The sequence below is a fragment of the Elaeis guineensis genome, chromosome 9, assembly GCF_000442705.2.
Source record: "Elaeis guineensis isolate ETL-2024a chromosome 9, EG11, whole genome shotgun sequence".
Taxonomy (NCBI): Eukaryota; Viridiplantae; Streptophyta; class Magnoliopsida; order Arecales; family Arecaceae; genus Elaeis; species Elaeis guineensis.
Window position 1 is genome coordinate 15,377,087 of NC_026001.2, and position 63,560 is coordinate 15,440,646.

At 35.1% G+C, this 63,560-nt stretch overlaps 1 protein-coding gene across 3 annotated transcripts; it reads left to right on the top strand.

Annotated features, from left to right (window-relative positions):
- Positions 1-3,599: 3,599 nt before the first annotated feature.
- On the top strand, positions 3,600-56,474 carry LOC105051444 (calcium-dependent protein kinase 29). 3 transcript variants are annotated; one of them, XM_029266569.2, is made up of 15 exons: positions 3,600-3,764; positions 4,507-4,582; positions 4,693-4,960; positions 5,104-5,186; positions 46,074-46,410; positions 46,505-46,576; positions 47,595-47,662; positions 50,816-51,610; positions 53,518-53,641; positions 53,748-53,891; positions 54,136-54,288; positions 55,167-55,282; positions 55,373-55,540; positions 55,644-55,874; positions 56,111-56,474. In XM_029266569.2, exons 8-15 carry the CDS (start codon positions 51,113-51,115, stop codon positions 56,255-56,257), a joined length of 1,581 nt encoding a protein of 526 aa, XP_029122402.1. In that variant the 5' UTR covers positions 3,600-3,764; positions 4,507-4,582; positions 4,693-4,960; positions 5,104-5,186; positions 46,074-46,410; positions 46,505-46,576; positions 47,595-47,662; positions 50,816-51,112; the 3' UTR covers positions 56,258-56,474. The 3 variants fall into 3 exon arrangements, with proteins under 3 accessions (XP_029122402.1, XP_029122403.1, XP_073099990.1); XM_029266570.2 differs by having other exon boundaries at positions 4,512-4,582; XM_073243889.1 differs by lacking the exons at positions 46,074-46,410; positions 46,505-46,576.
- The last annotated feature ends 7,086 nt before the right edge of the window (positions 56,475-63,560 follow it).

The window sequence follows — 63,560 nt, forward strand, 5'->3', positions numbered from 1 at the left end:
TCTCTCTCCTTTCTCTTCCTCTTTCCTCTCTCCTCTCTCTACCTTCTCTCTCCAGTTTCTCTCTCTAAATTCTTTCTCTAGACCTTTTTCTCTCTCTTTATGGATTTTATCTCTCTAAGGTCTTTCTACTCTCTCTTTGATTGCATCACAGACCCAGGATAAATTTGAAATAAAAATATGATGATTTGAGATTGCTCCAAAATTCGTGCGGTAGATCTGATCTTAGTCCGATTCTATTCAAAATTTATAACACTTGATTCATATTGAGTCATCCTGATAGGACCTCTGATGATCTCGACCATGATTGCCTCATCTGAAGGATACGAAGGTTTCTCTCTCTATTTTCTCTCTCTACTTTCTCTCTCTAAAATTTTCTCTCTTTTCATAAATTTTCTCTCTCTAGAAGTCTTATGGATCAGTGGAGGATTCAGATACTTAGATAAATTCTAATTTTGATTAATCCTAAGAGAGGTTCTCGATTTGTGTTATTAGGATCGATTATCGGTAATTTCTCTATATGTGATTTTTATATTGATCAGGATCATGAAGAGATGATTATCTGCATATGATATCGAGTGAAATATTTTGTTAAAGAAATTCATAAATCAAAGAAGAAAATTGATTTCTGTGCTTGAATCAATCACCGGTAAAGGTAAGAATCCCTGTATATGATCACTATTATATATATGCTATTTTACTGTTGGTCTTGCATTATTGGTTTTGCATCGTCGGATTTGAGATTGATGAATTTATTATATCTGAGATATTGTTATTTGATTTTGAGCATGAGTATGTTATGTCAATATATATGTATCAGAGATTGATGGCATGATTATATAGATATGACATATCTAAATTGATCATAATGCAAGTCGGAATTGATTGGATGAAATCAACACATAATGATTAAATGAAAAGAAAGAGATATATGGTATGGACTAGCCTTGTCATGTGGAACAGTCGCCAGGAGCTTATGCTTGGGACAGCCCTCACTGGCTTACAGGTGGATCAGTCGGCCAGGAGCTCATGCCTGGGACAGCCCGTCAGGAGCTTATGCCTAGGACAGCCTCTCACGGACTTTCGTACGTGGGACAGCCGGCCAGGAGCTCATCCTGGGACAGTCTTGAAAGGCTTTTTAAGTGGATTCGATCCGGATGATGACTGAGATATAGACTTGGTTAGTCCAGAGCCAGAAAGAAAATGTTAAAAATCATGTGATTATGAAAGGAGAAATGAAAAATAAGACTTGAAATAATTGTTGAATAAGAGTGTTTCACCTGTTAACATATGATGATGCATCTATTTTAACAAAATAAAAAATTTATGGGTATTTGCATTATTCTGGACATTGAACATCGGATTTTATATTTTATTATTTATCTTTATTTTTAGATTATATTATTATATCAGTGTGATATGTGAATTCTTATTGGGCTGTAAAGTTCACATCCTTCATCTTTCTTTTTCTTCTCAGAGTTACAGGATGCTTATGATTGGCTATGGTTTGGATTTACAGGTGAGCAGAAGGATAAATAGAGTGTCATAGTATCTAATCAGAGAATTGAAGAAATTTAAATTATAATTATGTAAGGTTTTATGAATTATTGTTAAAATTAATTTTTATGGATGTTAAGATTGTAATATTTTATTTTGGCCTTGCATATTCTTTAGGGCTTGCTCTAAAAAGTGTGCGGCCATCACGTATCTGATCCGGGTGTTGGGTTCGGAGCGTGACAAATAGGTCATAGCAGAGATACTCATAAAACCAGAATTACAAGCTGAATATACTTATAAATAAGGGGTGCTTAAGTACAAGGAAAGGATTTATATTAGAAAAATAGGGGAACTGAGATAGACACTCGTAGAATTGATGCATGCATCAGCCTTGGGAGGATATTCTGGAATGAATCATACTTACAAGAGGATCAAATAACTATTTTATTGGCTTGAAATGAAACAACATGTAGAAAAAAGGGTGAAAGAATGTGAGATTTGTATAAAGAATAAAATAGATGGTACTCCATAGGCAGAACTATTGCAACCCTTACAAATTTTCACTAAAGCATGGTAAGAAATTAGTGTGGACTTCATAGAATCACTATCCAAATCTGAAGGCAAAGATACTATACTAGTGGTAGTTGATCGACTTATCAAATATGTCCATTTCATTCCCTTAATTCATCCCTATGCAGCACAAAATATACCAAGAGCCTTCCTGGATGCAGTATACAAGTTGCATGAAATACCACAAGAAATTATTTCAGACAGGGATAAAATATTCACCAGCCAAATATGGTAAGACTTATTCAGATTGATAGGGGTCAAGCTGCATCTAAGTATTGCTTACCATCCACAAACAGATGGTCAAACTGAGAGGATAAAGCGATGCTTGGAGACTTATTTGCGCTATTTATGCTTCCAAAATCTCCACAAGTGGCTCAAATGGTTATCCTTAGCTAAGTGGTGGTACAATACAACCACCACTCCTCTTTAGGGATGACACCTTACTAAGCTTTATATGGTCATCCACCCCTTATGTATCCGGTGGTCAACTTGGTCATGGACAAACAAAGTACAGTGGAAGACTGGAGCAAAGAAAGAAATAAAATGCTACAAATATTGAGGGACAGACTCAAAGAGGCTCAAAATCGCATGAAACAAAATACAGACAAGAGAAAAGTGGACAAAGAATACAAAGATGGTGATATGGTATACTTCAAGCTCTAGCCTTACCGATAGACCACAGTGGCCATCCACAAGAATGTCAAGCTTATCTCTTAGTACTATGGGCCTTTCAAGATATTAGAAAGAATCGACCCTGTAGCTTACAGGCTCAACTTTTTGAAGGATCTAAAATACATCTCGTCTTCCATGTATCTCTACGTAAGCGAGGAATTCAGAAACCATAGCAAGCATCACAACACTATCCTTCACAAGGGAAGACATGCAACTTTTAGCCCAACCAGAAAAGATTCGGGATCGAAAAATGATCCGTAGAGAAAACAGGGCAGTTACCCAAGAGTTAATCAAATGGAGTAACCTCAGCGAAGAAGAAGCCACATGAGAGGATTATTGGATCCTCAAGAGCTAGTTCCCTCAGTTTGATCTTTGAAGACAAGGATCCTTAAGAGAAGGAGGGGATGTAACACCTGAAACAATAAAAGAAAGAGCTTTGGTAGAAGAAAAGAGAGAAGAAAATAAAAAAAAAAATAATACTCATCTCTGTGTTTGGACGTCAGAGGAAGGCAAAGGAGGTGCAAGGTGGCGTATTTTGACCTTTAGGAGCTTAGATCCGAGACTATTACTGGATCTTTAACCATGGCGGTGGCTAGGGTTTGCTTACAGAGATGAGAGGGAAAGAAGAAAAAATCGGTCAGGATCCAGAGAGTTCTATGCCCTATTTATTCAACAGACTAAAGGGTAGAGGATAAATCTAAATCCGATTCATTAGTTTGATCCATCAAGGAGCAATACAGATAAAAGCTGATCAAATTATATTTTATTTTATTTTTCAAGTATTTTACTGTAATTTCAGCTACTGTAACTGAATATAAATAGATTATAACAGTCCGATCTGGAAGCGAGTAAATGAATGAAAATTTTCCTCAAATTCTCTCCTCCCTCTCTTCACATCTCCTCATCATCTCCCTCCTTTCCCATTCTGATCTACCTGAGATCCATCCCTCTTAATCCACTACCTATATCTCTATACTCAATTTTAATCCTATTTCTCCCTTCTCAGCACTTAGAATTCCAAACAGCAGGTTCGTGATCACCTTCAACAAGCCAGGATATTACAATCCCCTGGTTCCTTTCCCCATGGAAAACTTTTGATTTAATCATTTTATTTCTTGGCTGATTTCACCTTAGAACTGGATTTGTAGGAAACAAATGTTAGTGTCCCCACGAATCTTTACCAAGAAGAATTATGGAATTACTAAATATAGATTTCCCGCAATCTTCTGGTTCTTTAAACATGTATCAATCTGTTTTTCTTGAGACCGGGTTATATGAGAAGATTGATGTTGGACGGAAATATCATTAGCTTTGTTCATTAGAGATGGAAATATTAGATCCGGACTAGTTTTGCTATGCTTGTTGTTCTTGTTGGCAGTAAAACCCTAATGACCCATTGAGAAGAGATGAGCCAGCATGTTATGTTACGTAGTTTCCATAGAACGCTTGATATTTCCATTTGTAATCCTTTGGTCATTATATGGCCATATCTTATTGAAGTTACCACTCAATCTGGTGGTTTATTCTGTTCATGCTATTTAATTTACTACAAGTGCAGCGTTAGTGTTGATGTCTAAGATACAAGCATGACTAAGAATTCTCAAGAAGCAAACACTTCATCTGATCTTTAGATATACTTTACTTCCCCTGTAAAAGTAATTGTTGATTCCTTCTTCTTCTTCTGTAAAGATCCCATAGATTTTTCTTTTAAAATTTTTGTATGTGAAATTGTTATCAGTTTTAACTTGATTGTCATTTGGCTCCTGAAAGGTCAGCGTGTGGCAGATGTCAATGGCTTCTCAACTTCCTCTTGTTGTTCAGAATGAGAATTTACAGAACTATAGAGGTATGCATTGTTCTTGATGTCTGCTAAACTGGATTTTTGCTGCACATGTTCATTTTAGAGTTTTATCTTGGAAAACCACAACAAACTGAAATAATTTGATGTATTTCCAGGAAAAGGTGTCAATAGGTGAAGTCAGAAAAAGCTTTGATGGATCTTTCAAATACCGGGGCACCTCTGGTTGCTGGTGTATCCAAGAGGTCCACTTTGAAATAGAAGTCTGGAATATGTGGCCGTCATACCACCTTGAATGCCTAAAAAGCACCATTTCAACTGATGAGGAGATAAAGAAATGCAATGAATGGGCTAATGACGGAATCAAGCATGCTCATGTCACAGGAAATGACTTACAGAAGCTCCAGAGAGATGTGGTGGAAGAATGTGAGATCCTTAACCTGTCTTTAGTTTTCTTTCAATCTGTTTCCCAAAAATCTGTCTATTTCTCACAATTTCTAGGTCCGTATTTACTGTATCACTTGTTCACCCTCTTGTTAAAGTGATAGTTTCACTTTTTATTAATTTAGGTATAAAGAAGAAAGTTGAGAAGGTACTTTCTGGATTGCACAAGTCGTCAAATGTTTCCTATGATTTTGGGTTGCCAACGAAGGTATGTGGTTGGATTGGTAATCTTGTGTTTTAAATATCCTATAATCCTAAATATGAGCTAGAACATGTTCTATTTTTTGTTCTCATACAGGTAGTAATAATTTTAAGAAGTGGTCTGTAACAATGACATGGATGGTTGGAACATGGCTAAAGTCAGAACCATTAACCCATTCTAACTCATGATGTCTTTTGCACCTCAGTGGTCAAGGCCTTAAGATTAAGTGCAAGAATGACCTTTGGTACTTTATCAACAAGGCACTCTATGATTCCTTCCACTTTCCTTTCTTATTTTCTATCTTTGTGCATGCAGGCAGGCTTAACAATTGTCTGTCATTTGGATGAAAGAAAAGAAAATAGAGGACATAATTTTGGTTATCTGAAATGCAATAAACTATAAGGTCTAGCTTTCTAAATTGTTTCCAATGATTCTCAGGTCCAAATTGAGTAGGTTATAATTCTCCCTGACTTATCACTTCTTAATTGTAGCATTTATTACCTGCATAGCACACCCTGCAGACCTGATCAATACACTTCTGGATACGCTTTAGTTTATCCTTCTTTACCACAACTAGGTAGCAAGGCCTTTCTGAAATATGAACTTTATCTTAAGACAACCGGGTTCTATAAATGCAAGTTAATTAGAATAGATTTTTAAAAACACTGGTGAACTGATTGCATACAAATATTGAATTGTTGAAATATGTCATCATAAAATAAAATCCTGGCATTTAGCATTGTCTTCCTTCTTTTTTGGTTCATTACCTTGCACTGCCCCACATTTTCATCATCATATGGTACATGTTAAGATACACCATTTGGACTATCTTTAGGTTGCATTTCAATTTCAATTTCAGGGCTGTTTAGAAAATGAAAAGAGCATTGGTGGCAGCAATCATAGACTTTGCTACTGTAGTCAGAGAAGAAAATTAAAGCGTGTATGAGTTCTAAGGGGCAGTATGCTGTGGAGTTATGTTGTAAGAGTTGATGAATTGTTGAATATACTACAGAAAAGAAAATTAAAGTGTGCACGAGTTCTAAGGGGGAGTATGCTGTGGTTGTAAGAGTTGCTGAATTGTTCAATATACTTATTATATTTTTTATGCATGTGCATGCAACATATGTGCATGTTGGCAAATAGTGTTAGCCTAGTGGTTGTGCCCCTCTTCCATTAGGAGACTCTTTGACTCTTGGGATGTGTAGTTCCAATTGTTTAACAAAAGGTAGGTAGTTACTCCATTCATCTGAACGATTGGCAGCATTTCTATTGTTATTCTCAAAATGACAAAAAAGGAAGAAGAAGAACAAAAAATCGTGACCATGTTTGCACATCATGGGCCATGGCCCCTGAAAGAATCAACACAACATTTCAATTTTCTTTTAGTAAGATAATTTTCTTGCTTTCCTCAGTTATGCGAGTTCTTATTTTAGCCATATCTTGTCTAAACTATTAAATATGATGCTTGCATATTGTGTTGCTAAATGATCGCTCTTCTCAGCCTCATCTTGTATTCTCAATTCTCTATATTTCTTGCATACTTGCAATCATTGTTTTCAGTAATTGTTGCAAAGAATATTTGTCGAAATCATAGTTCATCCCAAAATAACAAGTTCTATAATCATTTACTACCTGTAAGGGGTGTTTCTTCCCATTATTAGGCAAGTACTATTAGGAATAGTATAACAACATAAAGCATTGGAAATATTTCTGTCTCGATTTATAATGCTTACTTTAGAGCCCAGGTCCTTTCTGCTGAGAAACTCTTTTCCACTCTGTCACGTGCAGAGTGTGTGCAAGAGACTAGTTCAAGTAACTGCAGAGCAGTTCTTTTATTTTTACATTCTTTTTTTTCAAGATTTAGGCATGCATTTGCAAATAATTGCGAGAGTTTTAACTCGGGAAGTCAAGGATACTGAAGATATGGTGAAGATACAGTGGGAGCCAGAGTTGCTTCCTCCCATTAAAAAATAACCGTTATGTTTCCTCTCTCTCTCTCACACACACACTCTTTCTCTATCTCTGTGTGCCTATGTGTCATAGTTTCTAATACAACATTTGTCCATGTGATACCATTTTGTTGTCTTGTAACGATGAGTTTAGTGTTTTTCCTAATCCTTGTCTTTTCTTTTTTTTTTTTTTTTTCTTTGAGAAACGCATTGATGGTCTTCTTATCAAACCCGAACCTGATCATCTTCCAATTGTTGACCATGAAATATAGAGTTCAAGCTCAAAGATGAGCCATCACCTTAGATGAATTCTCTTTCAACACTTCGGAGCAGAGATCACCTGTGTAGCATTAAAACTCTGTCAAGCTTGATACCTTATATTGTTTGAACACAAAGATGTTCATATTGCTGTATAAGATGTTACTAAAATATTCATATTTCCCCATGTAAAGGTCAAATAACCTCCTTTTTGCCATCACCATCCTGACTTTTTCTTTGAGATTGCGATGTACACCGTATGTGTTACTGGTTCACCATCTTCCTAGGAGAGCTGAGCTAAAGACATCCCATGCGGCCCCTGCTTCCTTGGTGGAAATCAGTATAGGTTCATTGAATAGGATTTGATTTGGTATCAAATACATTGGAAATATGAATTCTTGCATTCTATTGTTTAGCCAACTTTTCCACCATATTTCACATAATCACATTTATTTGGATAAGGTATTAGGCATGAATGGGCTACTGGCCTTGTCATCCCCTTAATGGGTTGATTTATTAGTCTGGCAATAGCAGTGTACAGCATCTCTTTCTGAAAATATTGTCTTTTTCTTCTAGTAAGAATCCTCTTTGTTCCTATATGTTTTCCTCTAACCAGCCACGTCATTTTCCATGGACTTGCCACACCTTTTACACTATTTCACAAGTTTATTCCAGATAATTAAAGGTATCATCAGGCCTGTATCTCCTTGGAGACTATTTGGATAGTATTAGGGTGCTTGATTGGGGAGAGTGGGGGTCCGGAATCGGAATAGGAATGGGTGACTCCCATTCTAACTGTTTGGTTGGAAGAAATCTTATTCCGATTTTGATTTCGAGATGGAATGAGAGTGGCCCAATCTATCTAGAATTCAATCTCTATTCTCCCTTACGGATTCAAATTTCTATTCCGGTTTCGATTTCAGTCACGAATCAAACATTTCGGAGAATTTGACTATTCTGATTCTGATTCCAATCCATTTCGATTTCTATTCTGATCGCAAACTAAGTATTCCTAAGATCGGTTGGATCTTAGGAGTATCCTTGTTGATCACCCACATGAGAGGGGGATCTTAAAATATGATCTCCAAAGCTGTTTCTAGATTTATGATTTTTTCTCCTACCACCAAAAGTGAAGTTCATGAGTTATCAATATAAAGCTAAATGCATATAGTGGTAACCATCATGAAGATTCTAAAATAAACTTTCAACCATGATAAGTCGATTGATAATAAGAATCTTATCCAAGTTACATTCAAGCCTCCAATTGACATGGCACCTAATAATTTGAAACCATCAAACCATGCAACTAACTTGCAAATAGAGCTTTATATGCCATTCTATGCTGAAATTAAGAATTAAGAAACTGGGTAAACCACTCAGCCGAGTGCTTGGGGTAGCATTTTTGGTTTACTCCGTAGTCAATATAGGTAAGCCCAAAGAAGGTGTTTGGTTCGTAATCGAAATCGGAATGGAAATCGAAATCGGAATGGTTTGAAATTAGAATCGAAATGGCCAAATCCTCCGATGCATTTGGTTCGTGACCGGAATCGAAATCGAAATTGAAATGAATCCATAGAGAAAAGTAGGGATTGAGTTCTATATAGATTGAGCCATTCCCATTCCATACTAGAATTAGAATCGGAATGGGACTCCTCCTAATCAAGCGGTTGGAATGAGAGTCATCCATTCCAATTCCGATTCCAGACTTTCACTCTCTCCAACCAAACACCCTCAAAATATTGAGTATAGCTCTCATTCCATTCAAAATTATCCGTGAGGGACCACGTGAAGTATCCTTTCACATTCGCTCCTAACCTGAAAAACTTAAAAGACATATAAGGGTGTTGGAGTGAAAAGTCACCAGCAACATTTTGGAGCCTTATTAAATAGTTTAAGTAACACCTAGGAACTGCTATTTTCATGTGCAAAATATGTATTAAGAATATGCGACTAGAGGAAATTTTACTTTTATGCAAATATTAGTTAAGATATATCCTTAAATGCATTTCTGACCAAACATATAAATTTCTTCAAATACAATATAATGATTGTTTATATGCCTTTTCTATATATATCTAACCAAGGGGAATATGATATGTTGATCATGTTAGTAGTATAAATATATGTGGATGAATTATGAAACCTCATATTCTATATGAGTAGAGAAAATTTAATTTCATGACATTAAATTTTATATGGTATTATCATTAACAAGCTCTGCATGCTCACAGTGAATCCCTCTTTATTTAAGTATAACAAATTATAGACATTACAGCATAGCAACCTGTGACATTGCCTATATTGATTATATCATTGCATCATATATTCTGCATTTTAATATTGAAATTTCACCCAAGCTATTACAAGAAGCTTTTTTTTTTTTTTTTGAAATTTTGGACCAATGAAATATTGAGTTCAATGTAATAAATTACACATTGAACTCACACGAGGAAGAGGAATCCCCTCGACCCGATGGGGAGAACCGGCCACTTTGAGTGCCCTGTGGTGGGGTCTTGTGATTCGAATGAATCAGCTATAGAGCGAAAATCATTCGAATCGAATATTCCTCGGTGGAAGGGGGTCCTTATGGTCATGCCCAGTGGGGGGTTGCTACGCGGGTTACCCCCCCTTTCTTTTTATTTATAAAAAAATATGATAAATTACATGATTCATAATCTCCTCTTTTAGACCATCTTTTTTTTATTATTATTTTTTCTCTATGATGATATAAGATATCCTGCATATCCTTAAAATATTATAATAAAACCTTTATTCACAACTTATCACATGGCCTGCCTAATTGCACTCAAATGAAGATGCATGTAGTTCTTTCGATGCAAATCATTTAGTGCTTTTTCCAATGGCAAGTCTAGATCATCCACCTCACAAATTCCTGTCAAGTGCATTTAATCAAATTATAAAAAATGTTGGTGTATATTATCCGGCCTCTTCACCATCTAGACATGTGGCAGCTAATTATTATCTGAGTTAATAGCTCTTTCATGATTACATCGATTTATGACCGATTTGCCTCTTTAGTACTATCTGTTGATCGGCTTAATCTAGAAATGCTGGCAGTTAGAATGATCATCATGGTTTGCTTTCGATCTGCATCGCTTTATTTCGGTGCTCAACTGACATAGTTATCAACACTAAAGGCACGATGCCTAGCTCAGATGGTCACCGATATCAGCTATTCCATGTCGATTTGTTACCGACGTACCTTCAGTCATATATACAGTTATTCGGCAGCCGTCATCCAACTCAGCAGTGACTGTCTTCCAGTTATATCCCGGTTCATAGCCATGTGGATAGCTGCCCCACGCTCTATATAGTTGGTCATTTTGTTATAACAACTTAACAGCTTAACAGATTTCTAACGGTCTAATAGATCTCTAACGGCCTAACAGATTTTTTTTAAGGCCTAAGCGAGCTCCCTCTATATAAAGGTGGACAGGATACTCTCCGAAAGATAAGTCTGAACTCATAGAGACAAAACTCTACTAAATTTTTCATTGAGGGAAACCAGAATTCTCTCCACTCCTATGCACCTTCAAACTCATTTCTTGCTTTCTACTTCTCTAATTTTACTACTTGTTTTCAAGACCTCAACTAACTTAAGTATCGGAGGATTCTAAACCGGAGGGTACCCCACCGATTTTGGGGCTTCTTTTGTAGGTTTTGTTCATAGTCCACATCAGCACAACTTTCAAATCTCCAGCTTGGTTCAATACTGACTTCACTTCTGGAGCCTTGCAGCAATAGATTGGCACTAGAGGAAGAGCTTGAAAATTTTTTAGTGAAAAATGGTGAACAAGAAAGCACCAATTCATCTTCGCTTGCTACATCTTCTTCTGGAGATACTCAAGAAGTTACTCAACTATCTGTAGCTATTGATCCATAGCAATTTAGTCTACTGATCTAGTAGGTCCAAGCCCTCACTACTGCAATACAACAGCTCTAGCATACCACTAAGCAGCAATGAGATGCTACCCCTTAAGTGGTTCAATCTCACAACTCCCAACAAGTTCCTCATGATCCTCCTCATAATCATGCTCCAGATCTCATGGATCAATCCTGAAGGATAGAATCATCTGCTCCCAACAGAAAGATAAGTATGAAAGAGGGTCTTGGGCAAAAGATCCAAGATCTTGAGAAGAAACTGATGGAAATTCAAATTGAAAGCTCACAGGGTGGAAAAGATTTTAGCCTATGATCTCCCTTTTCTCAGCAGATTCTTGATGAACCGATTCCTCTTCGATTTAAGATGCCTACTATGGAGTCATTCGATGGCTCCACCGATCTTTTGGATCACTTAGAAGGTTTTAGAGCTATTATGAGGTTGCAAGGGGTGTCTGATGCCCTACTCTATATCACTTTTCCAATCACTCTAAAAAAATCTACAAAAATCTGGTTCTCTGGTCTTCAGTCAGGATCTATTTCTTCTTTTAAATAGTTAGCCAAATTGTTTGTCACTTATTTTGGTAATAATAGACTTCACCTGAAAAATACTAACAATTTTTTTACTGTGAAGTAGCAAGAAGGTGAATCTCTTTGGGATTATGTGGCATACTTCAATGCCGCCACACTGAAAGTTAAAAACATTAATGAGTCCATTGCTCTGGTAGCTTTGAAGCAAGGACTCTGGAGCAACCGCCTGATCTTCTTCCTTAATAAAAACTATCTAGATAATTATGAGCAAATATTTATCTGAATACGAAAGTATGCTTAGACTGAAGAAGAAGAAAGCATACTCCGTCAAGCAAGAAAAGAAAAAACTAGAAAAAAGCAGCCTCGAAAAGAAGACTGCAGAAATCAACAAAATAATTTCGATCGATCTCGAAAAAATTTGAGATCTGAAAACCCACCTCAGCATGTTGATTTCTACACTACACTGTCTGGCCCTAAAGTTTAGATATTGATGGAGATCGAGGATCAAGGGTATCTTTGCCGATCTAACCCTATGAGAGTCCCACCGGTAAAAAGGGATAAAAGAAAGTATTGCCGTTACCACCGAAATCATGGTCATGACACTGAGGAGTGCCGACAACTGAAGGATGAAATTGAGGTACTGATACGCCAAGGTCAACTCAGCAAATATGTCCGAGATCGGATCAATCAATCTACGGACTAGCAGTAGAAGCCAGACAATGAGAGTGATCTCAATAGGCCCACTGCAAGAGTTATCAACATGATCTCAGATCTTGATAAAATAGAAAAGGCAGTCAAAGTAATTGGGAGCTCTCCAAAATGTCAGTGTATAGATAATACAATTTTATTTTCTGATGATAATGTCAAAGGAGTTCAAACTCTTCATGATGATGTTATTGTCATTTATATGACAACAGCAAAATATGATGTAAAAAGAATATTAGTTGATTATGGAAGCTCTGCTGATGTATTGTTCTATGATACATTCCAAAAAATAAATTTGATAGGTTAGCTAAAGTAGGTCGGCATCCCTTTGATTGGCTTCTCTAAAAATTCTGTAAATGTGGAAGGGGAGATTACTTTGCCAGTCATTGCAAGTGTAGAACCCTATCAGTCAACTATAAGACTTACTTTTTTAGTTGTTAAAGTCCCATCAGCTTACAATACAATTCTTGATCGATCTGGACTCAATGCTTTTAAAGCTATAGTCTTCACTTATCATTTGTTAGTCCGATTTCCAACTAAGCGTGGAGTTGGAGAAATGTGAGGAGATCAGATGTTTGCTAACCAGTGCTTTCTGATAGCTACAAAGATAAAGAGACCTGTGGAAGCTTTATTAATTGAAATATCTGATCAGAAAAATAATGTTGATGTTGAAAAAAATCGAGGATAACCAGTCGAGAAGCTCATTACTATTCATTTGGGTGATGATCTAGAAAAAATAGTTCAGATCGGTTCTTTACTGGAGTCTGACTTAAGAGAAAAATTGATATCTTTTCTTCTGACAAATGTCCATGTCTTTGCTTAGTCAACTTCCGACATGTCTAGAATATCAGCTAATGTTATTGTGTATAAACTCAATGTTGATCCAAAACATAAGCCAGTGCAGTAAAAGAAAAGAAGCTTTACTCCAAAAAGGCAAAAAGCAATAGATGAGGAAGTTGATAAATTATTAAAGGCCAAATTTATTAGAGAAGCACAGTATTTGAAGTGGATTGCAAATATTGTCATGTTTAAGAAAGTTAATGGAAAGTGGAGGATCTGTATTGATTACACCGATCTCAATAAAGTTTATCCAAAATATAGTTTTCTTCCTTCAAGAATTAATCAGCTTGTTGATGCAACTTCAGAACATAAATTGTTGAGTTTTATAGATGCTTTTTCTGACTATAACAAAATTAGAATGGTGCTTAAGGATAAAGAAAATACAATCTTTATTACTAAAAGAGAAGAAAATACAGCCTTTGTCACTGAAAGAGATTTGTATTGTTATAAAACGATGTCTTTTGGTCTTAAAAATATAGATACGACATACCAATGCCTGGGGAACAAGATCTTTAAGCAATAAATTAGCCATAATATGGAGATCTATGTTGATGATATATTGATAAAAAGTATTGAAACAGATCGGCAAATCACCGACTTAAAGGAAGCTTTTGGTGAACTTCACAAATATCAAATGAAGCTCAACCCCAATAAATATGTTTTTGAAGTAACTTCGAAATTTTTTTTGGATTTTCTTGTAACTCAAAGAGAAATTGAAGCCAATCTTGAAAAAGTTTGAACTTTACTCAAAATGAAGCATTCGATTTCTATCAAAGAAGTTTAACAACTCACTAGATGAGTAGCTTCTCTCAGTCGTTTTATTTTTAGATCAGTTGAAAAATATCTTTTTTTCTTTAAAATTCTCAAGCACATTAAAGATTTTAATTGGTCAGAAGAATATCGAGCTGCCTTTAATGACCTTAAGAAGTATCTTGGATCCACTCCATTGTTATCAAAGGTGGTGGAATGTGAGGAGTTATTTATGTATTTATCTATTTCAACTAATGCTGTTAGTCCAGCTTTGATCCAAAGTGATATAGGAATACAAAGATCAATTTATTACACAAGCAAACTGCTTAGAGATGCTGAAACTTGGTATTTTAAAACTGAAAAGATGATCTATGCTGTCATCACATCGGCAAGATGGCTCCGACCTTAATTTCAAGCTCATTCTATCATAGTTTTAACCGACCAATCTTTGAAATCAGTTTTACAGTGGCTTGATACTTCAGATCGGATTGCTAAATGGGCTATTAAATTAAATGAGTTTGACATTCATTATCAACCTCAGTTTTTATTGAAAGCTTAAGTGCTAGCTTATTTTATTGTTGAATGCTCTGTTCACGATGAAGAACCAATCTTGGAGAGCTTGATAAATGTTGATATGAACTCTTATTGGATATTGCATGTTGATGGAGCTTCTAATTTGAAAGGAAGTGGAACTGGTTTAATTCTAGCAAGCCCAGAAGGCATTGTCACTGAATACGCTTTGAGATTCAATTTTGATACTTCAAATAATAAAGTAGAATATGAAACATTGATTGTAGGACTTGAGATGGCTAGAGAGCTCAATGTTAAAAAGCTCAAAGCTTTCACTGATTCTCAGTTCGTTGTCGGTCAGGTGCGAGGTCAATTTGAAGCTAAAGATTCTACTGTCTCAATATTTACATAATGTGAAAGAATTATCAAAAAATTTCATAGATTTAGAAGTCATTCAGATACCCAAATCGAAAAAAGTTTGAGCTAATGCTTTGTCTCATTTGGCCACATCAGATTTTTTTGAGCTTAATTCAAATATTTTTATTGATGTTTTTGAAAAGCCCAGTATTGAGACTTTTTTTGTTACCCAAATTAAATATGAGCCAAGCTGGATTGATCCATTGATGGAATATCTTACCAAAGGAGCTTTGTCGGCTGATCTAATTAAAGCAAAAAAAAATAGAAGACAGGCACCATGGTATGTCATTTTAAACAATCAATTATACAATAGATTGTATTCCTTCCAACTGCTTCGATGCTTGAGATCGTCAGAAGTTGATTATGCTCTCCGAAAAGTTTATGAAAGAATCTGCGGCAATCACTTGGGAGATAGATTTTTTGCTTATAAAATAATCTATTAATCTTATGAATGATTTTGATGATTATCAAATTTTAAGTAATTATGATACTAATCATGTGTTTTAAGATTGGATATAGAATTTTTCAAGTATCCAAAATGAAGAATTTATCTTGAGGATAAATTCTCTCAAGATGTCAAGCCAAAGTATTTAAAAGAACAAATTTTTATAAGTCTGGATGGCTCATTATGAAGATAAATGAAATTGGAAGAAGTAAATATTATTTGAAGGTATTAGGGCCAAGAAATTCAAGTTTAGAAGGCTAACATATGAAGAAAAATATTGTTGAAAGATTTGAAGCCGACTTCAGAAGGTTTTGAGTCAACTCTGACATGTTGGAAGAAGACTGGCATAGATCCAAGTCGACTCAAAGTCAATCTGAGCTGACTCTCTCAGAGAAGATAGAAAATTATATTTTCAAGATCCCTGCTCGAGCTAGCTTGATTTCAATTCAAGCCGACTCGCCTGCAAATGAAGTTTTAAAAAAAATATCTTGAGATTCGATCCATAATAAGCTCAGAACGAGATCCAGAATGATGAATGAAATCCAACGAGATGAAGATCAACCCAAATAAAGTCCGGATGACAAAGATACGCGTGAAAGAAGGCCAACAGTAGGCTGATACGACCCACAGGCCGTTGGAGGGGGTCCATGGGCCAGTGTGGCCTAGGCTAATGCACGAGCCAGCCCAGGAGTCTGTGGGTCGACTGTGGGTGCATGGTCTAATGCACTGCCCTGGCCCAGCGGGCACGCAAGCACGCCCAGGCCACAGTTTCATGCAGCTCACGTGGACCGACGATCCACGGGCATAAGAGCGTGGTCCATAGATGTTTCCCCACTGTTTGCACGGTCCATCATGGACCAAAGCATGATCTGACAGCTATCAGAGCTATCGATAAAGATTCGACGATCCAGATTGATTTCGAGTTTAATCAGACATGATCAGGGCTGATATATGTGATCGGACGGCTTTGATTCAAGTTGATCATGATCGGACGGTCCAGAAGGGTTCTAAAGTTTGATTTGAGCTTGGTATCCTAAAAAAATATAGTTTTGGTGATTCTGGAGCCTATATTTCTCTGATTGATGAGTCGTTTATTGCATTGGATAGCTGGTGACGTCCTGATCGTGCAGAGAGGTTCTTGAGAGGTTTCAAAAAGCTTTTATGAGGATTTTGGAGCTTCTTGTTGAAAGATTTTTGTACAAAGGTTAAATGGTGAGTTTCTCTTATATTTGTTTGATTTTCTTTCTCTCATAGTGAAGCTTGCATGCCCCATAAAGGTAGGCTTGAGGCTAATCCATGTTACTTTGATTTGTTTATAATATTTTTCTCTCTTTCTTCTTTTTTTCTCTCTCAATAAGTGATATTAAAGCACAATAATTGGTATTAGAGCCTGGTTACCGTGGACAAGTGGTACCAGATGATCTAAGCAGAGGTGGTGTTGATCGAGATTGGAGATGGAGAAGACAAACACAATCAAGATGGAGATCAATCGATTTGATGGAAAGAGCAATTTCTTCTTGTAGTAAGTGAGGGTAAAGGACATGCTCATCCAACATGGGTTGATCGATGCTCTCTTATATGAGAAGAAGCTGGCCATCACAGAGGAGAAGATCTAGGAACGGCTACAGATGCAGACAGTGAGTATCATTCATTTGTACCTACTGGATGAGGTGATGATTCATGTATTTGGCGAGACTTCTCCAATAATACTATAGTCGAAGCTCGAGGAGTTATACATGGCGAAGTCCCTCACCAACACTCTCTTCCTTTGAAGGTAGTTCTACCAACTACGGATGGACGAGAGACAGAGCGTGTAGGAGCATCTCAGCCACTTTCAGAAGATTCTCACCGATCTTCTCAATGTAGGTGAGAAAGTTAAGGAGAAGATCAAGATATTGATCTTGCTAGCATCACTTCCTCCTTTGCATGAGTCCTTGATGACTGCTTCTAATGGAGAAGAGTACCATCAAGATGGATGAGGTCATTATGGTAATTTTTTAAAATAAAATTCTCAGACAGAAAAATTAGGCTTCGAGCTTAGATGGTGGTAGCTTAGCTTTGACGGTTTCTGAAGGAGCATGTGGCATAGATGGAGCAGCAAAGGATTGCAAGAAAGATGATCCAAGTCCAAGATGAGGGACCCCAGTAAGATCAGGTGCTATCTGTGATAAGTTGGGACATTATGTCAGAGATTGCTCTCAACTCAAAGATTGGACGATGGCTACAATGGCGACGGACTGCAGCGAGTCAGAAGATGATGTCCTAGTGATATCTGATATGGTACTACTTCTTCACAGTAGTGGATTTTAGATTCTGCATGCACCTATCATATATATTGTAGAGAAGAGCTGTTTGACTCCCTAGAGAGCAGTGAGGGTACTGTTCATCTGTCGGATAGATCAAGCTGTATGATTAAAGGCATCGGGATGGTCAGCTGGAGAACATATGATGGTGCAGTGAGGAGATTGGGTGAGGTTCGATATATACCTGATTTCAAGCAGAATCTTATCTCACTGAGTAGATTGGATTCAAACGGCTATAGGTGTGTAGTTGGTGATAAAATTCTAAAGGTTATACATGGCAATAGAATTATTCTGGAGGTGAAAAAAATTAGAGGATATTACTGCCTCATAGGGAGCCCAGTGCGAGGTGGAGCTTCCGAAGTCAGGAGGAGTCCAGAGTGAGGTGGAACTGCTGGTGGAGGTGGATCGAGCATGAGATAGGAGATTTGGAAGGATGAGGGCAACATCGTAGAGTAAAGTTTCTATTACCGCAGGAGACTTTTCTGAATAGATCTTTGGTTAGAGTGGACATAGTCCATGATGGATGTGGGATTGAGCAGTCTGGCTCGACTTTCATATTTGTCCATCTATGAGATAATAGGCATGCCCTAGGATAGGGGGTCGAGATGAATCACAGGCTCTCAGAGATAGATGGAGGCCAAATATCAAGTTTAGATAGAGATTATTGAGAAAAATATTTTAAGATTTGATCCATAATAAGCTCAAAACAAGATCCAGTATGACGAATGAAATCTAATGAGACCAAGATCAGCCCAAACAGAGTCTGAATGATAGAAATATGTATGAAAGAAGGCCAGCAGCAGGCTGGTACGGCCCATAGGCCGTTGGAGGGGGCCCATGGGCCGACGTAGCCTAGGCCAGCGCACGGGCTTGCCCAAGTGCATGCAGGTCGATTGTGGGTGCATAGGCCAGTGCTCGGCCCCGGCCTAGTGGGTGCGTGGGCGTGCCTAGGCTGTGGTTTCATGCGGCTCACGTGGACTGACGGTCCACGAGCATAGGTGCACAGTCCATTGAAGTTTCCCCATTGTTTCGCACGGTCCACCATGGATCGGAGTGCAATCCAACGACCATGAGAGCTATCGATGAAGATCCAACAATTCAGATTGATTCCGAGTTTGATCAGACATGATCAAGGCTGATATGCGCGATCGGATGGCTCTGATTCAAGCTGATCATGATCAGACAGTCCAGAAGGGTTCTAGGATTTGATTTGAGCTCGATATCTTAGAAAAATATAGTTTTGATAAATTTAGAGCCTATATAACTTTGATTAACAGGCCGTTTGTTGTGTTGGATAGTTGGTGACGTCCTGATCGTACAAAAAAGTCTCTTGAGAGATTTCAAAGAGCTTTTATGAAGATTTTAGAGATTCTTATTGAGAGATCTTTATACAAAGATTGAGTGATGAGTTTCTCTTATATTTGTTTGATTTTCTTTCTTTCATAGTGAAGCTTGCATGCCCCATAGAGATAGGCTTGAGGCCAATCTACATTACCTTGATTTGTTTATGATATTTTTTTCTCTTTCTTCTTTTTTTCTTCCTCAACAAGTGGTATTAGAGCACAATATAGAGCTGACTCTATTCATGGAGACAGCAATAATAGTTAGTTTTCTGTACTTTTTTAACAGCTAGTTTTTAGTTCTAACGGCTATTTCAGCTCTTTCAACAATCAAAACTCATTCTTAAGCCACTTTCAAGTTTATAAAAAGCTAGAGAATCATTTGGAAAGTAAAAGAAAAAGATTGAAAAAAAAATAATTAGATTTGTAAGGTTCATTGAATATCCTGGAAAAAGAGTAAAAAAGAGAAAGTTAGTACACTGTTTTGAGAGCTTTTAAAAAATGATCTTCTTTAATATTTTCTACATTCTCTCAGCATCAAAGAAGAAAAGTAAAGCATCAAAAGAGCAATTCATCAACCTCTTCTTCGAGCTTTAAAGAGTTTACATTTTTTTTATATTTATACTGAAATTCATATGTTGTATTTTATTTCTTTACAAGTTTTTTTGGGAGAAAAAAATTTGGAGATGAGGCCCATCCAAGTTTGGAATTGGATTTTGTAGGTTTTGGTTGGTGAGCCCGTAAAACCAACTAGGTTGATTATGAGTCCAAAAAATAATCGATGTGAGGTTGTGGTTAGTGATCCCAGAAAATCAACTGAGTTTGTTTGTGATCTCCAATAAAACAAATATACTGTAATCAAGAGGATTAAAGTAGATTTTTCAAGAAGCTTTTGGAGAGTGGATGTAGATGTGGGTTTACACCGAACCATTATAAATTTTATCATATTTGCATTATTGTGTTTACTTTATTGCTTTTAATTCTTGTTTTGCATTATTCTTATTTTTATATTGCCTCATTTATATCTTAATTCTGCTACAACTTATTGCATACACACCACAATTACTTAAGATAGCTTTAATTTGAAGCACATACTTATTTAGATTGTTAATTTAATTAAAATTTTTAAAGAATCCAATTCGTCCCTCCTCTTGGATTGCTATTTTTCTGGGCAACAATTAGTATCAGAGTAGGTGCTCTTTTATTTGTTGTTGATCTAGGAGTCTAGAACGAAAGATTATGGCAATCCTGATTGGTTCATCATTTGTCAAAGGTCAATCTACATCGAGACCACCACTTTTCAATGGCACAAATTATACTTTTTGAAAAGCTAGAATGAAAATTTTTATACAAACTTTAGATTATGATATATGGAGAGTCATAACTAGAGGACCACACACACCCACTATTAAAATAAATGGAGTATTTCATTTCAAATCAGAAAAAGATTGGGATGAATATGATAAAAAGATGGCTCAATTGAATGCTAAAGTAATTAATATTTTATATTATTCTTTAGATATATAAGAATTTAATAGAATATCAATATGTATATCCACTAAAAAAATTTAGGATAAATTAGAAATTACTTATAAGAGAACAAGCCAAGTTAAAGAGTCCAAAATTTTGCTTGCTTACAAATATGAAATATTTAAAATGAAATAACATGAGTCAATTTTTGATATATATTTTTTAAATTTACTGATATAATTAATACTTTAAATGGTCTCAGCAAAATCTATATTAATTATGAACTTATTTACAAAATTTTGAGGTATTCGTTAAACGAATGGGAAGCAAAAGAGATAGCCATACAAGAAGCGAGAGATCTTACTAAGCTATCAATAAAGGAGCTTATTGGTTCGCTCATGACTCATGAGTTGAACATGCAACAAAAGGAAGAAGAGGAAGACTCAAAGAAGAAGAAGATCATTACCTTCAAATCAACTGCCAAATTTAAAGAAAGTGATGAATCGGAGGATGAAGATGAAAAAGAAAGTGAAGATAAAAATGAGAACTTGAGGCTACTCACTAGAAAATTCAAAAAATTTCTCAAAAAAAAGTAGATGAAGAAGAAAGAAGACAAAGAAAGAAAAAAATAATAGAGGTGTTACATACTACAATTACAGCAAGAGGGGATATTACAAGCCAGATTGTCCCTTACTCAAAAAAAAATCCAAAAAGAGCAAAAAAAGTGCTATGTTAGGTATTTAGGGAGATAGTAATATCTCTAGTTTGCATGAGGAAGAATACATGACAAATCTATGCCTCATGGCCATTGATGATGAGGTATATTATGAAAACTCTTTCGAATTTATATTTGATGAGTTATTTAAAATTTTTAATGATTTAATGGATGAATACAAAATGATAAGACAGAAAAATAAAGAACTTAAAAAGTCTAATTTATTTTTGGTTGAAGAAAAGAATAAGATTTTAATGAAAAAAGAAGATATTTTGAAAGAAATGAAAATGTTAAAAGAAGAAAAAGAAATTCTTTGGAAATCTACAAAATTTCTTATGGAAGAAAATGCTAAGCTTAGAAAAGAGATTGAAATATTGAAGCTTATGCTAGAAAAGTTTACAATTAGTTCACAAAAACTTCAAATAATATTAAATAACCAAAAGGCTATTTTTGATAAAGCTAGAATTGGTTATAATTTGTTAAGAAAATAAAAATTTGTTAAGAATATATTTGGCAAATCTTCACATAAAAATAACACTATAGTTTGCTTCAAATGCAACAAAGTAGGCAATAAAATTTTAGGATATAATATTAAAAGATTTGACCATACCTTAATTAAATAAATTTAGATTCTTAAAGGAACCATATGCACTAACTCCATTAGATCCAAGATAACCTGGGTATCAAAAAATTAAGAAGTAATTTTGCGGGTATGTCAAGCATCCAATAGAATGAAAGAAGTAAAGTCTTGAAAATGGATATTTAGGATTTAAAAGAATGAGTGATGATATTTGGTAAAAGCTAAATCTTTATCACATCAAGCCATCATTGCTTACTGAATTTAATTTGCTCAACTAATTGATTTTGACAATTTTTCTTGTGTTAGCAATAATCTTATTCTATGATTTAAAAGTTTTTGATGTATTAACATTTATGCTCTCTTCCATGTGTCATTTTGATTATTTTGAGCATATGTTTTACTTTAAATTCAGCATGCAACTCATATCATAATGTTATTGGGAAAACTTAAATTAAAATGAGCTTGATTGTATATGAAAATATTTGGATGTAAAACTATCAAATTAATTCTTTATGTCTTCATAAGACATATAACCATTGAAAAATCTCAAAAATGGCTTGATTCAAGAAATATCAAAATAAATCATCAATTCATAAAAAATTGTATGCTTGATGTTATTGATTTGCATTGTATTATGGCTTGACCTCTTAGGGATTTGAAAATCCCTAGCTAAACCTAAATATTTTAGAGCCTTCATTTAGTTTTCTCTTAATTTTTTTTGATTTATTTTGATTAATTTTCAAACCTCCAATTGATTAATTCTTGATTTCTTAAATTGACTTGAATATCATTCTTGATCCTCGTTTTGATCATCCATTTATTTCTATTCATTTTGATCAATTTTGCTTGATTTAAAACTCCCTAAACTATTTTCAGTATCAAGGAGTCGACTCTTGAAATCGAAGAGTCGACTCATATTCCATGTTCCTCTCAATAGATTTGAATCTCCTGATTCGAGATGGGTTTCTTAATCGAAATTTTTCAAGGCTCTATTCATCCTTTCTCATTTCTTTCGAGCCAAAACCATTTCCAGAGCCCTCTCCCTTTAACATTGGACCTCCTCTCTCTGTTTCTATCCAATTCTTTTAGTCCTTGTTCTCCAATGGCACTTTGGAAGCAATTCATCCAAAAAAAGAAGAGGTCCCATGCAAAAATTCAAGAATTTAGGATTTCTCCAAGTCGTTCTCTCATGCAAGAAAGGACCAAGCATCGAAATACTTAGAAGTCTAGTTTCCAAAGTAAAAGATATACAGATTGATATGGATGTTGATAGTATCAGATGCACGCTACATATATAGACTAATGGGAGCACCTCAGATTGTCTTAAGCAGTGACACTTGAAATTTATATTGGATTGAGATGACGTCGAGAGTATTTAGGATATTAGTGCCAGCCAGCTGAGTATGGAAATGAGGCTACTATATCATATGATTAGCGGGATCTTCTTCATGGTTATATATCACATTCTTTGAAAGATTCTATTTGCATATCAGTACTCATGCTATAGCGGATGTCAGGACTAAGGAGCCAGCTGTGTAGATAGAGACTGCTTCTTCACAGACCACCCCTTTAGAGAGCAGCTCATGATTATCTGATAGACTGAATGAGGATTCACTTATTGAGAGAGTCTCTACTAGGATTGTGACTTCAGTTTGTGCAGAGCTTCAGAGGCATAACAGGTGAGAGAAGATTTATTAGAGGTTCTATCATTTGATTAGAGAGGAGTCAGGAAGATTGATTCAAGTACTTACCTCAGCGAGAGAGGATGTTCGTGATGGGGGCCAGCCATCTAAAAAAATAGACCACCCTCTCCTTCTACCTTGTCTGGACCTACATCTAAGGATTATCCTGACCTATCCTTACTTAGGATGCTAGGATTTCTTTCATAGAGCTTTAGTGACCCTTGCAATCCATTTTTGTCATCTATGTAGAAACTAGCATTTATATGTTTTGTATGTTTTGATCATAATTTTGTATTTATATTTTGGCTAATTAATGAAAATCTAATCTTTTTGAAAATTAAGTGTGTTTGATGCTTACATTTGTGTTTGCCTACTTGATTGAAATCATGCATTGTTTATAAACTAAGGGGGAGAAAAATATGTTCATGTCATGCTTATCTTTTAATTAAATATACATAATTTGGAAGAAAAAAGGGGAGTATCAAAAAAAAAAATGGAATCTTCTAGCATGTATCATTAAAAATAGGAGGAAAAATCAAAATTAATAAGAGAAACTATTTTTGAACTTAATAAGAGAAACTTTACTTATTTTTATTTAATCATATGGATTTATTTGAGTATTCTTTTTGTTTTAATCATTTGATTCATTTTAAGCAACTATTTGTACTTAAGTTGTTTTAATCTTATCATCAATTTTTGATAATTAATTGGTATCAAGAAATCATTTTTGATCTTAAAAGAGAATTCATACTTTATTTTGATTGATTGCTTTCAAAAATTGAATTTGAAATATGCTTTTCTTGAATCTTTTAAAGTTGATATCAAATAAAATATTTCAAAAAAGCTATCATTTATCTTTAAAGCTAAATATTTAAATTTTTTTTTAATTTTATTCAATCGGTATTAGATAACTTATTGTTTATCTTGTATTTGATTGATTTACTTTTTGGTAAAAAGAGAAGAATGTCTTTGTCTTAAATTTGATGGTGCAAAGCTATATATTCTTGATAGGATATTATTTGAGACAAAATCTAAAAACTCAATATCTTCTTTGAACTTAATTGCTCAATACTTCTTATGAAAAGAATGAAATTATCTTTTTAAATAATAACTAAAAATCTCTTAATTTGAATGATTTGCTGATATCAATTCAAATTGATTTATCATTTTAAATTCTCAAAACTATTTGATTTGAATTGATATATCTTTATCACTTCAAAATTAAAACAATTGACATCAAATTTTTTTTTGAGAAAGTTGCTATTTCAAAAAATTTGATATCAAGCTGAATTTAAAATATATTTTTATATTTTACTATGATTGATTATCTTCAGGAAATAGATTTAAAATGTATTCTTTTTAGAATCTTTAATTGATATCAAGATAATTGCTATTTGGTTTGATTTTTAAAATAATTGATATCAAGAAAACTAATTTTCACAATTGGTATCATACAACCTAGATTTGCTTTGTACTTCATTGGTTTGTCTCTTAGCAAAAAGAAAATAAATATTTTATCCTAAGCTTGTTTTGCTCTAATTTTGCTCTAATACTACATGTTAGGACCATATTGTGCTATGATACATTCATAATATTATTTTTGAATTGAATTGATTGGCACTTATTTAAAAAAAATGATAATAAGTTTTTCAAATATCTCACATGCTTGGTTTTGATACTGAAACTTTTTTGATCTGAAAAGTTTTATCCCTTTCGAATCCTTGAAGCTCAAAGCCTATTTGTTATTAAATTTGAGATGCTTTTTAATAAATCAACTTTATTCAAAAAGGGAGAGATATGTTTCTAAATCTGCATTGATCAAATAAAGAAAGATAATTCTTTTGATATTTGCTATCTAGATTGAATCTCAAAATATTTGATAATAAGAAGAATTAAATTGATTATTTTTTGTTGATCATTTTTCAATGAAATAAGCTCAAACTTCTTTTAATTGATATCAAGCAAAATTTTTCAAGAATATTATTATAATTGATATCATAATTCTCATAATTAGTATCAAATTATGTAATTTTATCTTAAATTCTATCATTTTCTCTTTTGGTAAAAGAAAAATATGCTATGTCTCAAATCTAAATTTTCATGGCTATATTCTTGCTATTACATTGCTTGAGATAAACTCTTATGATTTGCTTTTGAATGATCTACTTTAATATCAAAAAGGAGATAAGTGTTTCCATGCCTATATTGTTTAAAAATTTGATCTCTAGTAAATCTTTAAAGCCCAAGTACTTTTAATTGAAATTGGAAAGTATTTTTGCATCTATATTTTTGAAAAAAAGGGAGAAGTCTTGGTCTGAATTTAAAAGTTAAACTCAAGTTGAATTTGAAAGGGGAAGAACTTAAATAAAATTTTGAAAATTAAATTTCTTTGGATGATTTTGATGATTGATTTTGATTTGAAAAATTCTGAATATTAAATTTTGAAAATTTAACATAATCCTTCTCTTGTGCTTTTTGATGCTATCAAAAAGGGAGAGAATTATATTGAGTATATGCTTGAAATGATCATATACTTAAAATATTTGAGTTGATCACTTGATTCATTGTGCTTGAGATACTCATTTGGTTACTTGAGAAAATTATATGAAATGAGTATGTTATGTTGAATATAATTTTGGATGTATGTATTCTTGAATATAATGGTAACATTCATGAAGTAAGTGTTTACAAGTGTTTACTTATTCACCTCATATTTATCTTGATAAATTAATTGAAGCATATTATATTTTTATTATGCATATGCTCAAAGTTTTGTTATCATTGAAAAGGAGGAGATTATTGACCCTATGATTGATTTTGATGATTACCAAATTTTGAGTAATTATGATATTAATCATGTATTTCAAGATTAGATGAGGATTTTTCGAGTGTCCAAAATTAAAAATTTATCTTAAGAATAAATCTTCTCAGGATGTCAATCCAAAGTACTTAAAAGAATAAGTTTTCATAAGTTTGGATGGTTCATTATGAAGATAACTGAAATTGAAAGAAGCAAATATTATTTGAAAGTATTAGGACTAAAAAATTCAAGTTTAGAAGGCTGAAATATGAAGAAAAATATTGTTGGAAGGTTTGGAGCCAATTTCAAGAGGTTTCAAGTTGATTCTAGCTTGTTGGAAGAAGACTGACATAGATCTGAGTCGACTCGAAGTCAATCCGAGCGATTTTCTCAGAGAAGATAGGAAACTGTATTTTCAAGATCTCTGCTCAAGCTAGCTTGATTTCAATCTAAGCTGACTCATCTGCAAATTGAGCTGACTCGTTTGTAAATGCAGCCAACTTCATTCATAGGGACAACAATAACGATTAGTTTTCTATACTTTTTTAATGGCTAGTTTTTGGGTCTAATGGCTATTTCAGCTCTTCCAATGGTCAAAACTTATTCTCTAGCTACTTTCAAGTTTATAAAAAGCTAGAGAATCATTTGAAAAGTAAGAGAAAAGGATTGAAAAGAGACAAACAATCAGATTTGTAAGGTTCATTGAATATCCTTAAAAAAGGATAAAAGAGATAAATTTAGTGCATAACTTTGAGAGCTTTCAAAGAGTGATCTTCTTCAACTTTTCTATATTTTCTCAAGCATCAGAGAAGAGAAGTGAAGTATCAAAAGAGCAATTCATCAACCTCTTCTTTGAGCTTTAAAAAGTTTATATTTTTTTATTTTTATATTTATACTAAAATTATATTTTATATTTTATTTTTTTATCAATTTTTTTAGAAAAAAAAACTTAGGGATTAGGTTCGTCTAAGCTCAGAATTAGATTTTGCAGATTTTGATTGGTGAGGTCGTAAAATAAACTAGGTAGATTGTGAGCCCAAAAAATAATCGGTGTAAAATTATGGTTGGTGATCCAAAAAAATCAACTCAGTTTATTTGTGATCCCAGATAAAATAAACATGCTGTAATCAAGAGGATTATAGTGAATTTTTTAAAGAGCTCTGAGGGAGTGGATGTAGGTGTGAGATTGCATCGAACCACTATAAATTTCATCATGCTTGTGTTGTGCATTATTGTGTTTACTTTCTTGCTTTTAATACTCATTTTGCATTGTTCTTATTCTTGCATTGCCTCATTTATATCTTAATTCCGCTGTAGCTTATTGCATATACTTCACAATCACTTAAGGTAGCCTTAATTTGAAGCACATATTTATTTAGATTGTTAATTTTATTAAAATTTTTAAATAATCTAATTCATCCCCCTCTTAGGTTGCTACCTTTCTGGACAACATAATTAGACAAGGTTATTCTTGACCTACCATTTAAAAAGATTCTATCGATCTTGTTAATAAATATGATCGGTGTCAAAGGTATACTAATATTCAATATCAGCTTGCATCCTCATTTCTATTATAGCACCATGGCCTTTTGCTATATCGAAAATGGATATTCTGGAATCTTTTCCAATGGCCACATGATAAAGAAAGTTCTTAGTAGTAGTCATTGATTATTTCACCAAATGGATGGAGGCTGAATCCTTAGCACAAATCATAGAGAAAAAGATGAGAAATTTTGTATGAAAATCAATTATCTGCCATTTTAGTTTGCCTCGAGTGAAAATCACTGATAATGGATGGTAATTTGATAATCAAAAGTTCAGAGAATTCTATTTTGAGCTCCACATTGATCATAGATTTAGTTCGATTGGACATCCACAGTCAAATAGAGAAGCCGAAGTCACTAATAGAACTATTCGTTAGGATTTAAAGACATGACTCACTGAAGCTAATGGACTCTGGGCAGAAGAGCTTTACAATATTCTCTGGGCATACAAAAACACACCTTGGATACCAACCGGAGAAACACCTTTCAAACTCACCTTTAAAATAGAAGCAGTAATACCAGTTGAGATCGGTCTACCTACGATCAAAACAAAAAATTTTCATACTGAAAGTAATTCAGATTGGCTGAGGAATGGTTTTGATTTACTTGATGAAATTCGAGAAAGAGCTTAGATCTGTATGACAGCTTATAAACAAAAGATAGCCAAATATTACAATTCTCGGGTAAAGTCGAAAATTTTTTATAAGGATGACTTGGTTCTTCAACAAGTTGGAGTCTCGAAGCCAATGGAACAAAACAAACTCACTCCAAATTAGGAAGAACCATATTGGATTACCAAAGTAATTCGCCTAGAAGCTTATCGAATGGAAAATTTAGATGGCACAATCAACCCAAGAACATGAAATGTTGAAAATCTTAGAATGTACTATGCATGATATTTTTTTAATAAAGCATTCAATTTTTATCCCAATGAAGATAAAGTTCTGATCAAAAATCCTATTGAAGAATCCTTCTTCATCCAAACCAGATTAGTAAAAATCGATCAAATGAGGATGGTTATAAGGAGGAAATTAAGATGTCCAAATGTGGTCGGAAAAAAGCCACGATAAGGCCATAAAAATTCTGACCAAATCAGGACAACTTGTCACTAAAGAATGTGGACACCCGATCTTCGAATTGGATCTCACCAGAGAATGTGAGACACTCGATCTCTGAATTAGACCTCATCAAAAAATATAAGATATCCAATCTCCAGATTGGACCTTACTAAAGAATGTGAGACATTCGATCTCTGGATTAGATTTGACCAAAAAAAATATGAGACATCTGATCTCCGGATTGGACCTTACCAAAAAATGTTGGACATCCGATCTCCGGATTGGACCTCCCCAAACAATTCGAGACATCTGATCTCCAGAACAGATCTTATTAAGTAACATAAAGGAATAAGCTAAATCTTATGGAAAGATTGCTCAGATTTATAACTGGATTTCTTTAGTGATGACTACAAGAGGGCAATGCAGATATAGTCTGATTTGCCCGCCTCAACTTCGGTTAAAGGTATTTTTGAAACCTCTATATTGAATTATTAAAGATTGATTTATATCTGACTATATGATCTGATTTAATTCAGTTCAATAATGAAGATTACTTTTTAAAGTTAATCATATCAACTCATTTTATTTCTCTGATTCGAGAATAGTCACTTGACCTATTTATCTAATCGATTGTAAATTGTATACAATTATCATCATCTGATTGGCATCAGAAAATAGATAACTTGTGCATATTTTGAAACAAGTAAAAGCTCAGATCGGATTATCTGAGATCAATTAAAAGAAACAAACACAGATATTTTTCAAAAAGATTGTATTTCATTAATATGAAAAAATTACAAAAGCCCACATTGGGCTAATACAAAAGTCGAAAAGAAAAGAAAAATGCAAGTTATTCTTTAGCCTAAGAATCTTGTGTTGGAGGAGCCGAGATGGATTTTTGCTTAGCTTTTTCCTCTGGGGGAGGTTTCGTGATGATGACCTTAGTCAGACTGGCTGGGAGTTTAGCTGGAGGTATCTCAAGGGTAGGAGTTGAGGGAAGTTAGGTGGTAGCTATTAGATGTATGTCCCAGAAGCCAATATGGCAGACGCATTATAATAAAGTTAGGACATAATTTTATACTTAATACATTGATTTGATCAATAAAAAGATAAATTTATTTTTCATTCAAATGTGATATATTCTTAAATCATCCATGAAATTAATATTTCGATACATATTCTCAAAGTATTGAGAATTAGAAACATATATTTAATTTCTAAATACTTTTGATCATAGTATCATCATGAGGATGGTAATCGATCCAGATAAACTGACGCACCGATCGCTTCCTTCAGGATAGATGAGTCTCTGATCTATAGTGTAGAGATACTAAATGACGAGTACAGATAGTTGTTAAAGAACAACTAGTACTGAGCGTAACCATACGAGAGATCACTTAAATTTCTACTCGATCGTCAGTAATTGTCTCAATGCTGTAGTTGTCTGAATGATCTTTTGATCTGCGATGATACGACTATTCGCAATGAAGTTGCTGGAGTTTGACTGACACATAAATATATTTTCAATATGCCTTTGTAGTGGATGTTGACGATAGTTGGTTCATTGTAGGAGTAGGATGCGCATCAAGATGGAATCTATCGATGTTGATAGAAAGAATAGTCCTATTAGATTTGAGAGACTAAGTCCGAGAGTCTGTGGCCACAGTAGTGTGATTGATGGAAAAGAATTTTCATAAAGATTACAATTAGACTTGAGCTGATCGAATCTATCATATGACTGATGATGAGGTTTGATGATTTATCTATGATCTGTCATCTAGTTCGGACTCACGATCGAGAGACTGAATCACACGTTAACTGTACCTTAAATTTTTTTTTTGATTCTACTGAGTTGTCACTATATACTGCTAGATGTCACTGGTGGATTATGAGAGCTTACTAGGAATGCTCAGGATCGACAATCCTTGATGAGTTAGAGTGAAATTATTTCGATCCATTGAAAAGAATTTCAATGATACAATGATAAAGATTATTGTATATCTCACTATCAGATAGAATTGAACCTATAGGGTCACATAACAAAAAGATTAGATATGAAATAAGCAATTGGGCTTATGAAGTCTCAATTGGATTTAGAGAACCCTATTGGATTCAGGGTAACCTTGCGAGCATATGGTTGGATCCAATTTTTTCTTTATGTTTGAATTTTTTATTTGATAAGATTAATTCAAACTTAATTATCTGCTAATAATCTAAATGAATTAGATTTTTTGAACTTCAATTGTTGGGTGCCTAAGATTTGGATCAAATGAATTAAAAGTGCAAGTCCTTAATTAATTTTCTTGATAGTTTTCTTTGGACGCCACTTGATTTGATCAAGTTGGGTGTGTCCATCCATTAGAGAGCGTGTGGATCCATTATGGGGCATCCCTTGGGTGTAAAGTGGGGTGTATTTTTATAGGTGCAAGGGCTCTAATAGTTGGCACCTAATTGATCTTCTAAAGGAAGTCAAATAACTAAAGGTACAAAGAAACCTACCACAAGTAGGGCTTGTATTAAGTTTTTGTTTGATTTTGAATAAGATTTAAATCTTATGTCTATTTAAAGGGGCCTCCCCTAAGATCCCTAAACACTTCAACCAGCAGCCCACGCCCCCTCTTGAAGAGTCCCACGCCCCCTTTTTCTCTTCTTCCTTTCTTCTTCGTTGGAGTTCTAACACCCACACCTTGGACGTCCTCCATATTCATGCCCAAAAAGAGTTTGGTCATTCCACTTATTTACTAATTTTTACACCTTGGTTGCTTTATAATTTAGGAAAAAAAAGTAAGAGAAAAAGAGAAGAAGAAGATCAAGGAAAGGATCAAAGAGTTGATCGCGATCCAGACTTCGTTCAGATTCGCAGGCTGATTTTTCTTAAAGAAGAAAAAATAATTTTAAGAGGATTATTCTAAGTTGATCTTGAGTAGATATCCGTAGAGGTTGGGTACTTGCACGGCTAAGAAAGAGCCTCTTCTCCTTCAGATCCAGATTTGAAGAAAAAAATTATGAAATAAGTATGTGATTTGATCATATGATCAATTTCAGCATATGTTCAATTTCAGCATATGAAGTAGATCCTAGTGGTTTATATTTTATGCATACATAGTATAGATTAAAAAAAAAATTAATCTTCTATTCCGCTGCTATGTTTAGAAATTTTTTTTTTGAAATATACATGCATGCCTCAACACAAAAAAAGCAACAGTGGTATCAGAGTTACAGATTTTATATGTATGAAATTGACATACATATTTTGAAAAAAAATTTAAAATCTGATTTTTTCTTAATATATAAAATGTATAGAAGAGTATTTTAAATTTTAAATTTATTTTAAATTTTATTTTAAAACATATAATTGATATGTCAAAGCATGCATAGATCTGAATTTTGTTCTAAAATGATTTCTAGCTCATAATTACGTGATATATAGATGCATGCATAAATCTAAAATTTTATTTGATCTAATTTATGATTCATATATGAGATATATGATTACATATTTAGATCATAAAATTATTTTCAATATGATTCATGATTTATATATGAGATATATGATATCGTATATTGATCTAAATTTTTGCTTAGATCTGAATTTTACATACATATATGAGATATATGTTTGTATGTTAAATTTGAAAATTATTTTTATAATTTAAAATTTACCTTCCATGCAAGAAATTTATATCTAAAATTTAGTTTTAGAATCTGAAATTTATCTTTATGCATGAGGATTTTGGTTATAGAAAAATCAAAAATTAGATCATGTAATTAGATTACATCTAAGATTTTTGATTTAAATATTATGAGTTTAATTTGATTAAATAATTGATCAAACTGAATTAAGTATTGATTAGTATTAGATCAATTAAGTTATATGATCTTACAATAATTATTGATCAAATCGATTGAATACCATATGTAGAATCGATTAACCTAAGGACCTAAATCGACTCAATGGCTTGAGCCTGATTCGCTTAAGTTAACCTATTTAGACCAATTGATCTATTGGTGTCTAAGATAAATAATTGAGAGATAGTTATTTAATTGATTTCGTTAGCTGATCTGATCAATTTATTGGTATCTAAGGATAGCAATGGGGGGACCCCTATCGATCTCGACTTACCTAGTCAATTTGGAAGATTGAGTCCTGAATAAGGTTGCTTGGCATTTTGATTTAGCCCATGCCAATTAGGTTAGTCATATGATGACTGATTAGATGAGACCTAAACCTAAATCTTTTCATAAATATTAAGTCCATAGGTCTTCCACCGTTGTAGATATGTAGGTGTGCTACTGGTGTTGATTGTTCTCGACTGGTTACAGTGGTTCAGTTGCATTGAAAATATGCAACCACTCTATTAGCAAAGAGTTGCTCTACGGTGAGGATGGGGTTGGGTCCAATAACTGTTAGGTGAGGGATCCAATGATGGCCTTGCACCTACTTGTGAATGGTGGGTCGGGCTTAACTAAAGAGTGTGGTCAATAACTGTTAGGTGAGCCCATATGACTTAGAGATCAAGTCACTGTAACATACTTAGAGAGCATTTGGGCATAGAGGTATCCATGCATCGGTGTACATACTGTCAATAACTGTTAGGTGAGGTACATGGCATCGATGAGACTGCAGCACCCACTAGAAATCTATTTATCGTATTAGAATTTTTGTTTTCCATCTGGAGAGTGGAGGAATCCAAAAAATTAGTGGGAGTCATTGTTTGTATCTTAAAGTCCCTAGAAGTAAATATAATTTTAAAGTATAAAAGTCTAACTTGAATCTCTACTCTCATAGTTAAATAATATCAGCTTCAAATTCTCTAGCTCGCATCCTTGAATCTAATCATTTGATCAGAATAAACTATAAAGACTGGCTAAAAAATCTCAAAATTATTCTGACTTCAGAAAAATTAGGTCATGTACTCGATTAAAAACCCATAGTGTTACCAAACCATCCTACTGCTGAGCAAAGAGCAGCTTATGAAAAGTGGACGGATGAAGATAGTGGGGTCAAGTGCTATGTGCTGGCATGTATGTCATATGAGTTACAAAGCCAGCATGAGCATATGCCCACTGCCAGGGCTATGATCACTCACCTACAAGAGTTGTATGGTGAACAGAGCCATACAACGTGTTTCGAAGTATCCAAGAGACTCTTCAATTTAAAGATACATGAAGGACAGTCAGTCTAAGAGAACTGTATGACAGTGATCAAGGATATTGAGGAGCTTGGGAAGCTCGGACTTGATATGCAAAAGAAATTATAGATGGATTTGATCCTTCAATCTCTTACGAGTTCATATAGTCAATTTATTATAAATTTTTCTATGAACAAATTTGATTGCACTATACTCAAACTAGTTAACATGTTGGTCACTACGGAAGGAACTTTGAAGAGTTCAAGAGGCACTGTTCTCACTATGGAGTGGATTTCTTTCAAGAGAAAGTCTAATTGGAAGAAAAAGACTAAATCTGCTAAGAAGCAGAAGAAAGAGAGTAAGCCAAAGAAGGACATTCCAAAGAAGGCTGAAGCAAAAGAAAAGTGTTTCCACTGTGATGCTGAAGGTCACTGGAGGAGGAACTGTCTACTCTACCTGGAGAGTCTAAAAATCAAGAAGGGTGATAAACCTTCAGAAGGTATGCTCGTTATTGAATCTAACTTTACGATTTTTTCTACTTTTAGTTGGATATTGGACTCTGGTTCGAATGCTCATATATGTACCTCAATGTAGGATGTAATAGAAAGTAGGAGGTTGAGGAAAGATGATATAATTCTTCGGATCGATAATGGAGCAAAAATTACTGCAGAAATCGTTGGCACTTATCCTCTTCGATTACTATCGGAATTTAGATTAGATTTAAAAGACTATTATTTTATTTTTGTAGCTAGTTGAAATTTGATTCTCGTGTCTGTGCTAGCATAGGAAGATTTTGAATTTAATTTCAATAAAAAATTTTATTCTATTTATTTACGAAATAAATTGATTGTATGAGATTTTTTAATTGACAGTCTATATCACTTGCATATTGATGTGAATGTAAATTTGAATGAGCAAATAGTGAGTGTTGTAGGTCAAAAGAGATCCAGAGATGAAATTAATTAGAAGTACTTGTGGCATCATAGACTAAGCCATATTAGCGAGGATAGGATAAATAAATTGGAAAGGGATGGGATCCTTGGCTCTCTTCATCCAGAGTCGTATTTAGCTTGTGAATCTTGCTTTAAAAAAAAAATGGTCAAGTTACCCTTTGTAGGACATGGAAAAAAGACCACTGAGTTACTTGTCCTGGTACACATTGATATGTATGGGTCATTTGATATGCAGGTTAGGGGTGGTTATAGCTACTTCATTATCTTTACCAATGATCTGTCTAGGTATGGATATGTGTATCTGATGAAACATAAATTTGAAGTCTTTAAAAAATTTAAAAAATTTAAAAATAAAGTAGAAAAATAAATAGGTAAGCCCATTAAGATTTTTCGATCTGATCGAGGAGGTAAATACCTTAGTTAAAAATTTTTGGAATATCTTAAGGACAATGATATAGTCTCTCAATGGACTCCTCCTGAAACTTCTTAGCTCAATGGGGTATCCGAAAGGAGAAATAGGATCTTATTAGATATGGTCAGATCCAAGAGGAGCTTCACTGATCTATCCTTATATCTTTAGGGACATGCCTTATTAACTGTCATTCATTTGTTGAATAGGATTCTATCAAAATTTGTTCCTACCATACTGTATGAGATATGGTACAGTAAGAAGTCGAGTCTAGGTTATCTTAAGACTTGAAGATGTCTAGCTTATGTCAAGAAACAGATGGCTGATAAATTAGAGGATAGATTTGTAATAGCTTATTTTATAGGATATTCAAAAAAATTAATGGGATACTACTACTTTTCACAAGATCACAATATGATTGTGAGTCGGAACGCCATATTTCCAGAAAAATAGTTTATCCAGGATGGTGGCAGTGGGAGATTAGTTGAGCTTGAAGAGAAGGTCTCTGAAGAGCAAAGAGCTATAGATCCTCAGAAACCCATTATTCACGAGTCAGTAGTTGACGTTCCTCCATCACCTCATAGATCTAGCAGGATCTCCTAACCTCCTGAAAGGTACATGGGTATGCTTACGAATGAAGTAAAGAAAATATTTTTTATGGAAGATAAGGATCATGGTGATGATTCTAATATCTTTGATGAAGCAATATCTGATATCGATTCTGAGAAATGATTAGATACAATGAAGTCAGAAATTGACTCGATGCATTCGAACCAAGTATGGACCTTAGTGGATCCATCTGAGGGTATAGTACCCATTGGGTGTAAATAGATCTACAAAAAAAAAAGGTGCCAATGGTAAGGTAGAGACTTATAAAGCTAGGCTTGTGGCAAAAGGTTATAGTCAGCATGAGGGCATTGACTATCAAAAAATCTTCTCACCCGAAGTTATGCTGAAGTCCATTCGTACTCTGTTTGCTGTTGCAGCTTATTGTGATTATGAAATCTGACAGATGGATGTTAAAATTATCTTTTTGAATGGATATCTTAAGGAAGATATCTATATGGAGCAACCTTTAGATTTCACATCTAATGATGGTGAGCACAGAGTCTGCAAGCTGCAAAGGTCCATATACGGATTAAAGCAAGTTTTTTGGAGATGGAATCATCATTTTGATGATGAAATCAAATCGTTTGATTTCATCAAAAATGAAGAGGAACCTTATATATATAAAAGGGTCAGTGAAAGCGCAATAACATTCTTCATATTGTACGTGGATGATATTCTCCTCATTGAGAATGATATTGCCATATTGACCACGGTCAAAAGATGGTTGTCTAAGGAATTCTCCATGAAAGATCTAAAGAAAGCATTCTATATTCTTAGAATAAAGATCTATAGGAATAGATCTAAAAAGATGCTAGGCCTATCACAAAAGCTGTACATAGAGAAAGTACTGAAGAGATTCAGCATAAAAAACTCTAAAAGAGGATTTTTACCTCTTAGGCATGGTATTAATCTTTCCAAGATAATGTGTTCGACCACATCTGAGGAAGTTCAGTGCATCAGTAGGATTTCTTATACCTCAGCCATAAGGAGCCTCGTATATGTCATGCTATGTACTCGACTTGATATTGTCCATGCTGTGAGTATCACGAGAAGGTATCAGTAAAATTCAGATGAGGAGCACTGGATAGCTGTGAAGAACATTCTTAAGTACTTGAGAAGAATTAAGAATTTATTCTTGATCTTTGGAAGAGGTTCTGAGTTGCGAGTCGAGGGGTATACTGATTCAAATTTTATATCTGATCCTGATGATAGAAAGTCTACATCAGGATATATGTTCGTTTGCAATGGTGGCGCAGTCTGCTAGAAAAGTTTCAAGTAACCCATCAGAGTGGATTCGACCATAGAGACTGAATATATCATTGCTTCAGATGCTGTAGAGGAAGGCTTCTGGTTCAAAAAATTTATCACAGAACTTGAGGTTATGACATCAGATGCCATACTATTTTACTGCGATAATAATGGAGTCATAGCACTTGCTAAGGAGCCAAGATCTTATTAAAAATCAATGCACATCAAGCGACGGTATCATATCATACGTGACTACATCAAAAAGAAATATGTCGAGGTGCGAAGAATAGACTCCGCAGATAACATGGTAGATTCACTGACAAAGCAATTGAGCAAGCCAAAAATGAAAGTCTACTTTGAGAAGATGGAACTTAGATTAGTAGCCAATTGATTTTAGTCCAAGTGAAACATTGTTAGATGTGTGTCCTAGAAGCTAATATGGCAGACACATTATAATAAAATTAGAACATAATTTTATATTTAATATATTAATTTGATTAATAAAAATATAAGTTTATTTTTCATTCAAGTGTGATGTATCCTTGAATCATCCATAGAATTAATATTTCGATATATATTCTCAAAGTGTTAAGAATTAAAGATATGTATTTAATTTCTAAATACTCTCGATCATAGTATCATCACAAGGACAGTGATCGATCTGGATAAACTGACACACAGATCGCTTCCTTCGAGATAGATGAGTCTCTGATCTATAGTGTAGAGACATGGAGCGATAAGTGCAGATAGTTATTAGAGAATAACTAGTACTGAGTATGACCATATGAAAGATCACTTGGATTTCTACTTGATTGTCAGTGATTATCTTGATGCTGTAGTTATGTGAATGATTCTTTGACCTGCAATAGTATGACTACTCATAGTGAGACTGCTGGAGTTTGACTGACATATAAATATGATCTCAATGAGCCCTTGTAGTAGATGTTGGTGATAGTTGGTCCACTGTAGAAGTAGGATACGCATCAAGATAAAATTTATCGACCTTGATAGAAAGGAGTAGTCCTATGAGATTTAAGAGGCTAAGTCTGAGAGTCTGTGGCCACAACAGTGTGATTGATGAAAAAAAGTTTTCATAATGATCACAATTGGACTTGAGCTGATCGAATCTATCATATGACTGATGATGAGGTTTGACGATTTATTCATGAGCTGTCATCTAGTCGAGACTCACTATAGAGACTGAATCACACGTTAACTACAGCTTGAGGTTCTTTTTCGATTCTATTGGGTTGCCACTATATACTGCAAGGTATCACTGGTAGATTGTGAGAGCTTACTAGGGTTGCTCAGAATCGGCAATCCTTGATGAGTTAGAGTGAAATTGTTTCAATCCATTGAAAAAAATTTCAATGATACAATGATAGAGATTATTGTATATCTTACTACCAGATAGAATTGAACCTATGGGATCGCACAATAAAGAGATTAGATCTGGAATAAGCAATTGGGCTTATTAGGTCTCAATTGGGTTTAGAGAAACTCTATTGGATTCAAGGTAACTTTGCTAGCACATGGTTTGACCAATTTTTTTTTTCGTTTGAATTTTTTATTTGATAAAATTAATTTAAACTTAATTATCTATTAATAATCTAAATGAATTAGATTTATTAGACTTTAATTGTTGGGTGCCTAAGATTTTAGATCAAATGAATTGAGTGTGCAAGCTCTTAATTAATTTCTTTGATAGTTTTCTTTGGACGCCACTTGATTTGATCAAATTGGGCATGCCCATCCATTAGAGGGTGTGTGGATCTATTATGGAGTCTCTCTTGGATGCAAAGTAGGGTGCGTTTTTATTGGTATAAGGGCTCTAATAGTTGGCGCCTAATTGATTTCCCAAAGGAAGTCAAATAACTAAAGGTATAAGGAAACCTAATGCAAGTAGGACTTGTATGAAGTACTTATTTGATTTTGAATAGGATTCAAATCTTATACCTATTTAAAGGGACTTCCTCAAAGGTCCCTAGACACTTCAACCAGCAGCCCACGCCCCCTCTTGGAGAGTCTCACACCCCCTTTTTCTCTTCTCCCTCTCTTCTCCCTTGGAGTTCCAACGTCCACACCTTGGACATCCTCCATATTCATGCCCAAAAGGAGTTTGGGCGTTCCACTTGTTTGCTGGTTTCTACTTCCTGGTTGTTTCATAATTTAGAAAAGAAAAAATAAGAGAAGAAGAGAAGAAGAAGATAAAAAAAAAGATTAAAGAGTTGATCGCGATCCAGGCTTCGTTCAGATTTGCAGGCTGATTTTTTTCAGAAAAAAAATTAATTTTAAGATGACTGTTCCAAGCTAATCCTAAGTGGATATCCGTAGAGGTTGGACACTTGCATAGTTAAGAGAGAGCCTCTTCTCCTTCAGATCTAGATTTGAAGAAAGAAATTGTGAAACAGGTACGTGATTCGATCACATGATCAATTTCAGCATATGTTCAATTTCAATATATGAAGTAGATCCTAGTGGTTTATATTTTATGCATACATAATATATATTAAAAAGAGTTTTAATCTTCTATTCTGCTGCTATGTTTAGAAATTTTTTTTTTGAAATATACATGCATGCCCCGACAAAAAAAATCCAACAGCAGTAGCATTAAAAGTTACCTCAGCTACTGCTTCCATAGCTACCTCTATTGTGATCTTGCTGAGGTTGAGGTCAGAAACTTGCTTGATTATCGAGCATCAGCAGCTCTAGAAGCCACTGTCGAAGGTCCCTTCTGAAGCTTCAGGCACCTCATCGTGAAAAGCATCAGAGTTCTTATAATCTTTGATAATTCGATACATCCGCTCTTTATCCTTGTTGAGCTGACATCGGTATGAGACCAAAGCCTCATCATGCTTTTCAATTGTTTCTTCAGCCTCCTTCAGATTCTTCTCCAGCTCGGAGATCTTCTCAGCATTTTGTCGCAGTTGGTTATCTTTTTCAATCAGCTGATCATCCTTTTCATTCAGCTGATGCTGATTCTCTAGCAGCTACTTATTTTTATCCTTTATTGAATCTATTTTTTTTTGGGACTATTTCTTCAGCCCCTTCGTCACTTCCTTCTCTTTGGTAGCCTTCTTTTCTGCTGCCTTTTTGACTGCCTCGATCGTTTTCTTGGCCTCCTTCTCGATTTTGAGCCCCACTTTCAGGGACTTTTTATTCTCATAAAACCACACCATGTGCTCATGCAGAGTCTAAAGTACATGACGGACTATAAAAATAACAACAAAGAAAGATGATTAGATCGATAAATGCCAATGTAAAGGGAAGAGAGAGCAGAAAAGAAAGAATATGGTTAGATTGGTAGGAAATCGATGTAAAAAAAAAGGAAAGGCAAAGAAGAAAAGAGAAGGAAGAAAACATACATCCATAATGTTGTTGAACCCAGAGTTCACCAGCTGATTCAAAGAAATATCTCTCCTTCGGGAGTCAAGATCTCTTTGAGGCATAATCTTGGCAAAGAGGTCTTGATCCAACCTCGGTGTCTCTAAAAGTGACACCTTTGTCAGGTCAATCACCTCCATCGAAGTAGATGATGAATTATCTGATGGCCTCAGGTGTTGATCGGCTGGCTGAGCTATCCTGTTCGATGTCTGAGGAGGTGCTGGAGAAAACCCCTTCTGTTGTGATGGTCTCTTGGGAGGTGGTGGTTGGGCCACCTCGAAAGATGGATGAGTTGGCTTCAACATGACAGCGGAGATCAGCATAGCATCACTGTCAAAAACTATTGCCCCAGATGATGATCAGGGGGTGGCCGACCTCGAAGGAGCAGTCTCCTTCTCCTTGGCTTTTTTGGGTTCGAGGGCAGGAGTAGGTTGATCGGCTTGAGTCTTTCTTTTCTTAGCCTCTGCCATCCTCTGCAAATTGAATTTCATTGTTGCTGTTACATGAAAACAAAAGTTTTCAGTGGATAAAAATATTGATGAAAAATAGTAAAGCTATTAAAAAAATTGGCATTGGATTTATCCTGAGAAGAGATCTGACTGATGCCAGCCTCAAGCAAAGACTGATCGATCACCAATAAGCTCATATTGGATACTTTCATACTCAAAAGCTCTGCAAAAGCCTCCTCATCCCTAAGAAGTACTTCATTGTGTAAGTTACATTTGGTCTCAAGGGTATGCCATTTGCAGCTGAAACTCTATGGAACATTGGAAGAAATAAAAAAAAAGTAGTTTTTCCAATTATGGATGGAAGAAGGAAGGGCAGGACCAAATTTGCATTCCGATCGAGGTGAAAAATATCACCAGCCTTTTTTATATGGATGTTTCTTTAGGATGATCATTGTCCTAAAGAGAGAAATCCTAAATTCTATAGTGGAGAATTTACTGTAGATGATAAAAACTATAATTATCCTAATGATATTGGGAGTGACTTGGATTGGATGGGTCCTATAGAAGTCAAAAATATTGCTGAAGAAGAGATGTAAAGGAAACTGAAGACCAGATTGAAGTGCGTCATCATAAAATACGAAACCTAAATCTTTAGGAATAAAGTGTTTCTCCCTAAGTTTCTGAAGATCGAGATCGATCAGAATGAATTGCTTAGTAGTCGGTTCGAGATAATCCATGAGTCCCTTTATAGGAGACTCGAGGCCATCTTGATCAGAGGTACTGACCTCAACTACTGCTTGAGATGGACTTTCCACCTCAAAATGGAGCAATAGTTGGGTTGACTGAGGTACCCAACTGCTCTGACTTATCTCGTCATTACTAGATCCACTATTGGAGGACATTTTGAAGGAAAAAAGATGAATAGAAGAAGCAAAGGTGTTGGAAAGAGACAAGAATGGTGAAGGAGAGTTACCTAAAAGAGGAAAGGGAAGACTTCAAAGCCCTAAAACCCAGATTCTATGAAAATGGGACAGAGGTGAATACCTAATGGAGGGGAAAAGACTCGAGGAAGCTTTTGGAAGATTTTTCGCTTCTTTTTCTTCTCCTGTTTCGATGACTTCAAGGGACCTTCTTCTCCGGCACCGGTAGTGAAAGGGCTGGGAATATTTTGGTAGAGTCTCAAGAAGGAAAAGTAGTAGGGTGGTCTTCGAATGCAGAACGAATCTTTTTATAAAACTATTCAATAGCCAGGATTAATCTAGTTCACCATTAGATCGATGATACTTGTTAATCATCCAACGATTTTGTAAAGAGCCGTTTCAGTGCACGTCTTCTTGATTCAGCCATGTCAGCCCAATCCGTGTGATAACTGAGACCACCAATCGTCCTTTGACACTTGGCGCGTACGTCTTAGGGGTCAACCGCTCAGGCAATTATGAAATCTTGATTTTTCAGATTCCATCATTACTCTGTATAGTGGGATATTTTCGAAGGACGGTGCATCGCTTTGAATGATTAAAAAATTAATTTTCTCGATTATCGATGGAACTGATCATTTATCATGCTAGTATAGATTAGATGAGGTCTCTAAAAAGACTTTCCCCATCAATGTGAAGCATTTCATTTCGGTTTGGAAAGTGGGGGACATATGTTGATGTATATTATTTGACCTTTTTGCCATCTGGATATGTGGCAGCTAATTATTATTTGAGTTAATAGCTCTTTCATGATTACATCGGCCTATGATCTATCTCTTTAGTACTATCTGTTGATCAGCTTAATCTAGAATCGTTGGCAGTTAGAACGATCATCTCGGTTTACTTCCGATTTGCATTGCCCTACTTCGGTGCTCAACTAACATAGTTATTAACACTAAAGGCACGATGTCTAGCTTAGATGGTCACTGATATCAGCTATTCTACGTTGGTTTGTCACCGATGTGCCTTCAGTCGTACATACAGTTATCTGACAGCTGTTATCCAGCTTAGTAGTAATTGTCTTCCAACTATATTTTGGTTCATAGCCATGTGGGTAGCTGCCTCACGATCTCTACATAGTTAACTATTTTATTATAACAACTTAACGACCTAGCAGATCTCTAACGGCCTAACAACCTAACAGATCTTTAACGGCTTAACAAGATCTTTAACAGTCTAATAGATTTTTCTTAATGCCTAAGCGAGCTCTCTCTATATAAAAGAGGATAGGATACTCTCGGAAAGATAAGTCTAAACTCATAAAGATAAAATTTTGCTAAATTTTTTACTGAGAAAAATCAGAGTTCTCTCCACTCCTATCCACCTTTAAACTCATTTCTTGCTTTCTACTTCTCCATTTTCACTATCTATTCTCAAGGCCTTGACTGAGTTAACATTGGAGGATCCTAAACTAGTGGGTACCTCACTGGTTTTGGGACTTCTTTTGTAGATTTTGTTCGCAGTCCACATCGGCACAACCTTCAAATCTCCAACTCAGTTCAATACCGATCTTACTTTCGGAGCCTTACAGCAATATAAAATATTTACATAAAAATCATTAACATTATACAAGCTAGGTATACAATTCTTTACGACCTAAGTAGTACAAATTTTTTGCACTTGCTGCATGCTGTGATTAGAGAAGCTTGAAAATTCAGTGAGACTTTTTTAGCCAACTACATCCAGTGGAATGCATTTCATCTAGAATTCCATAACTAACTTAAACCTACCATGTAACAATGTTTTGAAAATTCCTACAATTAGAGATCTATTTGATTATCAATCTACTAGTTATGGCACATCAAATAAGAATTAATATATAAGACATTCAATATTATTAGTTTTCTTTAATAAATATTTTTAATGCTATAAAATAGTTTAGTAATTAGAAATGTTAAATTATTTATCTAATCAGTACCTCAAGCAGAGCCTTGTAACGAATAATATTTTGATGAGACAATATATACTCGTGATGATGATGTTCATTGGATGAGGGAAGGCATAGATGGAACAACTGTAGATAATATGAGATCCATCGATGATGATGTTGTGATGGATGAGAATGAATGACTATTGTTAATTGTAAAAATTTACATGTAAGTTAATATTGTTCATTTGTTAGTTAATTTTTTATGTTTACTTTTTGTTAGTTAATGTTGTTTATTTGTTAGTTAAGATGAAGATGATGTTTACTTTTTATATTTTACATATAGGATGGCTCCAAAGAGGACATGTGGTGTATCTATGTTGGATAGATTACAAGCTAATTTATCATCTCAATCCAGTCATAATGTGTCATAGCAACAATCACTTTCAGCACATAATGCTCAGCTAGATAGACAGCGATCTACATCGCATTCTTGTGTAGATCCTCGCTTGTAGTCTCCACTTCATTCACAACCATCATTGTATACATATTCCAATACCCAACCATCATCAAAGGCCATATTATCTTAGCCACAGTCATCAGATATTGCAGGTAAAATCATTTATTCTACTTATATAAAGTTAAAATCATTATACTATCTTATCTTATTATTATATTTGGATACTGATTAGGTTATTCAGGTTAGTCAACTTCTAGCTGAAAAAGTCGAGGCACGGCTCACGGCATTGAGTTTTGGGGCATGGGTCAAAAGTTTTCTTTGGTATTTGATGCTTATATGCAACCTTGTGGGTCCAATGCAAGTAAGTTCAAGAGTCAGTTAGGAGTAATAGCGAAAAATGGGACATATGTCCCATTGATATATGCATCTTGGACAGAAATGCCCTAGCATATTCTAGATCACATTTGGAAAGAGGTATAGATAAAATATATTTATAATTTTTATTTTATAATTATGTATTTAATTCTAGATTATATTTGGAAAGAGGTGCGAAATCGAAGGAATTCTAAATTACTGGTTGCCCACGTTTTTAATGTAGTAGCATAATTTTTTCAATGGTTATGTTTTTAATGTAGTAGCATTCAAGGAAATTACATTCAATGTTTATTGTTAAACATAGGAAGAAATCCATAGTGTTCCCCTGGTACATATCCAACAAGAAATTAAACAATGAATAAATATGTGTCCATTTGCATGACAAATTTTATTAGAATACTAATGGGAATAAGAAATTCCTTTTATTGCTTCTTATCTACCATGTATTGTGTCAAAGCACCATATCAAGTAGAATATGAGTTAGTATTTGATATACACATATTCAGGCTACTACAGAACCAATAAAGACTAGAGTATGATACAGTGAAAAATACAAATTTGCAATATATATATGAAATTTTAATTTTATAGGATAACACAAATGCCCTGGTGAATATAGAAAAAACTATTTAAGGTCGGTTGGTGAGATGTGGAGGAATTGGAAGTCTTATATCAAGCGTCATTACTATGATGAGCACCAGAGGGAAGAAGATCTTTTCTCTAAACCTCCTCCATGTATGAAAACTGATCAGTGGGAGATACTTGTTCGTTATTGGGGACAAGAAGATGTCCAAGTACGTATTTTTTAATTACTTTTGTGATTAGTTTTTTTTCATATAATAAAAATACATTATATTTTTAATTACATTAATAACTCTTATAGGCACAGTGTGTACGAAACAAAAATAACAGAAAGATGTTGAAAGGCTTGCATAAGATACGGAGAACTTTATTTTTTGTTATTGAAGTAAATGTATATTCAGAATATTACAAGTTTATATTAAATATAACTCTACTGCAAATTCTTAAATATATCTAGGTTATTTATATTAATAGATGGAAGCAGAGGGATTAGAAATAGATCGACTAAGCATGTTTGTTAGAACACGCACTTCAAAGCAGGGTGTCATTGATGTGGATGCGCAAGAGTTTATTGTAAGTGCATAATTTAAATTTTCTTTACATATAGTATATTTTATATATTAATATCCATATTATAATTTCTTATTACAGGAGGAGATGAAACGATGACTTGAGGAGGTACCTGAAGATGAGCACACATCAGAACTGAAAGATCGTATCTTTATGGGGGTGATGGGAGAAGATGGACATAGACGGATGTGTACTTGGAGTTCGAGCGTGATAAGGTGATGTTTGCATGAGCAGTCTTCTCAGGCACCATCAGAGGAGATCATTAGGACGGATTCGAAATAAGCTTCGGGCTGAGTTTGATGACAAGATTTTCTGCTTGGAGGCACAGTTCCATCAGATGCATGCTTAGATGGCGAGTGGATGTTTTGCGCACAACCCAGTAGGTACTCCTCGTTCGGTGCCATCCAGTAGCAGATAGGTATATTCTATTTATTTAGTTAGATTTATATTATACATTAATTGGGTGTTATTTATAATTAATTTTATATCTTTTAATTTTTTATAACATATAGGTTCCAGATGCATCTAGTGCTCACCAAACACGTGCATCGAAAAATGAGAGATTCACCTAGATGCCTGATGAGGTTTGTGATGATATTCTTGTTATCCAGATTTTTCTTCGAACTATCATTTTTAATAGTTTTGTTAGCATGTGTTCAAGGTGCTTCATATTTCATTAATGTGCTTGTTAATAATTGGTGTCATTGGTCAGCTAGCTTGTTTTGCTGGCAATCACATGCTGGCTCGTTTTTTCACCTGCACTAACCTTGTTAGGCAAGAATTCTAGTAAAATGATTTGCATTTAAAGTGTTTCTTTTTTTGGTTTATTGAGTGTTGCTTGATATTTTATAGAGAAGTTTGGACCCATTTTCTCCATTTTCTTTAAAATTGTCTTCATTGCTAGATTTATATTTTACAAATTTAGATCATGTGCCGCATTGGTCCTTGTAGTTTAGCAACTCTGCGGCTTTTGTTTTGTCAGCTTTTCTGATGCATCTGCAGTATCATGGCAATTCTGCCATAGCCTTGTGTATTCTATTTTTCATCTTGGCCTTGTTTATTTACTCTGCAGTCTACAGTTTGCCCTGTAATCAGTCATATTTGCACAATATTTGCAATACCGCTTGTCATGATATTCCCTAATGTACACCTGGACTTCTAAAATGAAGTTACTGAAGGGAATTGAGGAACCACTCACCTTGCACTTATTCTTTTATAAACTAATTATCTTGCACTTTTTACAATGGGTATTTTTTTAAAAAAAACCCTACAATGCTGAGAATGGTTTCCAGTAAGCGTTCCAAGTCCAGCTTCTTAAAAACTGATCTTTCCACCATTTCCAGAAATATTATCCTTTGCCTTTACTCATAGAAGGCTCCAAATCTTTAAAGAGTACTATATAGACTGTAGGTTTCTCGTTATGCTTATAATGGTCATTGGACAACAGTGAGGCATGTATTATTATTCTTTAGTTGTGGGCTGACTTATTATTATTGTTTGATATTTTATTTATGTGTTAGTCTTTGAATAAAACCGTGTTTCTTTTGTTTCATCTCTTACACAATTTTTTTTTTTTTTTAAATATATGTATTCTTTTCTCAGATTTGATGATGCCACGATGCGTTTCGGAGCTCTGGGGGTGGTTGGGTTTTCGACGATCGAATGATTTGGTAATTTGAAACATCTAGATCTTCTTCTTCTTCTTCTTCTTGTTCTTTATTTTTTTCAATTCTTAATTGATAAGTGATAAGTAAATTTTGTTTCAGCAAATACGTCATTCGTTGTATGCCTAATTCGATTGTTACAGCTCGTTCTGTCAGAACTGTCTTAATTTTTTTCCTCCTGAGCCCATGAACGGATTTGAAATTTGTGGATAATATATATGTTTCTGGATAATATAATTGGGCTCTATGCTGGCACTGAACGGTGGAAAGGTTTCTTACTGAACAAAGGGGAAAAAAAACAATGGAAAAGCAGGATTCCAAGTCTTTGGAATGAAACTTTGTCGTTTTGGTTAGGTCCGTTGGTTTGCTTTATTTTACTTAGGGTCCACCACATGTCGTTTTGGAATTATTTTTATATATTTTATATATTAGTGGCCTTATTTTATATTTTTATAATAATTTATTAAATTAATATATATTTTTTATTTATTTTTAGATTTAGATATAATTTTATGAAGATGAAGCAAGCAAATTTTATGTACTGTTTTGTTTGTTATTGTATTTTCGATCATGGACATGTATTTGAATATTTATATTATGTTTAAATAAAATTTAGATAAACTTTTAATATTAGATAATATATTTTAGTTATTTTTAGTTGAATGGATTTTTTTTTCAATATTTAAATATTATACTTTATTTTCTCTCTAATTGATAAGCAGTATTTCAATATTGATTAGAAGTTCACAGACATAATTATATAAAAAAATAAAAAAATAAAAATAATTAATAAAAATATAATTTAGATTATTTGTGATGATATTTATTATCATAAAATATTTATGAAAAGATAATAAAATATTTTTTGCTACTATTATTTACAACGGTAAAATGCTTTAAGTAAATTTTTTTTTTTATTATCACTATTTGCGATGGTAAAGTACTGTAACAAAAAAAATTTTGTTACCGCTCTTTGCAATAGCTATGGTTGTTGCAAAAATAAAGTACTTATTTGCGATGGCAAAATGCTATAAAAATATTTTTTACGATAATAATTTTTATCGTAAATAAATATTACAAATGCATCTCATACGATATTTTTTTGCGACGTAAAAAATTGACATCGTAAAAATTTATTATAAAAATATTTTATGATGATATTTTCTCGTCGTGGAGGTTTTGCTACGATCGAAATGATGATGGTTGAAATACCGTCACAAAAAATTCTTTTTCTTGTACCGGATCTTCTCCTTCAATTGGCAACCGTCTTCTTCCCCAATTCGAATAAGACAGCTGGAGTAGAAATATACGTCCATAGGTGCTTCGATACAGAAGGAAAACACGATCTACAGACCCAACAGCTACGGCAGACGCAAAAGTTAACAGAAGATGGGCTAGATTGGGCCTGTTCATGGGCCGGGTCTCGGGCTCATTTTTAATCAGGATTCGGGCTGGGCCTATATAAATTTTGTCATTTTTAGGCCCAAATCCGGCCGGTGATCAGGTCCGCAGAGAGATAAGGATCACAGTGGGTTCATCCCGCTGTTGAGAGTGGAAACTGGAGTTGGTCTGGGGGACAAAAGGGAAAGAAAGGAGGATGAAGAGAGTCTGGGCCTTGGCTTTGGCTGTGGTTCGGATTCCACCTCATTTGCTCCTCAGAAGCTGATCCGCACGGTTGGGTTTCCTTCCTTTCTTCTTGTACCAGTACCAGGGATGGTTGTAGCGTTCCAACTTCAACTTCGTTTCTCAGCAGCGGCCCCACCTTATTTTGAGCGATGCCTCATGGTGGAAGAGCTCCGCAACCTTTTCCCACCACCATCAAATCCCCAGTTTTTTTTTTTTTTTTTTACCCTTCTTCATCTCCTCCATTATATATCTCTTTTGCGTTCGATGCTGTCTTAAGGTGGAGGTGGAATCCATTAAATAACTCAGTGGCCACAGGAAAAAGGGTGGAGGAAAGACTGATGAGTTCTTGGGTGGGGTGATGCAGGCGTGAGAATGGGCGTTGGTGGCGCTGCCTCTGCAGCGGCTCTGAGGGTGATTCCTTTTACTTCGGCGCAGTGGCAGGAGCTCCAGCACCAAGCGCTAATCTACAAACACATCATAGCCTCTGTTCCCATGCCCACTGATCTCCTCTCCTCCAGCTCTCCTCCCTATCATCGGTGGCCGTCTTGCTCAAATTGGGAAAGAAGATGGTTGTCGATTGGAGGAGAAGATGGTATCTTTTGAAATTAGAGATTTTGGCCATACCAGCATCAATTTTTTAAAATATTTTAAATCACGTTAGGTTGAACGACGTGAGCAAAGAATATTCGGCATGAGTATTGAAGATTGCTGCATCAAATTTTCGATAACAAAAAACTGTCAGAATTATGCTTGAGGACATTAAACTAGTTGTGGTAGTTCAAAAACTAAATTTTAGTTTTTTATAATTTAAAAATTATTTAAAAAAATTTAATTTTGTTCGGAGGTCAAGAATATAATTTACGCATAATATTTTGTGAATTCAAATCTCTTGATGCATTAAAAATATTTATTTTAAATAAACAATTATTTCATCCATATCATCCACATTTTTTCAATTTAATCACTAAATATGGAGTAAGATATGAAATTTCACCGGCCAAAGGCTTGGCTAGGCAAACTGTTGCTACAGTAGTTTGGAGTATTGTTAATTATTACCTTCAGCAAAATCTCCAGAGCCCCATCGTCCCCATTATTATGTATTCCCATTAATGATCATTGAAACAATTATCACGGCTATTATTTACCTAAATTTGTCTAGAATGAGTTTATTTGGTATTGAGATAGTTGATAATGGTTGTTAACTTGTGCTGGAAATTAATTATTTTACCTAAAAAATGGAAAATATGGTGAATCACAGAAACGTAATATCATTGTTTCCCCAAATCTCTCTTGGTCAAATAAAAGAATAATTTTTAAGTATTCACCAAATAAAAAAAAAAAATTTCACTCGGTACAAGGTCTCAAAATATTATTTTTTTTAGATAAAAAGTGCAAATATGTTTAATAACGACATTCTAAATACGCCTTGTTAATATTAATATATATAACATAACCATCAATAACAACGTTACTTTAAACCATGGTTATCACTGTAGAGGTTGACCTTGCATTCATCCTCCTCATCCTTGGCAGTTTTTACCGTTGCTGATGCAAGTTGCCATGCAACACTCTTGAAGCTTACGTGTCATGCATCCCAACGGTCCCTCAAGAAAAGGCGGGCTGATCAAAATAGAAGGGAGAAAAGAGCGGAGGAACACTCAGAGAAAGGCTCTCCAACCGACCAGCTCCCATGGCCAAGGACCCAGGTCTTCCCCTTCTCTCTCCTCCTCCTTCTGTCCTCTCTCTCATTCTCTGTCTTCCCCCTCCCCCCATTCTTCGTAGAGAGAGAAAGAGAGAGGGAAAGAGTGGTGGACGAGGGCGAGGCAGCAGATGGGCAACTGCTGCTCCGCCCCCTCCAACAACAAGAAACCCCGCAACCTCCGCTGCCTCTCGCCCATCTCCACCGTCGACGACGACAAGGGCAGGCCCATAACTCCCATCACCGTCCTCCCTGACTCCAAGGCGGCCACCGACCTCCCCCTCCGGTACGAGCTCGGGAAGGAGCTCGGCCGTGGCGAGTTCGGGGTGACGCGGCGCTGCACCGACACCAAGACCGGGGAGGTGCTCGCCTGCAAGTCCATCTCCAAGCGGAAGCTGCGGACGTGCGTCGACGTCGAGGACGTGCGGCGCGAGGTCGAGATCATGCGCGGCCTCCCGGCGCACCCCAACATCGTGCAGCTGCGGGATGCGTTCGAGGACAAGGAGGCCGTGCACCTCGTCATGGAGGTGTGCGAGGGCGGGGAGCTCTTCGACCGCATCATCGCCAGAGGCCACTACACAGAGCGCGCTGCGGCCACCGTCATGCGGACCATCATGGAGGTTGTTCAGGTACGTCATTTTTAGGCTACGTGATCGAATCTTTGCGTTGATGGTTGATTAGTGACAAGATGATTCATCGTCTGGTTACTTCTACTTCGATTTAGATGCTTAGAACTTAATTCGCCTTGGTTGATATATTGTATTCATATATATTGGTCAGGGAGATGGCTATATGTGATTGCATTCACTGTATTCATAAATTTTTCCAAAAATTAGAGACATATAAATGACATATTTGATGGAGTTAGAGCTGAATGGATGAATTGTTGAGAAACAGTAACATGAAACTCTGTAAACGAGGATCAAGTTTCACAGATTTGCATGCATTGAGATTATTGTCAATGAGGTTTAAGAACAAAGAATTAGTTGTTGATGAGGTGGACGTGTGATAGAGCCAGGCATGATTATGTGAGGAATAAATTGATGCAAGACCAATTGATATGGGTAGATTTTTATATCAGTACTGACTGATAATTGGATTTGTCCTTTCTGCTTAAAAGATTCAGCTGTCACGAGGTTAGGAATTACACTTGTTTATGGAAGTAAGAATTGTTGTACATTGCATAAAAAACAAGTTCTCCAAAACCTTTTTCCTCAAAAAAAAAAAAAAAAGAAGAAGAAGAAAGGTTCTCCAAAACCTTGTACCTTCTTTACTTTTTAGCTATCTTCACTGGATTTGTGCATTTCAAATAAAACATGAAACACATTTGTGACAGAATGCTTAGATAAGTTCAGGGTGAATTTTGAAAAAATCATAGCATATCTCAGAAGATTCTGCAACATCGAGGTTGTGGTTCCAAAGGTCTTCAAAACAAGCAGAAGAACAGTGATCCTTACAGCTCCAAACTTGGCGGTGAAATGGAGCATTTTGTGAGGTTAACCATTTACATGGTTGGAAATCTGACAGTCCCCATTCAATGACAGACGCATACTGTGGCAAGGGAAGACCTGAAAATGAGAGCATTAGGTGACAATATTGTGTTTTGGTGGTTTTATATATGCGGGAGAGCCTGACATCGATCCCCATTGCAGGCAGCTGCTCTGTAAACCGGACGTTAGTATTTAATTGCTTAAGGAGGCCTCAAATTAATTCAGTCTTTCCCAAGACCCAGATCACAAATTAGATAATCAATATCATGCACAGCCATACCAGTGCCAGCAACGAGATTGGCATGGCAAAAGATTAAAATCACCAGATAAGAACCTTTTTCTAAGGTTTTAAAGCTTTGAGTGGAAAACTTGGAATTTTAGAATGAGGAAGACACATTAAACAGCGCGGATCATCTGCTGTGCACCATATGGTGAGGTGCACAGCACGCACCATCCATCGTGCGATGGATGGCTGCGCACAATGAGCACGCATCCATGCATGGCCGTCCATCGCACGATGGATGGTGCACTGTGCACTGCACAGTGTGGTGCACTGTGCACGGCACAGTGCGGTGCACAGGAGTACCCGGGCTCCATATTAAACTATTGATTTTTGCAAGAATTCTTGTAGGGCCTCTTTTCACTTTTTGGGGGGGTACTCCTCTGATTCTTCACCATAGATTTCGTTCTCAAGGATCCACAGTTTGTTTCTTTCACAAGTCTGTAAATGAAATGAGTGGGATCATGCCTTTCTTCTGTGGAGGGTGCATGAAAAAGAGCAACAAACTTGCAAGAGTTCTTGCATTCTTGTGTAACTTGGTTAAAGGACGATAGCCAGTGGCCGCAACCCTCCTCCTAAAGGAGAAGTTTCTGCATCTGAATCTTCATATTTGTTTTCCAAGTATTCGGCACAGATAGTCTGTGCATCATGTCCTTGGCATGAATTGTTGTGTTCCCACTATTGTTCTCAAGAAAGCCTGAATTTTCTGTTACAAGATAGCTCTTCCACATTGTATGTTTTTCATACATTGCCATCTTTACTGCAGCATTGCCATAAGAATGGTGTAATCCATCGGGACCTCAAGCCAGAGAATTTCTTGTTTGCAAATCAATCTGAAAATGCTCCACTGAAGGCAATCGATTTTGGGCTCTCTGTATTCTTCAAGCCTGGTAGGTCCACAGTTTCATTTCTCGCATCCCTTTTGAGATGGTTAAATTACTATCATTTGCGTTTAACTGTCTTACAACTACTTGTTATTTTTGATTCTTGCTTTAGGTGAAAGTTTCAATGAAATAGTTGGCAGTCCATATTACATGGCCCCAGAAGTCCTGAAGCGGAACTATGGGCCTCAAGTAGATGTATGGAGTGCGGGGGTTATTCTCTATATCTTACTGTGTGGTGTCCCGCCTTTTTGGGCGGGTTTGTCTCTTCTCCAAATTTGAATACTATTCTATAGAATCATAGTAACATATTCTCGTTATTTTTTTCTTTTTTCTGGAAGAAAAGGCTTCCCAAATTTTTACGTAGGCAACAGATAATGAATGACAAGCAAGCCAATCCTTCAAAAAAAAAAAAGAAGCTAGATATCTCTGACTGGCCAAAGTCAGAGGAATTATGGTAGTTTGTGTCACCTAATGCTGAGGGCTTTGTTACCTGTGTGCAGAAACTGATGAAGGAATTGCGCAGTCAATTATCCGGTCGGTTATTAATCTTGAAAGGGAGCCATGGTCTAAAGTATCTCAAAATGCGAAGGATCTTGTGAGAAGCATGCTCGATCCAAATCCCTACACTAGGTTGACTGTTCAAGAAGTTCTTAGTATGTTCTTTATTTGCCCCTTCATGATTCATAGTGTTTTATTTTTCTCTCTTTGGTTTATCATATGATTCATCATATATGAAATATCTTAGTCGGTAGTGTATTTTAGTATTGATATGAGAGACTTGGGTTCCGTTCCTTCACCAAATAAAAGAAGGTGAGGCTGTGTGTTTACCTCGTCAAAATAAAATTTAAATGAAAAAGAAAACAATCACTCTGTTTCCTGCTTTTCACTTTGCCTCCACTGCTTCAAGATCTAGGATAACCTCGCAAGGTTGCTCTCTCATTTCAGTTCGATGCCAACAAATCATGATCTATTTTTTAAAAAAGTCCATTATTTCATGTCACATTAGGAGGCAGTGGGATTATGGTCTGATGCTTTGAAGCATCATATTTCAATCCATATAGCTGACTGTTATTGATGAGACTTGCAGATTATGTTTTACTGAGTCATCAGATCCTTGTTAGTCACTTAGCAATGTAATGTGCAGAACTCTGCTGAAAAATGAAATGGTTGTAATCTTTTGTACATTTGTGTTCTTTTCTTTTGATGCATTAATTCAAGGGGTAAACAGAATCTCATTTTTCTGATTGCTTTGCTCTAATAGCGGAAAGTTGAAAGCTCTGGCTTAGTCTCTTCAATCGTGAGGCTACATCAATGTAAAATTGATTTCCCATTCTCTTAAAGAATAAGCCAGACTAGAATGGTCCTCTTGATCAACTTAATGTACATGCATTACTTTTACATCTGCCTTTTTTTTTGATTCCTGAACTCTAACCACTATGTAAACTTGAGCCTCCAATATCAATTGAGCTTATGTAATGAAAGATTGAGTTATTTCTGCATCGACTAATTGTCACCTTTTTTATATATGAAGGACACCCTTGGCTGCAGAATACCAAGCAAGCTCCGGATATTCCCCTTGGAGAAGCTGTCAGATCAAGGCTTAATCAGTTCTCAGTCATGAACAAGTTCAAGAAGAAAGCATTAATAGTGAGCTTGAGCCACATTTTCACATGGAACTATGACTGACATGCTCTTCTCTGTCTATAATTGGAAATAAAATATCTTTACATTCTGTAGGTGGTGGCCGAACACTTACCAGTGGAGGAAGTAGCTGATATTAAGCAAATGTTTCACATGATGGATATCAACAAGAAAGGGAAGTTGACACTTGATGAACTTAAAAATGGTTTCAACTTAACTGGACACCATATGCCAGAAAAGGATATTGACATGTTAATGGAAGCGGTGAGGGCTCTTTTGATGCTTGCAATCTGTTCCATGTAACAGTTTTGCTGGCCTTCCATCTGCGCTCATCTGACTCCGAGATACCTTTTTTTTCTCTTTGCAGGCAGACATAGATGGAAATGGTCACCTGAACTGTGAGGAGTTTGTGACAGTATGCATCCACTTGAAGAAGATCCGCAGCGAGGAACACCTTCCAAAAGCATTCAAACACTTCGACAAGGATGGAAGTGGATATATTGAAATTGATGAGTTGAGAGAAGCTTTAGGAGGAGATGAACTCGATGCTAATGACCAAGTAATCTTGGATATCATATCCGATGTTGACAAGGACAAGGTTGCATCAACTTTATATCTCTCTTTTGTCTTGGTTCGATATACTCTATCAGAATTAAACCAACACAATTTTGGGAATAATTGATTGCCTTGATTGCTGGCTATTTAGCAGTGGTTACATCTTTCCTTACAAAACAGAAGCCACAAGTTTATATGCTTCACCTTCTAGCACAAGCTGTTATTTTGCACTGCAGCCATTCTTTTAACCTCATCTATGATCTTGTATGTGCACTGCAGGACGGCCGAATAAGCTATGAAGAATTTGAAATGATGATGAAAGCGGGAACAGACTGGAGGAATGCGTCACGCCAGTACTCACGAGCAGTGTTCAACACCCTCAGTCTTAAAATGTTTAAAGATGGATCCTTGAAAAAAGGAATATAAAATGAACTTCCATGTAAAAAAAGTGTGAAAAGATCGTCGATGAAGCCTCTCATTAAATAGTCTGTCTTCTTCTCTTATTTATAAGGAACGCACCCAGCCTACAGGGTATGAAGTTCGAAATTTTCCTACTCGTATGTTGTTCGGTAGCAAGCAACTTTTTCAGGTTGGCCAAGGCTATCTAATTTAATGTGCAATACTTAGTAAGGTTTGTGATTGATTGGAGGTGGTCAGATTCTTCCAAACATCAGCAATTGTTGCTGGTGCTTAATGTATGTACAAATTCAAGGTGGCCATACCGGTTACCTGAGTTGCAAGCTATGTGCAACTTCTTACTGTAAGGACCTGGATCCTAAAATTTTCCCCTGCATAAATCTTAAAGCAAAACAAAAAAAGAAAAAACTATAGAACCTCATGTCCTCTTAGAAGATCGGACTCCTGATGGAGTCCATCTCTTCTTCCAAATTCGATTGGCAGAGGAATCCTAGGGCTGATCGAACTCCAGCAAGGATCCTAAGATCTACACTTTTAAATCCCCAACCATCCCCCTCAAATCTCTAGACAATCGTCGATGAAACTGTGGGTTTAGAGGGTTCTTTCGGTCGGATAATTTTTGATGAGTCACTGTCAATCGACCACCGGAGTTGAGGTAACAAATCTTTCCTCTTCTCTTTTTTAACCTTAGGAAACCCTTGATAGTTGGATTGAGCTGTCGGCTGCTAGATTTTATAGGAGACCGATTCTTCCCCTATTTTATTCTCCTTCTTTTCCTTCCATCGGACTGGCTGCCATTGTTGGATTTCCTTCCACCGGATCGGTTGTTATTGCTAGATTGCGGTCTTATCTTGGTCATTGAGGGCTAGAGCCACCCTTTGTCGGAGCCATTGAGGCACTACTGGAGAAGGCTATAGCCCCATGGAAGGTGGGTTGACTAAGGCCCCCTTCCCCTGTTTCAACGCAGAAGAAAGAGAAAATGAGAGAAAGAGAAGGAGAAGTAGAAAAAGAAGAAAAGAAAAGAAAAAGAAAAAAGAAAACAAATAGGAGAGAGTTTCTCTCTATTCCCTCTCTTCTCTCTCTACCTTCTCTCTCCACTTTCTCTCTCTATATATTTCTATCTCTACTTTCTTTCTCCGAAATTTTTTCTCTTTCTCTTTATGATTTTCTCTCTTCATTGATTTCTCTCTAAAAATCCTATGGACCGGTGGAGGGTCTAGATACATGATAGATTTGAATCGTTGCTAGGATGTGTCTTAGATTGGATTGTAAGATTCGAGGTCTCGAGCTAGCATCGTGCAATGTAGAAACCATCTATCCTAATTTTTCTATAATTTTTCATCGGGGATCCTTGATGTTACAATTGGTTTGATGGTGAGGATTGGCTCTATAGATGAGCAATTGCTAGAGCAAGATGGTGTTGAGTCAAATATTTTGTCGCGAATTCATAGATCAAGGACTTCATCAATTACTGTATTTGAGTCAATCACTGATAGAGATAAGGGTTCTTCAATATGCTTATCTACATATTTATGAAGCATTAAATCAGTATGATTGATGTATATTTTATATCTATCAATATGTGTATTATATACTATTGAATTGATGTTACTTGAATTATGATTAATTGGTGCTTAATGATTATTGAATAAGAAAAATCATAATTTAATATAATTAATAGGGTGGACGGCATCTAGATTAGTCAGTCATGCAAGAAACGTAGTGCATATGCTGGATCAATCTCAAACTGGGATGCAACATTATTTTTGGGCCTGTCATGAGCTGGAGCATGACTGTGATGAATCTAATATCGAAAATCAGATTATGACTTTAATAATACGGATGAGCCATGTATGCATGGACGGTGTCTGGATTGTTTAGCCATATAAGAAATATGGTATGTATACTAGATTAGCCTCAGACTGGGGCACAGTATTGTGTTTGGCCTACCATGGGCTGGAGCATGGTTGTATTAGTCCAATGTTGAAAAGATAAATATAAAATATAGGAAAAAAAGGTATGTGGACTAGTTGGCCATGTATGAAACATGGTGTATCAACCGTGGATTGATATGTTTTGGACTACCATAGGCTAAAACATGGTGTGACAGTGTCGAAATCAAACCAAGATGATGAATCTATTTAATTGAAGGATATCTAGACTAGTCGATACATGTGAAATATAATACTTGTAATGTCAGCCGTAGGCTGAGATGCAGATACCCGTCATGGACAAAAATATGGTGTGTGATTTGCCTACCATGAGCTGGAGTGTGAGTGGATCTAGTCTAGTATCGAAATAATAATATTATTGAGATCAAAATTATATTAATTAGTTAATGATAAGCAACCTCATTGAATTACTGTTGAAAAAAATCATTGATTTATGATATGTAACGTGTTCAATAATATTGTACATGATAATATTATTCTATTATCAAATTGATGACGTATGAATTTGCTATTTTTCTATTAGTTATATATATTTATTAAAAGATTTTTTATATTCATGCTGATGTGGACGTGAAGGATTCTTATTGGGCTATAAAGCTTACAACCTTTTTCTTTTTTCAGAGTTATAGGATGCTTGTTCAGAATTAGAGGATGCTTATACTTGGCTAAGGTTGGGATCATGATTTGAAAGGATTGATTACATAGATCATCATCAATATCAATTAGATGATCAGATTTTGTAAATCATATAAGGTTTGATATTTATTGTAAATTCAGATTAATAGTATTCATAAGTTCTAACGAATTTTAAGATCTTACATATTCTTTAGGATCTTGTCTAAGGAGTGTGTAGCCATCATGTATTCGATCCAAATGCTGAGTTCGAGGCATGACATTTATCTTTTTTTTTTCTTTCAACAACAGGAGAAAGGCCCGCTAGGGGATACCTATGTTCACAAAGTTTTGGAAGCACATTCAACATTTTGAATTTGAAACCTCCTCCATTTCTTGGGGTGTTACTACTACTCTATCACCTCTTTTACATATTTGTATTTCTCTTGTTCCATCGTATGATAATTTCTTGCTAGTAGCAATAGTCATAGTAGTAGTAGTAGCAGCAATGCCATTTCAATTTCTTGTTCATATCTTTTCTTATTTTAGTAGCAGCTACAGCAAAAGTAGTTAAACATGGTGGTATCTTATCTTTTGAATTCTTCTCTACGAAACTTTGTACCTGCTTTTTAGCTCCTTAAAGCTCCTTTAAATAGAAGACATGATAACAATGAAACCATTATTCCAATTAGCTTCATACATTTTGAGAGTTCAATTTAAAAGGAGTGAAACTTAGACATTCAAATTCCCTTTCGATGATATAACTTGAAGTTTTCCTTGATAAACTTTCATGCCTCACAAATATAAAGTGATGGCCAAAAAAAATCATGTGTATGAGTTTAGAGACTCAATCACTTCCCAATATTCTTCTGTCTCCATGAAAGCACCAGACTAATTCATTATCAATTTGCATCATCAACCTCCAACAGTAGAGAAATTATTAATTTTGTGGAGGTTCTGCAAATTAAGTCACAAGATCGAGCCAGTGTACTTAAAAGGAAATGAATTTCAAAAATATTAATGATAAGAAAACTCTATAATGAATGATGCAAAATAGAAGTATTTGATGCTATAGCAACGAACCAACTTTGGTAGATCAAACCTTTTCAGATCAATTGCTTTTGGAGTAATTCATAATTTAATCAAGGTCAAAAATGTAGTTCAATAGTATTTAGTATTAATAATTAATAGTTGTTCAGCTTAATTATATATTTATCAATCATAGTTTATGCATGTACATTCTATGTTTATTCTAGAGGTTTTGTGTTTATCTTGGAATGATTAGTATTATTCTTTAGATGTTTCTATTTATTTTTGTAGCAAAGTGTAGGTTTTTATTTTTCCATGGCTAGTTTGTGTTTACTATTAGATATTAATGAACTAGACCCTAGCAATCAATGAAGTAGCTAGTCTTTATGGAAGAGTTTTTTTTTGAAAGGATAATACCAAGGAATTGGTGCAGAAGAACAAAAATCGTATGGGGTGGCCACCCAAAAGGAAATATAGAGTAGGCTTCTGATTTTGCCGTATTTTCTTTAATATCAATCTTAAGAAAAAACCTAAAAGTCAAAAACTTGTATTAATAGTCATTAGTCTCTTGATTAAAAAAAGCATAGCATTTTCTTTCTCCCTCATTTTTATTACATACTTTTTATCGATATATACTGTATGACCAAGTGATATATACTAAGTAAATTAATCATTAAACAAGTCAATATGTATCTCTATGTAAATTGATATATAATTTATAAAATATAAAATCCACTGATATACAGTGCACAGCTAGATGATGTATACTCAACAAATTATTCATTTAGAACCCAATACACACTTTTAAACAAATAGATACAAGTTTTTAAAACATTATATTCATCATTACATACCAAATGGTTATGTGATACATACTTATCGATTTTCTGATACATAGGTTCTTTGATATATACCTAATAGTAATCTAATGCATGCTTCTAGATAAAAAGTATATTTTGAAACTATATATCGATTTATCTAAAGATGTATATTAGATCATTATTGGGTATGTATCGAATAAGCTTGCAGTGTGTACCATAAAGTTAATAAATATGTATCATCAAACTGTGTAGTACATATTGATGAACATAATACTTTAAAAATTATTTATTAATTTTCTTAAAGGTATATATTGAATTGCTAGATAACTAATTTATTAAATGTATATCATTTAATCTCATACTGTATATTGATAAACATCATATTTTAGAAAGTAGATCTTGATTTACTTAGATGTGTATATTAGCTTGCTAAATGGCTAATGTGTTTGGTGTATGTTGTTTAGTTTAGTATGCATTGATAAAAAGTATATTTTGGACATGAGGAAGAAAAAAAATGCCATGCATGATTCTTTCTTTTTTTATCATGAGACGGACGTCTATGTTAATAGAAAAAGTCCCACGTCTATGTTAATAGAAAAAGTCCCTGACTTTAAACTTCTACTTTAAGATGGGTAATATAGGAAACATGGCAAAATTGGAAACTTACTCTATATTTCTTTTTATGGTACCTACCTCATATGATTTTTGTTCAGGTATGAGCTGCACTTCCTATCTTACTAATACTTTTTTTCTTCCTTAATGGCTCTCATTAAACTGTTAATAAGGCTCTTGTTAGTTCAAAATTGCTGCAAGATTGGGCGGCTCCATAGGTGATTGAATTTGCTTTCGAATCCATTCAAATGGAGTATATAGTATCTCTCTCTCTCTACAAATATATGTATATACATGCGTATGTATATATAAATTCTCTTGATTTTCATGTTTTTATTATAATAATTGTAATGTAGCTGGTCATTAATTTCTTCTATTGAGAGGCAGTTTTTATTGTCTATGTATTTAGTTTCTTCCATTGTCTTTTCGTCCAAAATGAAAAGTTTGTCCAAATTGTAAACATAAAAGACTGAACAATGAGTATATCATCCTCCAACGTTTCAACATATTATCGTCCAACCCTATAACAATGGATGCAAACTATTATCAATAAGAAATGAATTAGAAAGCCATCTGACAAACTAATTTACCATTATTATTGCCTTTCTAAGTACGATCCCATAGCATATCTAATTTTGCAGCAAATAGAAGTGATGTATGGCCATGTTGCACTATGACCGTATTTCAAGGGGGCTGAGTGACAAATAAAAAATACATACAAAACTTCCATTATTGTTCACATGCTCAAAAGCTAGCATGACCTCCCGAGTAGAACTTAGAATCCTAACTTGTCATGCTACTCTGGGTAACTATTTGGCATATGTCTCATATAATCTAGCACTATATCAGCTAGAGCTAGCTTGCTAGCTTAATTTCGTTGCACGTAAGTGATAACATGCCTGATAATTATACTAGGGCAATATACCTCATTGTAATATCGTCTCCATAGCTAGCAGAGGGAATCCTTTTAAGGCCAATGGATGCACGTTCTTCTACGGACTTGTGATTGTCGTGGCTAAAGTCAAGCCAAGTCTCCTTGACTTAGGTCAAGCGGACTGTGGCTTTTTATTATTTCGTGTATCATGGTTCATGGAGACTTCCCAAATTCCAGGGGGACTAGACCGCCGACGAGAACGTGATTTATGGGTCAACCCATTTGCAGTTGTTGCCTTCGTTGCTTGCGCATGAGTCGTGGCGTGGCCCGGACGGTGCGGCAACATATCGATTGAACTCATCCCGTCACATGCACCATCCGCACGATTGAAAATATTCTCATTGTCCGTAATTATACTTCTTGTTTTAATTCTATAACTTTGCGAAGTATGATATGTGCATCTTTTATTATAGAAGATATGTATTGTAAAATTATATAACGACTAATTAAAGGATTATTAATTAGTTAGGGATTACCATCAGTAATGTTTCCTTTGGAATTTCCATTGTTCTTGTGTTACTTTCTTCCATTGTTCGTGTTACTAATCCCCAACTGAAAAGTTTGTGGCCCACTACTTTGGCTTCAGGTGAATGACCCTTTAATTGTGGCTAGAAATTGTCAAGGCATTAAATGCCGCCCCACCGCCAAGGGCACATTCGACTGTGAAATCTCGGTCCAGCCAGGAGTTGATTTTTTGCTTCCAGATACACTATAAAATTTATCTCCAACTGAAAAGTTTGTGGCCTACTACTTTGGCTTCAGGTGAATGACCCTTTAATTGTGGTTAGATACGCTATAAAATTTGCACAATAAAACATAGGCATTGGGTGTTGGATAATATTTTGACAAAGTGCAGCATCGTTAGGCCGGCCTCGAACGGTTGTTCTTTGGACCTTGGCATGGAGGAAAATCCAAGCAGTCACTTTCTTGAACGAAGTCTTTCGGTAAACATAAAAGAAAACATAAAGTCCAACATGAATGCCACCTTTTCTTCGAAAATAATTTAATATAGAGTATAGAAAATTCGACATAGAGTATACTATCTTATCCGATTGGTCTATATAGTCATAATTTTTCAACATGTATTTAATATCTGTAAATCATCTTTTTCGTTTAAAAATTTTGTATGACGAAAATATCTTTATTTTTTGATTATGATATCTTCTCACAAAAATTATGGCATCCATTCAAAAAAAATTATGATATTTATACTATTTAAAAAAAAATTATGATATCCCTTCTTATGATATCCCTTTTTAAAAATTATAACATCTGTCTTCGGAAAGATAGGGATGTTATAATTTTTTGTGAAAGAGTATCATAATTTTTATCAAGAGATATCATAATTCTGT

Excerpts from the sequence above, each read along its gene's own strand:
- LOC105051444 (XM_029266569.2), top strand. The coding sequence starts at position 51,113 with ATGGGCAACTGCTGCTCCGCCCCCTCCAACAACAAGAAACCCCGCAAC. Across the intron at positions 53,642-53,747 it reads CTCTGTATTCTTCAAGCCTG|GTGAAAGTTTCAATGAAATA; the intron begins GTAGGTCCACAG and ends TTCTTGCTTTAG. Across the intron at positions 55,541-55,643 it reads TTGACATGTTAATGGAAGCG|GCAGACATAGATGGAAATGG; the intron begins GTGAGGGCTCTT and ends TTCTCTTTGCAG.